This window comes from Balaenoptera ricei, chromosome 1, assembly GCF_028023285.1.
Source record: "Balaenoptera ricei isolate mBalRic1 chromosome 1, mBalRic1.hap2, whole genome shotgun sequence".
In the NCBI taxonomy this organism is placed as follows: domain Eukaryota; kingdom Metazoa; phylum Chordata; class Mammalia; order Artiodactyla; family Balaenopteridae; genus Balaenoptera; species Balaenoptera ricei.
In genome coordinates this window covers 161440552-161501499 of record NC_082639.1, presented here as the reverse complement: position 1 = coordinate 161501499, position 60948 = coordinate 161440552, and the positions used below count along the sequence as shown (strand labels likewise).

Genomic DNA, 60948 nt, shown 5'->3' with positions numbered 1-60948 from the left:
GCTAGAAAGCAACAAAACAGGCTTTTCATGCTCGATACCCCGTCTCACATCCTGCAGCTGTAAAGATGGAGGATTCCCAAGGAACAGAGTCTCCCAAGGTCAAGGAGAATCAAGTGGTGCCAACCAGGAAAGCCAAAAGGAAAGGAAAGCAAGGGATCTGTGGGAGTCACGTGCCACTGGCCAGCCGCCATGCCCATGGGAGAGTGTCCCTTTAAGAGCCCAGGTGTGGGTCAAGCACCACACACAGTTTCAGTTTTGGCAGCAGTATCCAGTGTCCTGCCGGAGGCTTCTAGAAAGGCAAGGGTTGCGGACTGGTCAGCAGGCTGTGCCCAAGAAGCTGACAGGATAGAAGGAAGTGGCTAAAAGTAAGTGTGGCTGCTCTGGGATCCCCAAAGGGATGCCATCTGGGAAGGGCCCGGGATGGTGACTCAGGCAGTGCCCTCTGCGTGCGTGACTCCCAGCTTACAGACAGCGGGATGAGGAGAACGTGGTCGCGGCCTGTGTGCCCGAGCATGCTGTGGGAGAGTAGACAGGCACAGCCCGGAGAGCTGAGTAAGGACGCATGGGTGAAAGCTCAGCAGGTGGGAAGAAGGGATGTCTTGGGTCAACACATGCAGCTCTGCTCTAAGTTTGGTCTCTGAATTCCCTACTAACTCCTTTATAACTTAACTGTGACCTTAGGCAAGTCACCTAATCGCTCTCTCAGTCTCGGTTTCCTAATGTGTAAAATGGGGATACAAATAAGGCATTGGCCTCACTTAGGGTGGATGTGAGATTCAAATGAGAAAACGTGTGGAATTGCTTTGAAAACTCTAGAGTGAAATAACAGTTGTTCGGTGTTTTTCAGTTCGGTTCAGTTATTCCAGGACTATTGAGCACCAGAAAGGCCTGGATAGAATAAGGCATGTGCAGTGCCTGGCGTGAGGCAGGTACTCTTCTAGTCCTTGAAGCTTTCCACCTCCAGCTTTCTGGTGAGGGCACAGGCAGCCCCTTTTTCCCGGCTTCGAAGAGGCTCTGAGATCCTTTCCAATTTCAACCCAGCTTTGCTCTCGCAGATTCCTGCCACTTCGAGGTATAGTGTGTATCACTGTATCATCCTGCACCTGCTAAAGTGGGAAAAATGAGGTCCTTCCTGGGAAAGTGAGTAAGGCAGGCAGAGCCCCCTCCCAGGCATAGGCAGCATTCCCCAGTCCTGATGTTCCTCCTGGCTCTGCAGCCCGGAGGCCTCAGACATAGGCTTTCCCCTGGCCCATCCCGACCGCATCCCCAGGCCAGCCAGGGGACCCTCCGGCACAAGCTCAGCTGCTGTGCAAGCTCCGTCTCTCACCACCCCCACTTCCCTTTTTGCAACTGCCCCGGGCCACCTAAGCTGCTGGCGCTGTTTTGCACCACAGCCTTCGCCATCACTCTCCCCCTTCACTAGGGGAATTACAGGTCCCTGAACACCTGGAGATGAGATATGCCAATTCATGGGTTAGGGTAGAAGGCAACTCTCTGGTCTGCCCAGAGCCAGCTCTGAAACTCTCCATCCATCTCTCTCCCTGGCCTTGGGTGTGGTGATGTAGCAGAAAAAGCAATGAACCAGGAGCCAGGAGAGCAGCTAGCTGTCTCTTAGCCTGTCTCTTAGCACCTCTAGATGCTGGGGCTTTATTTTACAAATAGTGTGATAGCAGCAGCTTCCAAGTAGTAAACACACTTACCCTTGGCTTTCACAGCTTCATTCCCTTCCCACCTGAAACAAACCTGGGAGGTAGGCAGGGTAGGTATCACAATCCCATTTTACAGTTGAGGAAACTAAGACTGTGAGTTAATGTGAGTGGTGTAAGTTCACCCAGCAAGTACAAATGACAACATTTTGGGGCAGTCATTTTGATATGGTCATGGGGACATTCTGACATCACCTAAAAAACACAATACCCAACTTTAAAAACAATAACATTATTCATGCATGTGCTCAGCAGAGATCCCCTCATCTCTGTCTTGCCCCCTCTTTGGGTGGGCTGAAGCTGGGAGCCCAAAGTCCCTGGCGTTGACACAGTGTGATGAAGTAGAAAGAAGCTTTGAAGGCAATGTGTCTGGTTATAGGAAACGAATGTAGCATGCCGTACACATGGTAAGTGCTAAATAAATAGCAGCCAGTATTATTTTTCAGGAAGAAATTTCTCTGTTGGCACCTACCGCTGGCTTCAAATAGAGTCTCTTCACAGGAACTACCTTTCCTGTGAAAAGCAGAGAGGCGAGAACTGGACTAACTTCTCCTCTAAGATTGGATTTCCTGCTCCCTCCCCTCCTGACTGCTTCCTCTCAACTCTAAGACCCTCTGCAGTACAGCATAGTGACTAAAATCTTGTACTCTTGACCAGAATGCCTGTATTTGAATCCCAGCCCAGCCACTTACCTACTGTGTAACTTTGGACAAATGTCTTACTTCTCTGGGCCTCAACCGTCTCATCTGTGAAATGGGTTTGCCCATTTTATCTTCCCTTCTAGGGTGGTTGTGAAGATTAAATGAGTTAACACATGTATAGCACTTGAAAATGTCTCAGTACGTGCTAGCTATAATTATGATCCCTTACTTCTAACCTAGTCCTCTTTCAGGCCATGCTGGTCTAATCTGAGCAGCTCTCCCAAGTCTTCAAAGGCCGCTCAGCAAACAGACTTCTGTTCTCTCACTCTAAGACAGGAAAAAGAGAAGATTGTGTTGATTTTAGAGAGGATATGGGCAAGGAACTTTTTTTTTTTTAAGCCCAGCACCCTGCTTAGGACTTTACATATGTTGCTTCATTTAATCCTTACAGCGACTCACTATACTAGGTACAATTATCTCCAGTTTACAGATGAGAACTTGGGGCTCAATGAGTTTAAATAGCCTGCCCCAAATCACACAACCCCCAAGTAAGAGAGACGATAGCCAAGCTGAGGAGTCCGTGCTCTGTGCTACTCTCCAAGTGCACAGCAACCGTAAAAGTTAAGTGCACAAACCCTCACCCTCCTGTGCTAACGAGTAATTGCAACCTCTTAGAGTGGAAGAGCACTTTACACTATTCAGAGTGCGTCCATATATATTAACCTGTTATTCCACTACATAGTCCCCCACCCCACAGTAGCCCTTCAACTAGAAGAGTCAGGGACCATGATGTCCATTTTACAGATGGGAAAGTTGAGCCAGCACATTTTGCCCAAGTGGTAGAGCTCTTCTGGTAGCCTGTGACAGAGCAGGACTCTGGACCTCTGGGTTCTCTTCCATCCTCCATGCTCCTCTTCACGCTACTTTCCCTTGAGTGCCCAGAACCAGGAAGCTATTGGGCAAAGTGAGAAAAATCAGCCCTAACTTTGCCCTTCTCAGAGAGGGAATGAGGATGTAACCATTCCCAATCCAATCAGTCTTTGCTGAGCAGCTGGTCTTTGCCAGGCACTCTCTGGAGAGCAAGGCCTTCTGGAGATGGGGATATTGATCTCAGTTGACTCTAACTTCCAGGAGCTTGCCATCTGGTAGAGTGGGTGAGGTAAACACTTACACGTCAGGGTAGAATGGGATGGAGTCAATAACAGGGGTTCTCAGTCTTTGTCGAAAGGCCATCTGAAAATCCACAAGTCTTATTCCCAGAGCTTCATGAAGCTTGTAACCCAAATGCTTAATTTCTGCTGAAGTCTTGCATTCCGACTTTTGACAGGAATGGAACCAGAAAGTCTTGGGTCTTTCTAGCTCATATATCCTTTGGACCCTGTGGTTGCTCTCTCTCCATCTCCCTGCCCTCTGGAGTTCCGATTTCTTTTCTCCAACACTGCCTTTACTTGGAGATTCTCCCACAATCCAGGGCTTCCATAAACTTCATAACCTCTCCTATGCTCCTGCCTGTCACTACAAGTCTGAGGCCCTTCCAGACTACACAGACTGCCCTCCCTCCCCTCGCGATGCTGTGGTTTCCAGGCTCACTCTAGTCTGTGCTCGGCCTCTGCACCCCTGGAAGAGGAGAGTGATAGTCCCACATGGACCCAGGCAGCGCCTCTCCTGGCCATGCAGTCCAGGCCAAGGAAAGCTCCTTCCCCGGCCAGACCAGCCACTCCCTGCTCCTCTGAGCCCCAAGCTTCCTGTTCCCCCAAGTTCACACTCACAGGCAAACAGGTGAAGGACCCAGAGATGCTGAGGGCCTGTGCTCACCAGCAGCCAAGCCAGGACCTGGTCCAGGAGAGCCTTCTCCCTCTGAAAAAGGAGAAAAACCTAAGATTAGATGGACAGAGATTTGACTCCAAGCCATGAGAGCTGAAGACCAACCACTCTAACTTCAGGGGAGCTAGCAAGGTTAATTCTATGAGGAGATAGACTCTGCTATTCAGCAGGGCCTACACCCTGCCCCAACCCACAATTGTGTAGACATACATTATGAATATTTCAGGGTCAGTAACTTGGTAAAATGAGAATGATTTAGAATATCCCAGCCTGACTAGTGAAAATACGGCTCCTTTTTTAAGAGCCAGAAAATGTGCCTTCCTGCATGATATACTAGCCCATGTAGATCCCAAAAGAACAGGTCCCTCTGAGCGTCCAAGTAGTGATAATAGGGTAGCGATTCGATCCCACTCTGCTGTGGAGTCTTGGGGCCAAGAATCTCTCTAACCCTTAGATTTCCCATCTGCACGTGAAGATATTATTTATCCCTTGGGTGGCTGAGATGATGGATGAAGTCATATAAGACGAGAAGGTAGCAAAGCATCTGGTGCCTACTAGGTGCCCGATAAATATTATGCTCTTCTTTCCTTCCTAAAGCAAATCCTTTGACTCCAGCCCCAGCTACCAAGGAACTGGGGCCTCCCTGAGACCTGAATCTCCCAGGTTTGGGAGAAAGTCTGGTTTTGAGAGGAAGGGATTTCTAATGATTCACAAAGCCCAGGGTCCTTTCAGCTGTGAACAGAGAAATTGTGTTTCAAGTTTAGCTTTGAGCAGAGATTTCCTGCTCTTGAGAGCATGGGGGCACGGGAGGAGTTCAATATCCCTGGGGACTGGACTGTGTGTTTCCTCACCAAGGTCAACTTCTACCAGATTTGCCCTCCCCCTGCGCATGCCTGGTGATGGCATCCCTGGTGTGAGGTTATGCAAAGGGTAATGGGTACGTGTGCACATCCTCCCCGGACGTGGACCTTCACAGCCACCCAAGCATGTCACAGATGAGAGAAGCCTGGGCTGGCAGTCGGGACCCCCGCTTTGGAAAATCTGGCATCTGACTCTATGTAACCCAAGGCAAATTGCTTTTACCAGTCCAGAGGAGGGGCTGCATCCCCCAGCTCAGCCTATGGGAAGACCGACTCCAGTCTCACAGAAATATTAGGAAGCTTGTTGATCTCAGGTGAGAACAGCGACCAGAACCAGAGAGCTGCTGTTGGCTTGGGCTGCTCAAAGCACGTGGCATTGTGTCCTCCCACTCGCCACTGCAACCAAGGCCAGCACAAATGGCAGGTGGTAGAGTCCTTGGGACTCTGCAGCGAGCCCGTCCCAAGTGTTCCAGAGGAGAGAGACTTCCCAGCCCTCTGACCCCTGCTCCCACCTGGGAGTCAATCCCATGGCCACCACGGTGCCCACTCAGGTGGTCCTGCAGCCAGCGTTGCCTGAGCACATCCAGGCTGGGGCGGACTCTGGCATTTGGCTAAGGCCCCACTCCAGAAGTTAATCATTGGCCTGGTGTGAAAAGTCCAGGGCAGTTAACTAGAATCAAGAGAGCCTCGAGCTGCCACCCGACACCCATATCTGTCCCCACCTCCCCTAACCCGCTCCTCTTACTTTTCTGAAGAACTGGAGAAACAGAATACCTTTATCTCCACAAGGAAATAAAAAGGTGCCCTGCTGGGAAATTCCCTCACGGAAAAGAAAGAACCAAGATAAACAGCTCTATTTCCTTTGGCTCAAGCTAGCGGAGGGCGTCTCTGGGAGCAGGAACAGGGCCAAGGCAGTAAGGGAGCCTGGGAGATGCCTCTCCACGCTCCCTGCTGCTTAGAGCGTCCTTATCTCTATGGGTGCTGGTTACTGCCCAGCACCTGTTAACACAGTTTTCTCCTTTCACACTCTCATCGTCAATCCATTCCAAAGTTGAAAGCCTGTCACAGTCCGTGGGAAAGTGAGGACTCCCCTCTTCACCTCTCTCCTCCTTTAGGCTGCAGTCTGGGTCCAGAGGACAGCTGTGGTCAGGCTGGGCGCTGGGGCCCTCAACACTCCCCAGTCCTGGGCTATGTCCACAGATGTTACAAGGTCCACACGTGCTGCACCCTCCGAGTGGCCTTACCTTGGATTCTCCATCTTCGTCTGACCGACCTCAGCAACCAGGATAACAGAGGCCATCACACCTACATTTTTAACCCCAACCCTATAACTGAGTCTCTGGGAAATCGTGGGCAGATCACTCAGCATCTCAAGACCTTGATTTTCTTATCTATGAAATGGTTGTAATTACAACTGTTCTGTTTTATTTAAAGGGAACTTATAGAGCTCCAGTGAAATAGTGTAAATGACAATGCTTTGATAAGCAAAGGGGGCTCTACAAATAACAGGAATAAGCGTGAGGGATAAGCATCCCACTCTATTTGAGGTGCAGTACAGTGCAGTAAGAGAGGCTCAGAGCTTAGACCCTGGGGGTCAGACAAAGCAGGATTCAGGTCTTGCCCACCTTCTCCACTCCCACCCTACCTATCCCCACACTTAATCCTTGTGTGAACACGAGGAAAGCACTTAACATTAAAGCTTTCATTTCCTCCTACGTAAAATGTGGATAAGAATGCCCATCTCCTCAGCGGCAACAACAACAACAACAACAAAAATAGAATACCCACCTCCTAGGGGTGATATCAAGTTTAAATGAGATAATACAGGTACATTATTTAACACAGTGCCTGGAACATGGTACAAGGACCATTCATGGTGGTTATGACCATCATCATAGCTTTAATCCTTGCTAGGCTGCCTCTATGCATCTCTATTTATTCATATGACACGCCATAAAATATGCCAGCCCCCCTCCACCTCCCAGAGATGTAGGGAGGGCAGCTGGAACAGAGAGATGGAGCCACTTTTTGGTAGTAACCAATTATCCAGTGAGCTGTTCCTGAGCTGTAATGGATCTTGCCCAGGACCATGACCCCCGGATAGGGATACAGAGGAAATGACACATGTGCGTGTCCCTACCCTAAAGGAACTTGCAGCTTAGTTGAGAAGATGAAAATCTACTTATACCTATTAAGGAACAAAAAAGCATTGTGGATGATGGGACTTTGAACTGTAATAGGAAAGGCGGAGCCATTCATTCTTCCACAGGTTTTATGTCGGTTACTGGAGATACAAAATCAAACAGGTGTTGCAGGAACTCGGTCAACTAGTCTTGGAAGACAAAGGCACTTCATCACCTCGTGCTATTGTCTTTCAGCAACCACGCAGGAAGGCGGTCTGGGTGGCACAGCCCCACGGGAGCCACCAGCGATGTCGCTCCTCTTCTTCACCTGCCTGCTGGCTGTCTTCCCAGGTGCGTCGGCCAGGTCCCAGCCCACCCCTATCCCAGACCCAGTTCCCTGGGGGCCCTGAAATCAGGCCAGTCCCCAAGGATGTCCCTTGCAAAGCTTGCTTACTCCTTGAGGAGCAACCACACAGACAATGCAGAGAGGCCACAGCTGAAAATGGATTGGTGAGCCAGCACTGGGGATGGGGAACAGAAATGGCACTTCCTCATTTGAAGGGCAGGGGTCTGGTGAAGGGTCTTCACTGGGAATAAAGAAAACAAGACCTTGACCTTGAACGAAGCATCACTATGAGTTGCTTTGGGGTTTTGGGGAAATGACTTATCCTTGTGGCTCTTAATATTTTTATCTGGAAAAAAAAACAAAGTAATCTGAAAAGCTTTTTCAGAAATATAAGGAAATAACAGATAACAAATGAAATAATGTAGTACCCCACGAGGGTCGTTTAAAAAAAAAAAAAATATATATATATATATATACACACACAAGGGATATCACTAAATAAGTTTGCCATTCCGTTTTCCTTAAAATGGTTATCATTAATGAATTACGATTAAAATTTAAGAATTGTTTAATAGTTTTGCAATTTAGCAATTGCCTAGCTTGTAGCACATGGTAATTAATCCACAGAAGGCACATGTCTTGGGAGGAAACGTTCATGTCCTCGGCGTGGGCTGTCTGGAGCCTCTTGGCAGGCTGTACCCTCCTGCAGCCTCAGAAAGCCTCTGTCTCTGTCCCCACAGTGGTCTCCATGAAGAGTCCCATATTCGGTCCCCAGGAGGTGAGCAGCGTGGAAGGCAGCTCCGTGTCCATCAAGTGCTACTACCCGGCCACCTCCGTCAACCGGCATACCCGGAAGTACTGGTGCCGGCAGGGAGCCAGGGGCCGCTGCACTACCCTCATCTCCTCAGAGGGCTACGTCTCCAAGGACTATGAGGGCAGGGCCAACCTCACCAACTTCCCAGAGAGCGGCACATTTGTGACGAACATCAGCCATCTCACTCGGAATGACTCGGGGCTCTACAAGTGTGGTCTGGGCATTAGCAGCCGAGGCCTGTCCTTTGATGTGAGCCTGGAAGTCAGTCAAGGTAAGGATCCAGGTGCCTTAGACTTCTGGGGAAAAGTGAGAGGGAATCATCCCAGGAGCAACAGGAAGGCCTGAGGAAGGCTCTCCTGAGAGGGCATGGGGAAGGCTAGGGGTCCATCTGGAGGAAAGGACTTTGCATAATAGAACATGGAAACGAGACAGATGGGACCTACTTGGTGGTGGGGTGCGGGGGCACTTTTCTAGGTCTTCAGGGCCTGAAACATTTCAGGTTTTACTGAGGCTCTAGCTTAGAAGAGCATGAGGGGGATGGCTTCTCTCATTATATTTGTTGCAGGAGGGACAAGAGGCCCATGAGCAGGGAGAGATTCATAGGGATCCTTAAATTCCTGCTATTAGAGCACCCTTCAGATCAAGACCTTGGGTCACCAGAAGGCTTCTTTTAAAATATATTTTCTAACCTGAGATCCATTAGTCCATCAAAACTCTCAGCGTAAAGTAAATGATCAGTTCTTGCCCAAAGTCCACAAGATTGGATGTAGTAAGTGATACAGGTGTAAGTATCAAGACAGAATAAAGGAGGGAGAGATTATTGCCAGCTTGGGAAGCCTTCATAGAGGAGGCAGCAGTAAAGTTGGGCCTTGGTAGACATTCTGACAGTGTTCCTCTGGAAAAGAGGGCACTCCAGGTGACAGGCACACCCAGCCCTCAAGGGGAACATTGAGTAGTCCTATGTTGCAAGAAAGCAAAATCACAACTTGCCCCCCGCCCCTCATCCTGCAGTTCCCGGGCAGATAAATGGCGGCCACGTCTACACAGCAGACCTGGGCAGAACAGTGACCATCAACTGCCCTTTCAAGGCTGTGAATTCTGAGAAGAGGAAATCTTTGTGCAAGAAGACAGGCCAGGACTGCATGCTAGTCATCGACTCCACTGGGTATGTGAGCCCCAGCTACAGCAACAGAGTACGTCTCTCTATTGAGGGTACCAGCCAATTAGTGTTTAGCGTTGTCATCAACCGAATCCAGCTCAGCGATGCTGGGATGTATGTCTGCCAGGCTGGGGACGATGCCAGCGCCGATAAGAGCAATGCTGACCTCCAAGTGCTGAAGCCCGAGACTGAGCTGATTTATGGAGACCTGAGGGGCTCGGTGACCTTTGACTGTGCCCTGGGCCCAGAGATGGCAAAAGAGGCCAAATTTCTGTGCCGGCTAAAAAATGGGGAAGCTTGCAATGTGATCATCAACACGCTGGGGAAGAAGGCTCAGGACTTTGAGGGCAGGATCCTGTTGACTGGCAAGGATAATGGTTTCTTCAGTGTGCACGTCACCAGCCTGAGGAAAGAGGATGCGGGGCTCTACCTGTGTGGAGCCAACTCTGTTGGTGAGCCTCAGGAAGGCTGGCCCACCCAGGCTTGGCAACTCTTCGTCAATGAAGGTGAGACCTGAGAGGGGGAGAGGGAAGAGATGGGCAGTCTGGCAGGGGAGAGCCTCACTGGCTCCCTGTGAATCTATTTAATCTCCATCAGTCAGCTGACAATATCTGCTCACTGACGAGCCCTGGATCAGATGTTCTGTGGGCAGCTGTACAAGAGAGCTGTAAGACATAGCCTCTGCCTTGTGTGATCTCCTAACTCTTCTTCTCTGTTATCAAAGGGCTTTGATGGCCGTCCCTGATCAATAGGAATGAGGGGAGTGAAGCTCCTGATTGAGACCAGACCTGTAGATTGTCTGGGTTTCAGAGAGCCATGGTGAGGACATAACATGGAGTCTCCCTGACCCTCGAGCAGCATGGCACCTCATCCTTCACACTCAGATGGAAGAAGTCTTGACTTATGTTGGTCGCAAAGCTTTCCCAGGAAGGCAATGCCCCACCTTCTAAAATCTCCCCTCCAACATCTCTTAGGGTTATTTGTTATTCAGCAGGTTAAACCCCTGCTCCTTCTCACCCTGGAGCACTCCACACAGAGTTACCCTCATGAGAAACAGTGAACTAGTACTTGAAGTTCATGGTCACTGCCCTTGTGACTTTCCTGTAAGGGGCTCACATTCCCTGTACATCATTTCTCCATCTAGCTTGGTCCTCACCACATCCCTCAGCATCTTCAGTCGTCCAGAGTTCTCACGGAACCTCAACTTTAGCTTCTTGGAGAGAGGCCATGCTTCTCTTGGACATGGCCCTCAGTCGGGGTGCTCAACAATTAAACTTATCTGTGCTACATAGTGTATATTTTAAATCATACTGTTCTAATACATTTTCTTAATTTGGAGAAAAAACATCTGGCCATTTTGTGGGACAAGCTAATAAACAGACAAAAACTTACCTAGGCAGAGATTTTTTAAGAAGCCCAAGGAGAAAGGCCAATAGTCTCTCTTTAAACTCCTTCCATTCTCTGCTCAGAATAAGGTGGGGAAGGGATCAAGGTCGCCAGACCAGTGGGGAAGTCTCCTGGAGGTTGGGTGAAGGCTCCAGTGCTGGGCTCCGTGACATTAGGAAAATCTTCTTCACCTTCTCAGGCGGGTGAGGTGATTGGTCTAAACCTCACTCTCCACCCTGGCTGAGCCCACGGGGAAGAGGCTGCCCAGACCACACTGCGTTCTCCCTTCCCATCCCTGTCTGTGCTTCTAGAGACCGCGATTCCCCCAAGTCAGTCTGTGGTGAAAGGAGTGGTGGGAAGCTCCGTGACCGTGTCCTGCGCCTACAACCCGAAGGAAACAGACAGCCTGAAGTACTGGTGTCGCTGGAACGAGACTCAAAATGGCCACTGCCCGCAGCTGGTGCAGAGCGAGGGGCTGGTCAAGGAGCAGTACGAGGGCAGGCTCGCACTGTACGAGGAGCCAGGCAATGGCACCTACACCGTCATCCTCAACCAGCTCACCCCCCAGGACGCCGGCTTCTACTGGTGTTTGACCAACGGCGATACTCACTGGAGGTCCATGGTGGAGCTCAAGATTGTAGAAGGTAATTGCTGAACTGGGGCAAGAGGGAAGGCAGGCAGCCCCAGGACCCCTCCAGTCAGCAGCAACATCACCCCCCAACCACTCTGCCTCCCACCTTCCCCCACCTCCATGCTGATGGAGAGAGCCCACCTGCTCATACCTGTATCAAGCACCCACCCCCCACCTGTTCACACCTGTAACAAACCCTTTCCTGCCCCACACTCTTCAAACTACCACACATAGCACCTCCTGTGATCATGAGCATCTGCTTCTTTTACAGTATATACGGCATCAGCTGAGTAGAGTATGGCTGTCTTGAGTCTAGGAGAGCAGATAACAACAAGGAAAGCAAACTGAAGTCATTAGCAAGGTCTATGGTCTGTGATAGAGTGACTCACGGTGGTCACCAATAATCTATTACATAGGCACATAATTACAAGTGCTTTTGTGTTCAGTATAGTGTGTTTATTTACCATGCTGTCCAAAGAGGAAATAGGCTGTGGACAAAGCACCCCCCTAGTCCCCCAGTCACTTTTCTGCGGCATCACCAGCGCTGACTTCTGTGCCTATTTCTCCCTCCCTGCTCCAGGAGAACCAAGCCTCAAGGTACCCAAGAGTGTCAAGGCTTGGCTGGGAGAGACCCTCAAGGTCTCCTGCCACTTCCCCTGCAAATACTACTCCTACGAGAAGTACTGGTGTAAGTGGAGCAACAGAGGCTGCAGGGCCCTGCCCAGCCAGGACGAAGGCCCCAGCCAGGCCTTTGTGAACTGCGACCAGAAGAGCCAGATCGTCTCCCTGAACCTGAACTCCGTCACCAGCGAGGACGAAGGCTGGTACTGGTGCGGAGTGAAGGAGGGCCACCAATACGGAGAGACCGTGGCTGTCTATGTGGCGGTAGAGAAGAGGGTGAAGGGTGAGTCTCCCAGGGCCATGCCCACGTACCCTGGGACCCCACAGAAAGCTGCCTAAGAACATCTCCATCAGGGGTGGCCCCTAGGTTTGGCTAGAAGAGGTGGGGGTGGGGGGTGGGGTAGATTATGCCCCCACCTGGTCTAACTTAGCCTTCCAGAAAGGGCATCCCAATAAATATACAAACTAATTAAAAATAGTGGATTTGCCATTTAACCTCAGTTTCAAGACAAGTCCCATAGTTGCTCCTTCAGGCCACTTTGAAGCCCTTTCTATACAGAGAGATCTTCTTCTATATGTAGAAATGTCAAAGTCACTCTTATATGCATCATACTCTGCCAAAGTCTGCTCAAAAGAGGGCCAGATAACCTTCATGTACAAGGTCTGATAAAGAAAATCGGGGCAATATCTTCTAATAAGTTTGCATTTCAAGCTTCTTTTTAAAATATCACATGAAATGTTTTATCCCTAATGAAGGTATTTTTAGTCCCTCCAGAAATCCGATTATTCAGCATGTAGTTGGTCAGGCTCACTGAGGGAACCCTAACCAAGCTATCACCAGGGGGCAGCATTATGGCGCCCAGCCCTGTAGTCAAGAGGCCCTGGGCAGGGTTTCAAAGCTGTGAAAAATCTCCCTGTCCACAAATGATGGGTCAGCCCTTATGCATAGCTGGATCTAATGACATGGAACCTTGTAGATGGAAGTGAATTTGGTATGAATGGGACAGAGATCATCTGTGACAAGCTAGAGAAGACCATCACTCCTGTTTCTAGTGTCCTTCGAGACCCTATCCTAACAGTCTTGAAATCTCACCCTGACCCTGGGATTCCTAATGAAGTCCCACTCCCCAGACTCCCTAAACTCAAGGACAGGAAGAACCATAATCCAGCCCCCTCCCCCTCTGCTCTCTCCAGGATCCCAAGATGCCAGTGGAGTGAATGCTGCTCCTGGTGAGGAGGCGATAGAGCCGAGGGCCAGGGAGACTGAGAACAAAGTCCTTCTGGGTCCCAGCCTTCTCGCAGAGGAAAGAGCAGGGAAGGATACTGAAGATCGAGCTGGTGGGAGCGGAGCATCCGCAGATCCCGGCAGGTGAGGAGGGATTTGGGACTCCCCACCTGGAGAACATTCTGGAGACCAAGGACCTGAGGTTGGGCTACCAGGCCCAAGGAGGAGAGCCTGTCCGCTTCTTGACAGTGGAGGCAGCCCTCACTGCCTCGGTTTGTGCTCTCTGCCCTTCTCCCGCGACCAGTGCGGTGTTCACCATTCAGTTCAATTTCCCAGTCCGGGTGTGCAGGCAAGGCCCAGTCCTCAGCTTTGTCCTGTCTAGGAGGGCTTCTTAGAAAAACAGAGATCGGGCGGCTGTATCAGGAGGACGCAGTGGATTAACCAGGAAGGAAGAACTGGCTGTAGCCAACGAGCCAGCACCTCCTGGGATCCCCAGTGTCCCTTGCAGGGACTAACTCAATTAATGCTTCCTCCAGCTCTGCAGGACAAGGTGGGGGCTCCAAAGCGCTGGTCTCCACCCTGGTGCCCCTGGCCCTGGTGCTGGCTGCAGGGGCCGTGGCGATTGGGGTGGTCAGAGCCCGACACAGGAAGAATGTCGGTGAGTCCCGGGGTGCTCCCTGCCCCCCACCTCCAACCCTGAGCCTCAGTCCTGGCTCAGCGGCCCTGAGGGGAATTGCCATGATCTGTTCTCTTTTATCAGCTCAAAGGAAGGGTCCAGGAAAGTGAGGTGGGGAATGATAAACCCACACATGCTCAAAGCTTACATTAAGTGCTGTGGTCCAAATGCCGTCATCTCTGCTGGAAGTCCATCTTCAATTGCTGGGGGTCTAAGTTCAGAGGCGTAGCCACTGGGAAGAGGAGGGCAGGGTGCCGGGAAACCTGGGCTTCCAGCCTGGTGTGAGGACCAGTCAGCGGTGTGACTCGGGGTGTCCCAGTTTCATACCTCTGGTTTCCTCACGGCTCAAGACAGGGATAAGAATAACCATCTCTGAGGACAAAACAAGGTCCTGCGCATTGCGAGTTTGCAGAGTGATGAAGAAAGGTCAGCGACTGTTGAGTCTAGATTGTCTGTGAAAAGGGACTGGGGAGGAGACTCGGGTCATTTCCATTCTGCCTTGGGTCCTAGTCAGAGACGAGCAGCAGAGAACTTGCCCCCCTTCAGCTCTCCTGTGGGGTTCCCTCGGGGACGCCCCGGCCTCCATCTCTACACCAACTCCTCTTTCCCCCCCTGACAGACCGGATTTCAATCAGAAGCTACAGGACAGACATTAGCATGTCAGACTTCGAGAACTCCAGGGATTTTGGAGCCCATGACAACATGGGAGCCTCTCCAGACACTCAGGAGACAACTCTCGAAGGAAAAGATGGTACATCTCTCACTCAAGGGAATGCCCAGTCCCTGGGGAACAAGAATTAGCCCTGACTCTGCATCTGGGACGGGAATAGGAGGCCAGGGAGGGCTGATCCACCCTCCCCTGCTCTACACACAGAGTTCGCCACCACTACCGAGGATGCCATGGAGAAGGAAGAACCCAAGAAGGCGAAAAGGGTGAGGGCAAGGAGGGAGGAGGAGGCCTCACGCGGGTGACGAGGAAATGCAGCATGAGGGACTGCAGTTAGACATCAGGAGAAACCACCTCAGAGTGGGGCTGGTGCCAGAGTAGGGAAGGGGGTGTAAACAGTATTTGGAAAGTGCATCTTTCTGGTTGTGGTGTTGATGTGGCTGAGGCCCAGGCAGGAGGTAAGCTGCGTTTATAGGCTGTAAACTGGCAGGAGGGAGGGAGAAGGCAGTGGGGGGGAGCAGGGGGAGTGGTTGGCAGGGGATGAGGAAGGCAAATGCATTAAAGATTCTGCCACAGGGTGGGCAGGTCAAATGTCAAACGCTGGCAATTAGGCGGGTGCTCTTCCCAGGCCATGGGACCCATAGACTCAGGTCACCACCCTCGCTTGAGGTTTTGTGGGGACCAGCATTTTCCCTGGGGCTGGAAGACATTTGCTCATGGGAGGCACTGATAGTCACTAGAGGCCCCTTCCCACCCCAACCAAGTGCCACGTTACTTGAAATCCTGCCTGCCTTTGGGTCACATGTTACCCTCTCCTCGTACTTCCCTGATCCCAAGGCACTAACGCTTGTTATCATATCTACTCTCCCTGGCGGCAGCAGAGATCCCAGCACTGGGAACAATTAGGGGAATGAGTCAGTCCTGGAGACAGCCTTCCCCTCCAGCCTGGTGTTGTGTCTCTGAACTGGTAGAGAAAGAAAAATGTAAACCTTGTAGCTGACGCCAGCCTAGGCCACCTTGGCCGTGACCGGGGGCAGGGCTTCCGGGGACGGGCCCAGGCAACAGAGATGGTTCCACTCCATGTGTTGGAAGGAGGTAGTGAGACAGAGGGAGATATTTTTAGAAGCTGCAACTTTCCGTTTCTCAAAATTAGTCCCTCTTGGTGAGCACGGTGGCTGGAATGAGAACAGTGGGTCAACACAGTCTTGGGTTGTTTAGGCCAAGATTATGAATTTAGGATACTTAGTGCATCCCCTCCCTCCGACCCCCATTACCTGAGCCAATGCCCCAAACACTGACCCCTCTCCTGTTGCCCCCTAGTCATCCAAGGAGGAAGCCGACATGGCCTACACCGCCTTCCTGCTCCAGACCAACAACATGGCCGCTGCCACCCAGGACGGCCCCGGAGAAGCCTAGACAGAGCCCTGGCTGCACCCATCCCTCCGCACGTGGCAATCACGTTCCGAATCACGTTGATCCTCAGGGCCCTCAGCTCCAGGGCTCCACTCCCTGCACTCACACCCCACCTAGGCTTTTCCTACCTGTCCTCAGAGGGTATGTTGGTCCCTTCTCGGTGGCATCCAAGCCTGGCTTACTTGTTCCTGTTGGGGGTGAGGTGACGTGAGGCATTCCCACCTACAGCTTATTCCTAATGAAAGAACTAAGGTGTGGGAGGAGAATTAAGATCTAAGGGGACCGCTCAGAAAGAAAAGGGACCACAGTGGGTGGGGAGACAATTTCAGAAAGCCATTCAGGGCTTCTCTGCACCCTTGTTTGGGGATGTCAGTGGGATTCTCCCTTCCACTCCATCCCTGAATCTCCCAATCCCCCACTCCCTTCCATCTTCTCTTCTTCTTTCCCTCATTAAAAATACGCATTTGGATACTCACTAGATTCCAGGCGCTCTGCTAGACACCGGGGCAGATAGGCCACAAACCCGGCTAGCAACCTTTCTAAAAACATCACTGAATCCCTGGAAGCCACAGCACTCTGTGTATTTACACTCACTAAAATCCTCATGAGGTATTCTCACCTCTGCCTATACTGGGAGAAATCATAAGATGTCTGGAGTCCTGAGGCCTTAGGGATTGCGTAACGCGGGCATACATACAAGGAATCAAAAACACATTCTTACCATTTTACAGGTGAGAAAATTGAGGTCCTAAGAGGTGAAGAAGTTTGTCCAAGGGCAGCAAATGAGATACACTAGTGTCAAAGCTAGATTTCGCATCTCCTGTCTCCATATAAGAGCCTCCGCTCTCCTGATGGAGACAGAATTCTACAGTAAGGAGAAGGAGGGGGAGGAGAAAAATGTAAATAGAGACTGGTCTTTCACAAGCCCCACCTCAGGGAAGACACCCCTTTCCCTTTCTGTCACTCATAGAGACCTAATAGGGTAAGAGAACGGTCAAACACTCATAACCCCTGTATTTGAAGAGTTCTGAGTGAAAGGGGAGAAAAGAGGGGGTTTGATGGTGCCAAGGAGGGGCTGATCTCCGAAGAGCTAAGGTTTTAAGGTCTTTTTCCCTCTAAGCTCTGTACTTCAACTAGCACCTACGAGCTGGCACTTGCTAACAAATCAAAAATGTGAATTAATTAATAATTAAAGACAGTGATTGCCACCAAGGAGGCTCAGACTGCATTTGTCCCCCATACCATTTGCTTCCCGGGCAACCCTTTCAGAGCAGTTTTGCTGTGGTCCCACTTTTAGACACCCCAGAACATGTATCTAAACCAGAGTTCCCCCCACCTCCAATGCTGGGCTGAGGGAGGCTAGGGGACAGCTTGCAAGTGGGACCAAGATTCTCTTCAATAAAAGAACACTTGGGGGTCTACACCAGTGGTCAAGATGCCAAAGCTCTGTAAGGAAAGACTGTCGGTCAGAAAGGAGAAATAGAGTGTAGATGGGCAAAAGAAACAGAGGGAGAAGAGAGTGAGGCTGGCTAACTTTTCCCACTTGGCAATTTAGCCAGGGGTCAGCCTTCCCCTGGGGCCACACCCCCAAGAGCCGGGGGCAACATCTGAAGGTAGAGACTAGACAGCCCAGGTCTGCGAGCTTCAGTCCCTCAGACTCCATTCACTTCCTCCCTGGCCATCCCCAGATCCCTAATATTCGCTCTTAGGACCCCAACGTGATGTTGTTAAGGGTTTTATTTGGGCCACACATGATGTGAAAATCTCTCCTACACGCTCTTATCCCACACATCCCTGCCCCACCCGGCAGACCCAGCCACAGCCCAGCCGACCCCTCGTCTTCATAGACACATTCACACACACAGCACGTTCACACTCACAGCCACACAGCCACACACTCGCAACCACATGCCACACACTCACAAGCACACATACGTTCACACATGACACACACACATTACTCCACACATCACACGCTCACACACTAACATCACACATATCACACTCCCACACCGCTCCTCCCACTGTCACACACTCACACATTCCAGTCACATACCACTCACGCTCACACATCACACACCTCACACCGTCACGCCCACAGTCACACACACACACACACACACACACACACACACACACACACACACATTTCATTCATTCATTTATTCTGTCTCCCTCCAAGGCATCCCAGGCCTTGGGCCGGCAATGCCAGAGCCCAGCTGTGCACCAGCTGCAGGGCTGGGAAGAGGCCTCAGTATAGGGAAGGGTGGAGGCTGACGGAAGACCCCCTAGAGTCACTCGCTTGAACCAGAGCCCGGAGGCTGCTCTCGACACCTCGGCGTTGGGGGGAGAAATATCAGCCGCAGCTGCCCTGGGCTGGTGGGGACCCAGCGCCCCGCCACCCACACTTCCTCTGCACCTGCTCCGAGCCTCACGCTCCACTTCCACTGCGGATGTTGTCTTTTGTGTTTTGGAGAGCATGTGACAGACCTGTGTTGTGGGGCCCGGTGGGGGGCTGGAGGGGCCTCCTGGAAAGATATGGGGACAGCCAGAGTCCCCTGCGGGCACAGGAGGCTGCAGCGCCTGGAGGTGGGGGCCCTGGGAACCACCCTGTGGACAGCAGCCAGGGATGGAGGCTGAACCCTCGATCAGTAGCATCCTCCACGCCTCCGCATGAGGGGCTCTAGAGACACCTGCATGACCACGGCTTCTGCGGGGCCTCAGGCACACTGCGGGAGGGAGGCAGGGCAGGCACCATCCCATTTTATCCGTGGGAGAACTGAGGCCCACGCTAGAAAGTGCCAAGCCAGGAAGAGAATCCAGGGTTCTGACTGGAGCCCAAAGCTCCTTCCATGATGACTCTCAGCTGATTGCCTCAGTGTCCCGGCCACTGGCCCTCGCCCTCGACCGTCAGGGTCCTGAAGGGTGGCTCTGCCAGGCTGCTGTGACTCTAGACAGAGTTGCTGTGTGACCTGTCACACCCTCTCCGGGCATTGCCCTTGTGGTCACTGGACTGTGCCTGGGCCGCTGTGAGAGGGCAGCACCTTAGGCAGATAGTCGGGGAAGATGAGGGGTGGCTGATCTGAGGGGGGGATGAGCTGCAGTTAAGACCCCAGAAATGATGTTCTGTGGGAGAGAATGCCAGTGATCATCTTGTCCCACCTTCATTTCCTAGATAGAGAAATGGAGGCTCAGAGAAAGGTAGTGAATTGCTCAAAATCCACAGTTAGTATTTCCACATAGTAAGTTCCCCAAAGCATTTGTCCAATGAGTTCAAGGGCTACGACCAGCACCTTCTGACTTCAAGCCCAAGCTTCTGTCCATATAGCTGTCCTCAGATGCAGAAAATTGGTAAGGAGGCTCTTTTATCCTGAAGACAGGCATAAGGGGAATGACTCTGGCTCACATAAAGCACATAAAGCATGAGAGGACCCTCCAAGGCAAAGAAATAGCAGAACTGGTAGTTTCTAATAGTCTTTAGAAGCTGCCTGGAGGCACTTTGAACCCTGGTGACCCATTCTCACTCAACACAACATGTTTTCTCAGTTCCTGACTTCCTCTTTGGTTTGCTGGTACTTTCTTTTTCATCTAAAACTAGTAAGCAAATAAGATAGGTTGTCATTTCCTCATTTTCAAGCCGTACTCCTTGTGGGGGCCAGAAATCTCTTTCAAGCATCAAACAGTGAAGGGTTCCTGGGTGAGCAGTGGGTCTCTGTCCCCCTCTCCAGGGGCTCTTGGATGGGACCTTGCTCTGGAAGGAGCCATGGACCTCTGGCTTTGGTCACTTTACTTCTTGCCAGGTAAGTGCTGTGGGGAAACACCCTGGACGTTGTATGAGGGCTGAATTGGCCACAGGTAGGGGAGTTGCTGTGCATCTCCAGCTCTGAAGTTTCTGGATGGATTTAGTTGTAAACCGGTACCTAGGGCAGGACGTGGATGGAGGCCCTCCCCACTCCCAGTTAGTGCGCCTCCCTCTACTCCAGACACACCTCCTGCTCGCTCAGGAGTTGACTTGTAAGGGCTGAAGGTGCCACCTCTCCCAGACATATCAGCCTGTTAATATGGAATCTCAAAGCAAGTGCCTCCAAAGTTCTTTCTTCTTACTTCTACATTCTCTTTCTTTGGATCTCTTTAACTCCTGAATTTTCAAAGTTCCAATCTAAATGAAGTCTCCCTAACCCATTTGGTAGCCCTAATCCATTTCCTGAGCTCCATATCTCAATTTACAACTGTCTCCTGGGCACTCCCACTTCCATATCTCATCGAGATCAGAAATGCAACAGGCCTAACACCTAACCTCAAATTCCTCACTGGTCACCACCAAAATCAGCTACTCTCTCTGTCTTAACTATCTCTGATATCAGCTGTAAAATGCCAAAATAGCTTTTTACCACCTCTTCCCATTTATCCCCAACCAGACTTTGACCTAATCAATGGCCAATTCATGTAGTTTCTAGATTCACATTTACCAGGATGAGAAGCCATGGCAGCCCCTACTAGAGACATAACAGAGGGAATGGAAAGGAAAAACACTGGATCACCTCTTAACTGTCTCTCCCACTTCCTCCAACCTGACCAGCCTGTAGCTCCAGATCAACCTTCCTTCATCTTGACTGTGATCATAGGATCATCCTCTCCAACAACCTTCCATGGCTCCCACTGCCTACTGAATCGAACTCCTTAAATACAAACTCCTCCCTTGGCCTCCCCTTTTATACTCTAAGCTTATCATACTCCCCTGTGTTTTCCTAACCTCCAGCCAATGGGACGCCTCTTTGAACATGTGCTAGACTTTCCTGCCACCATGCCCTTGCTCATGCCATTCCTTCTGCCGGGAATAGCCTTCCACTCACCTCCACCATTTATGGGTCCTTCAAATCCCATCTCAACCTCCACCTTCTCATACATGTTCCAGAGGTCCCTCTTCTGAACCCCAATAGCTGACCCCGTTCTACCTTGTATTGTAGCTTAAGGTGTGTCCACCTTATTTTATTGATTCCATGGTAAGCTTCTTGGGGGTCAAAGTTGTTTTTTATTCATACTTGCTTTCTTTGTAATGGCTGGAGTTTGGAAGAAAGTCAAATCTTTGAATCAAATACTGGAAATCCCTAAAAACCCAAGGGAATGAAGGTTTAATGAAATAGACTCTGTGAGAGGTAGTAGGACATAGGTGATCACAGTGGATGGTTAACTAAACTTCGGCCTGAGAGGGAAGAGGGATTGGGTAGACGTGGAAAATGTCTAGGAGTGAAGGGTACCTAAATTGTACCCCTGCAGTCTGTCCTGAGCAATATGACCCTTCTGGCCAGAGGGGTCCTTGCTCTGGGCCTGGTCCTTCTTCACTTGTGCCCATCTCCACAGGGTGAGGAGTTCAAGGCACAAAGGGATGTGCCTATTCCAAGCCCACACCCACACCCCCTCTTCTAGACCTCAAATTCCCTGTCCAAATTTCTCTGGAACCACCTTCAATGACTGTGTGAGATTCTATCCTGGGTCTTCTATCCTAGGGTGAACGCTTGGCCTATAAAAGGGTGGCTACAGGTGGCTGTTTGGGAAGGAGATGGATGGAGCTTGTACACGCAAGCTGGGTCATCCCCCATGTATATACCAGGACCATTGTGGAGTGGGCAGGAGCCAGGGATGAGAACAGAAAGGAGAGAGGCCAGAGGCTAGAGGCAGGAAACTTGGAGCCATTTTTCCCTGCATAGCCATGTATTAGAGTGGACATCCAAGGAGTGTGTAAATTTGTCAAGATAGGAGGATACTTTATTCAACAGATTTTAGCCTGCTAATTAACTTTAAAATATTTAGACGTATGATATTTGGGTCTTATTTGTATTCCTGCCCCAGGTCCTGCAAATGTGGGGGTGGTCCTGGTCCCAGAGCCCAGTGCGTGAGGCACAGACTATAGGCTACATCGCCTGGGGCCCTAAGTGGAGTTCCGTAATAAACCAAGGCAGTAGCATAGGGTATACACTTTCAAACTTTTTTTACCTTGACCCATAATAATAATACATACATACACTTGATGCTGTGACCCAGTACACATACGCATACCTAAAATTTATTCCTGATTCTTTAATATGGGGATGACTTTGGGGCTTCAGCACTTGGACGGATGTTGGTGCTATTTTTGGAGATGGGAAGAGCTTGTGAAGGAACAGGCTTTGGAAGAGAAATCAAGAGGGTTTTGTTTGTTTGTTTGTTTGTTTTTGCCATTGTAAGTCTGGAAAATATCTTATATGTTTGAGTAAAGTACAAGAGCAGGTGTCAAAAAGGCAAGTCTGGAGCCCAGAGGTAAAGACAAGACTGGAGATCCCTATTTTGATGAGACCTATATAGAGTTGGTATTAAAAGCCATGGAAGTAAATGAGCTAGTGTGAGGGGAAGCAAGGAGGACAGAGAAGAGAACAGGCCCAGCGTCAGGCCCAATGCTGATAGAGAAGGGGAAGTAAGGAAGGAAGGAGGAGGAGAACTAAGTGAACAGATAAGGAGAGGTAAGTCAGGAGATTGCCAAGGAACAGCCATTGAGAGTGTAGTGTTGGGGAAGCCAGGAGAGGAAAGCATTTCAAGGCAGGAAGCCTCAGTTCCACCAAATGCTGCCAGGAGAACAAGAAAAAAAAAGATAAAGAAGTGACCATCCAACATGGCAACAAGGAAAGTTTTGGTGACCTTGACCGGAGCAGTTTCAGTGGAATACTGGAGCCATAATTCTGACAGATGGAGGTGGAAGAGGAATCGGGAGATGGAGGAGTGGATTCAGTGATTTTGAGAAAGTGAACAGAAGAGGGGTGGCAGCTGAAGGGGAGGGGAGAAGTCGACCAAAGGTTTTTCCAATATGGGCCATATCAGGGCGTGTGTGTAAGCCATGGCAATGCTGGAGGAGAAGAACCAGTGAGACAGACAGAGAAAGGGGGTGATCGCAGAAGACATGCTCTAAAGAAGGTGATGGGATGGATTCAGGACAAAGGTGAAAGGACTGGCTTTTGAGAGGAGGGGGACACTCCATCCACAGCAACAGGGTCGAGGGCAGACGGCGGGCCCAGACACACACAGGTTAGTGTGGGCAGAAGTGGGAAGGAGCATAGGATGCTTCCCATCCTTTTAAAAAAATCCACGCTCCATTGGATAAACATAAAACTCTCAGGTCAGCTCCCTTCTTCCAGAGATTCTGCTGTGACTTGAGTTGACAGGGTCCTCATCGCTTTTCCCACCTAGAAAATCACTGCTACACGGAATCCAAAGTCTATTCCCAGAGCACTGCCACCAGCCAAGGCCTTGGGGGCCTTTACCTTATTTTGCATTATGAAAACAAGATATTTTCCATGTTCCAAATTGGATATTTATATCCAATTATATGTTGAGAGTGACTTTTTAAGCTACATATATCCGTTTCCCCTACCATCACCACTGAAAATCAAATCACCAGCTTAGAGATTAATGACACTGAGTTAGCAGCCTCTCTAAAACATCAATATTAAACAGCTTGGTTCCTTTAGATACCTTCTACCACCCCTTTCTTTTTTCCCCTGAATCATTTGGAAATGTAGTTAAAGGGTCCAGAATTGCAAAAATTCAAGGGCACCTGGGATGCTTATCTAAGAATGCAGATTCATAGGCCCCATCCTAAGCAGATATAATCACATTGCTTAAGGGCAGGACCAGGTTATCTGTATCCTAGCAAGTTCCCCCACAGGAGTCTTACGCACACTGTGCCTAAGTTCTAAACCTGGAGGTTATATCTACCTTTTTTTCTATTTGGGAAATCTGCTTTTGGTTGGAAGCTACTATGAACTCCAAGGAGAGTGGGATCTGGTCATTTTTATCTCACCCATTAGTGCTTCCTTGGGACCAGAGTTCAGTGTACCCAGAAGCTTTCCTTGTGCTTCATCCATCCAAAGTTTGCACAATAAGGATAGTCTTAGTCAGCTCCAGCTGCTGTAACAAAATACCATAGACTGCGTAGCTTAAATAACAGACATTTATTTCTCACGGTTCAGGAAACTAGAAGTCCTAGATCAAGGTGCTGGCAGGTATGATTCTCCGTGAGGGCCCTCATCCTGGTTTGCAGCCATCTCCCTGTGTGCTCACATGGTCTCTTCTTGTGTACATGGAGAGAATAAGGACACTAATCCCATTATGAGGGCTGCACCCTCATGACCTCATCTAACCCTACTTACCTTCCAAAGGCCCCACCTCGTAATACCATCACTTTGGGGGTTGGAATTTCAACACATGAATTTTGGGGAGATACAAACATACAGTCCATAACAGAGGGTCATGGGCAAGCCAGGGGGTTACCAGCAGCTCATTGCTGAGTGGAGAGAGGCCACTGGAGGCATCTGCACAGGTGATGACCCCTCTCTGCTCTGTCTTGCGCCTGCCTATTTTACAGCATCTCACCCTTGAGAAAGCAGCAGGCATGCCCTTTTCTGGCTGGGTTGGTCCAAAAATGTTTGTATGCTCATTCTCAGGTGCTGGGCTTTACACACAGGTATGGTCCTTCTGGACATACAGGGGATTCGCCTATCCCCTTGGTTGGGTGTTTGTCCTTTGATGGGTCACCCTTCCACTGGCACATTCCAGTCACAGGGCTACCTCACACGTCTGTTTCCAGGGGATTTAAAGCAGTGTTGGGTTATTCATGAAGGGTTTCCATGTCAGATCATACATGTCTGGTGGGCCCCTCTTCTCCCCACCACACTGACCAGCTACACTTTCAGATCTTAACATACTCCTGTAAATGTCCCCAGCTAGCCCCTCTCTAGCCTCCTCTACCCCCATCTCATGTTCCCATGGTTGTTTCTGTTGTCCACTTTCTTCCCTCTCCCCAGAACATCCTCCTCGACTCTCTCTGCTCATCTAGGAGGCTCCAGCCCCACTTCTTTCCTTGACTCCTTGGAGCTATTCTTTTTGTTGTTGTTGTTTTAAAGAGAGAATTTTTTTTTTTTTAATTTACTTTTGGCTGTGTTGGGTCTTCGTTGCTGTGCGTGAGCTTTCTCTAGTTGAGGTGAGTTGGGAGTTACTCTTTGTTGCAGTGCACGGGCTTCTCACTGTGGTGGCTTCTTTTGTTGCAGAGCATGCGTTCTAGGTGCACGGGCTTCAGTAGTTGTGGCACACGGGCTTCAGTAGTTGTGGCACACAGGCTCAGTAGTTGTGGTGCACGGGCTTAGTTGCTTGCAGCACGTGGGATCCTCCCTGATCAGGGCTCGAACCGGTGTCCCCTGTATTGGCAGGCGGATTCTTAACCACTGTGCCACCAGGGAAGTCCTAGAGCTATTCTTAATGTTTGCGCTATGGATGAATTTCAGGAAGTTTGTGAACATCCCTCCCCGCCTCATGAACATGCCATGTCCTCTCTCCTGTCCCAGCCTTTTTGGGGGTGGTTCTCACTGTCTAGAAGGGTCTCTCCTCCACCCTAGTCCACAGCCCCCTCCCCACACACACACTTTATCCTCCGAATTGTCTTCCCAGAAATATACAGACACTTATTGGGACCCACTTAGCTGACAATTAATCATACTTGGACTTACTTTCTTCCCCAGCTTAGACCTGCCTTCTCTCAGCCAAAGCATAAGCTTTTTGATGTCAGGGACTCAGAAACCACACCTTTTATTCCACCCTGCTCCACACCACCCCCAATGCACATACAATGTGCACACACACTCAAATATACCCTTGTTTCCTTCTGTGTTCCCTTCCTCAGTGAAGACAACCATCATTCTCTGAGTTGCCCTCCACACCCAGTCCTTCAGGTCACAACTTACACCTCATGTCTTCCAGAAAGCCTTCCTCAAATTAAATCATCCTCTGCAGCAGCCTGGATCAGGCGCTCCTGCTTGCTGCTTCCAAGGAGCCCTGTGTATCTACGCCATGGGATTTATTATACTCTGCTGTCACATAGTGCCCGTCCATTTGTATCATTCAATAAATGATTCGTTGTGTGAGGGAGGGATGCCAGCTACCTTATCACATGAAAGGCATTCAACAGATACTTGTTGAATTATTGAATAAAAAAACTGGAGGTGAATGGTTGTTTTGGTTGGTTGGATGGATCTGAGCAAAACAAAACTAGACAGAAAACCTGTTGGAGCAAATTGCACCATGCCTCCCGACACCACCCTGAAGTCACTCAGGGATATGTGCTGGTTGGGGGGATCACTGTGGCACATTCTCTCCCTCTGGAGTGGGGTAGTGGCTTTGACTGTATTTTCAGGGGTTTGATGTCTGGGTCCATATGGGTTCAGGTTTGGTAACGAGGCTGAGGATTACATTAAGGCTTGGGCTGGGGAGAGACTCAGCCTTGGGCATAGGGCTAGGGTTGGACATAGAGCTGGACCAAGGATATAAATAGGGTTGGGGATGGGAAGAGGCTGAGGATGCAGCCAGGGCTAGAGATCATGAGGGGGCTGAGGCTCAGGGCTGGCTGAGGCTTGGGCTGCTAATGGGGATGGAGTTGGAAGTAGGGATGAGTGTGAGGCTGGGCTGGGGCCTGGGTTGGAAACAGGGCTGGAGTTGGGGATGTGGCTGGGGATGGGGCTTCCTCTACATTAACTCCCTCTCCCTGAAGTAGCTGGAGCCCTGAAGGTCCTTCCAGAAGTAAAGGTGGAGGGAATGCTGGGAGGATCCGTTGTCATCGAGTGCCCGCTTCCTGAAATGCATGTGAGGATATATCTGTGCCGGACAATTGTTGCGTCTGGAGGATGCGCCACCGTGGTGTCCAACAGGAACTTCGTCAAGAAGGAATTCCAGCATCGAGTCACCCTGGCGCTGTTTCCAGAGAGGAATCTGTTCCTGGTGGAGATGACAGAGCTGGTCGAGAGTGACAGCGGGGTCTATGCCTGTGGGGCGGGCATGGACACAGACCGGGGCAAGACCCAGCAGGTCACCCTGTCTGTTCACAGTGGTAGGTGCCCCACCCGATGGAGGCTTTGGCCACCCAGAAAACGTTTCCACTCAGGAAGGCTGGGACAACAATGGGACTGCAGTCCCCACACTCTTACACTATTGCCATATTAGCAAGTCCAGTAGGAATTGGGATCTGTAGAGTTGAAACCTCATAGAGTCAATGAACTTCATGGTCCACCAAATTTTCTAGCCAAACTGTATGAAAGAGACAGGATAGGTGCTCTCTTTGTGTGGTATTTTACTCATCCTACCCAGGGCACGAGGCGAGTGTGGGGTGAGACTGAGGAGGGGCTCTGAGACTGAAGGAAATTGGAAGCAAAAGGACATAATTATTACCATAATTGTCCCATGAAAATATCAGGGATAAATATAAAGGAAAGACAATCATTTTTCACAGTTGATGGCCAAATTTGTTACTTTATGATCTGATCCTTTCTTTATTTCTCCCAAATCCTTCCTTTTTTCTTTTCTCCACTGACTTCCTCAGACATACACAGCACTAATTCAACAACCTAGATTCCCAATGGTCTCCGATGGTTTTGCAGGGAATGCCGACGGGGTTAGGGTGAAAGAGGATTTCTGTCAGGGAAGCCCCCAGCCTGGTTATTTTTCTGCTCCCTGCCCTCATCCCCTCACTGCCATCTGCCCTAGCTGAGTCAGCCTCAGCTCATACCAGCAGTCCCTTCCCCAGGCTTCAGTCTCGTCCTAGAGACCACCAATGGACTCCTCTTGCCTCCGGTAGATTACGGGCCTTTCTGGGAAGAAGAGCCAGTGCCTGAGCCTCCAGCATGGTTTAATAGATTTCTCCAAATGCATATGCCTCCTTGGTTCCAGATGCCTGAACATGCCCGTTCTTTGGAATTCATATCCAAAGGTCAGTTCCCCAAAGGTAGGGTAGGGGAGGTGGGGGAGATTCTATGGCATTGTGAAAATGGAGGAGGGGGTATATGTTCAGCTCATAGGATGGTTGGCAGAGCAGAGCTGCGTCTCAGATGTGTATTTCCCTGCCTTAGGAGGGGGTACCTCCCTGAGATCTGCGTTCCAAGTCTTTCAAGCCCATCCTTCAGCCTGTACACTTGGCACTAGTTGCAGAAATTACCCATCACCACCAGGTGGCACCACATGTAATGAAGTTTGTGCTCCATTCACAAAATCTAGCTCTTTTATGAATGACTGCGGGAAACCAAGACTGGGCAGACGTTTCCCAGCCAGAGGTCCTCCTGCTTCCTGCTCCCCATAGGGCTGTCTTCCATTTGCTGGCATACTGATTTAACAGCTCTATTTTACCATAAAAAGACTAATCATGATTATACTAATGGTACTTTTACATTTCTATACCATTTTCCTGTCTTAAATGCATTTTGACATGCAATAGTTCCATCACATCCTCACATCTGCCCTGTGAGGTAGATACATTAATTGAATATTGTTACACTAAAAGACTGCTGGCCATTGAGAGAGGGATCGTGTAACTGAGCTCATTGTAGACTCAAGGTTGTGACTGACAGGTGTGGGATGGGGGAGAACAGACAAGCACATAGATACAACACAAGGCAGAGTGGGCACTGAACTACAAACAAGGTTTTGTCCATGCTTAGAGGAGGGCAAGCTCTTCTGCCTGGGAAGTCAGGGAAGACTTCCTGTAGGAAATGGAGTTTGAAGCAAATATAGATAGGACATACTAGATGCAGATGGCATGCTCAGGAGGCATTTCAGGTGATGAAGACTGTGAGAACAAAGGTAGTCTAGGTAAAAGGGAAGCATGTGTTCCGGAAAGAAATGGTTGGCCCAAGGCTGCTGGAGACTAGAGTGTGTGTGTGTGGAAGGTCACTTCTTCCTGCTGTCTTCTGTAGTAACCACACCAGCTCAAAGGACCGAGGCCCCTCCAGCACACCATGCCTCCCCCACCACCTCAATCACCCACCGCCCTCGAGTTTACAGGGCATCTTCAGTAGCAACCGCCCAGCCCACCACCCTCCTGCCACCCGCCAGAGCCTCAAAAACCTCAGCACGGGAGGAACTGCTCAGGCTCCAGACGGCCAGCTACAACCACCAAAGCAGGCTTCACAGGCAGAGGTAAGAGGCCTGCACCATTCAGGGCGAGAATTCTGTTAACAAAGGGACAAACTTGTGAGCTACCTCCAAAAAAGTTGACCACCTGCGTGCTTGCCTTAACCCCCTCCCTTCCTGACCTCTCCCTTCTCTCTCCCCCTCCTTCCCTCCTCAGAGCACTCAACCACGGCCCAGGCCCGGTGTCTGGGATGGAAGATCAAGGCTTCTACATCCTGACCCCCACCATCCTGGGTCTCATCCTGCTGGCACTTCTGGGGCTGGTGGCCAAGAGGGTCATTCAAAGGAGGAAAGGTGAGGGGGTCGGGCTCCTTTTCGGAGAGCCGAGCTTCCCAAAGATCCCAGCGCATTCAGATCCCTCTGATCTCCCGGGGACACTCAGGAGCTTTGGATGAGCAGCCTGGGGTATGGGGAACGTGGCACGGGGCTCAATGGTCTGGAAATGGGGACGGGGAGGAGCGCGGCCTGGGCCCTTTGGTCTTCAGTAAACACCCACATGTCAGACATTGCCAAACACCAGGGAAACAGACAGCCTTTAGTTTTCTAAGACTGGGAGGGGGTGGCCATGGGCCTCTGACGCCCTCTTCCTCTCTCCTTCCCTGTGGCTTTACCGAGAAGCTCTCTCCAGACGGGTCCGCCGACTGGCCGTGAGGATGCGCGCCCTGGAGGCCTCACAGCGGCCCCTGTCACAGCGGCCACGCGTGTCGCAGCGGCCACGCACCCAGAACAACGTCTACAGCGCCTGCCCTCGGCGCCCTCGGGAGGTGGACGCTGCTGGTGAGCAGGCGGGCAGGTGGGGGAGAGCGGGACAGGTCGGGGGGAGAGGGAGGCGGGTTGGGGGAAGCGGGGCAGGTTGGGGGAGAGCGGGGCGGCCCGAGCGTGCATGCAGGACCAGCAGAAACTGCGCGGCGCGGAGGGTGAGCCAGAACAACCCCGCCTCCAGAACAGCCGCGTGCCGCGCGGCCGGCTCCCCCTCCCCAGGGTTTCCGGCGGAGCTGTGGGTGGGGCTGAGCCCTCGGCCCCGCCCTCATGTCGGCCCTCCCGGTTCCCATTAGGTGAAGGGGCGGCACCTCTCCCAGGCCCCGGAGCATCGGCGCCCCCAGCCCCGCCGCAGGTAAGCTCCGCCCCGCCCCTGATTGGCAGCTGCGGCCCTAATGGGCGGCCCCAGACCTGGGCCTGGACCCGAGCGTAGTCGGTGGAGCTTCGGCTTAGCTGGAGGGCGCGGGCTTTCGCAGTGGCTCCCCGGGCCCTGAGTCTGGGAACTAGTATCAGTTTCCTTCTTGGATGGTGTCAGTAGACGATTACGCAACAATTGTGGTAGACTTAGTTACACGGCTTTTAGCCAAGCATTTCTCATGGGATAAATGGGAGCTTAGTAGAGGATGATAGATGGTACCTCTACAAATACGTGAAGGGCTTTCGTGTGGAAAAGATTCGATTTCTAGGAGATCTTAAGGGGGTGGAAGTTGTCCAGTTTCACCTTAATATGAGGAAGTACTTTCTAGTAAGCCCTCGAAGATGACAGGAGGTTGTTTACCCATCCCTGAAGGCAGTTAAGCCTGGCCTAGAGGCGTAGATAAGATTCAACACTTCGGATGAAGAAGATTCCTCTTGAAATCTAGGTTTGGACATAGGGAACTCATCTTTCTAATTTTTTATTTTTTTCTTCTGATCTTTCTATCGATGGCCATTTGGCAGATGTGTGAAAAACCTTTAAACTATTCGTTCGTGTTTGTTTTCCCAAATTTCCCATTTTATTCTCTAAAGCAGCCTACCATAGCGGAAACATTATTACTTCAGGAACCAGTAAAAACTAAGTGTGGCAAGTGTCCCTGATTTAATTAGGGGGTGTAGGCTAAGCTAATGCAGCAAACCCTAAACCACGGCCCACAACATGGAAGCCTATTTTCCTCTCAAGCAAAGGCAGGGAGCCAGGAGGAGGTGGCCTGAGCCATGGGGTCCTCCAGGGACTCAGATGCCTTCTGCCTGTTGCTGCACCATCCCCTGGAGTCTTGCCGCGTCCATCCGTCCGTGGTCAATGCTCAATCCCCAGCACCATGTCTGCATCCCAGCGCATGGGAGGGAGAAAGAGAAAGTTGCTTTTTTAAGACCATGACCCTGAAATTTCACACATCACTTCTACCTGCATCCCACTGGGCACAGTTTAGTCACGTGGTCACACCTGCCTTAAAGGGAGGCTGAATAATGTATCCCTGGCTCAGTAACCGTGCCTTGCTAAAAAGGGGAGAGTGATGCCTGGCAACAAGCAACAGCTCTGCCCCCATCATGCCCAGCTTCTTGAGCTTGCCCTTACTCAGCCCTGCTGGAGAAGGTTCACAGTAGCTTAGGTAGGTCCAGCAGTGCCCATCTACTCTACACTTGCCTCAGCCCTTTTCTCTGGAACTGCTCTGTGACCACACATGCCCTCACCTGGGCCAGTACCTTGCTCAAATTTTACCCTTCCTCCCTGCTTGAAACTCACATTCCCACTATCAGGGATAAAAATCTTGATGGAGCAAGTTCACAACAAGGTGCCTATGATTAATGACTGAGTATTTTAAGCCTTCACAGGGAGTGACTTTTTAAAATTTTTTAAGCCAAATAAATCTCAAATGATGCACTGTATCAGGCAGTGGGAGATGTATTTTTGAAGCAAGCTGCTGCTCATTCCCTCTCTGGTAAAGTACAGAAAGTAACAGCTCCTTTCAGTGAGCACTCACTCAGTGCCTACTATGTTCAGGGGGCTGAACTTCTGGTTCTCAGCGCTCGTGTTAAAAATGTGTGACTCTCCCTACTGCAGCCTTCCTGGGTGGATATTACAATAGTTGTGCCGTGTTAGAGTCAGGGCATAGCCCTGTCCTCCGAGAACTGATCCATCCTGAAGGCAGATGATCCTGAACTTTCTTTCTGGGGAAGTGGAGTTCCACATGGCCTGCCACCTTCCTCTGCTTCACCAGCCGGCTCCTTCCTGGAATGCACTGTCATGTCACGTCACAAGCTCTCCATGGAATAAAAGCCCTGTGGAGGTGCAGAGGATGACTCATCCTACTTCTGATAACTCCCTGAGAAGATGCGTATTCATTCCACAAGTCACATCATCTAATCCCGGAGGGGAAACTCCTCCGGCAGCTGGTTCTCCTTCAGACCCGTGCTTAGTCACATGATTTTAGTCCGAGCCCCGTTTAAGGCATTTCCTGTCACGTTAGATCTAAGTGTTTTCCAGTTATTTGGGGTTGAGACGCCACCCTGAAAATCCCCAGGACTGAGCCACCTGATGGAGCTCAACCACCGCTGTATTTTGCCTTCTAGAAGACAGCAACCACATGCATGCTTCCCCCCCACCCCGCCCCATTGCCTGCTGTCGATGCTACAATCACCCTACCCAGATCCAGTGATGCTTCCCTGGTTGTTCCCAGGTGTCGGAAACTCCCTGGCTCCACGCCCCATCTGTGAACATCAGCTGTGAATATGTGAGCTTCTACCACCAGCCTGCTGCCAAGATGGAGGACACGGATTCCGATGACTACGTCAATATTCCCTGCCTGACTCAGCTCTCCAGCTGTCCCTCTGCGCCCAGACCTTGGTGCCAATGAGTCTTGTCTGTCTGCTGGTTTCCAACACCCGCTCCATCCGTTTTCAGAACCCTCATTACTCCCACGTCCCACCTCGAGTCTCATCCCTGTCTGTTTGCCCTGAGCACTGCTCAGTCCCCCCTCCCCCAGCTCTTCCTGGACACTTTTGCAGCCCCCTGTGGTTTTCAGGTGGGCTCTGGGAATGCAGAGCATTTGTCCTGATGCCACTTGCTTCCTTTCCAAGCCATGCAACAGGCTATGGGATTTGCAGAGTGTCTTTGATCACACGGTCTTTGCTGCCCTGGCTCTAGACCACATGGCCTTGGACTGGAGCCTAGGCATAGCTGTTGCTTTGAAAGCCCTTCTCGGTCTTGGGTTTCCCACCAATAGAAGGTGCCTGAACTTCTTTGTGAGGACATGCTTCAGCCCTGACCTAGGAAGGGACCTTGTTATGAAACACCCCTTACAACCTCTTTGCCCTGATCTTAGGGCTGGCATTTACTAGTGATCTTCTATTTGTCTGGAGTCCTATGGTGAGGGCAATTTATTTTGATGTGATGAAGGGTTGTAAATTTTCAGAACCATGCTTGTTAGTGCTAGTGATATATGTGGATACCCTCTTTACTCTAAGTCTTCCTCCCTTGATGCACTAAGTACCCTGACTCCAGCATTCCCCCTCTTTCAGAAATAGAATAGTTTTTGTCATCTATTTATCCTTCTTCCATGCACTGAAATGTGTGCATTTATCTTAGCCTTGGTCTATTTGAGCTATCCAAAGCCATTACATCTCTCTGCTTTCAGAAACGCACCTCCTCTCTTTGCCAGTCCAGGTGGCTTATAGCCAGGTGGGGAAGAACAAGGATATGGGATTCTTGGAAGGCCAGTTGTTCTGCAAGAGCACTCACGTCATGGAAGAAGAGACATCCCACCTCCTACATATATTCATCCTCTTGAGTGTTCTGAACAAGGGCAGAGTTAGGCAGACATTATATCTTTGGATTGCAATCAACTACAAAGTTCAGTCAGAGCTTGAGACTAGAGAATGTCCAGTCTTGCTTTTAGGAAGAAGGCCTTTCCCAGACACACAACTCAGCTTCTCTGGGCACTGGTCCAGTGACAGAAAGGAAAGGTTCCCGAGGTGCCTGCTTTTCATGAGCAGGGAATGTCATCACAGATGGGATAACACATAACCCTAACCCTAACCTAACCCTAAATTATATTCACACCACCATCATACCTGTCATCCAGGTATGATGACACCATCCACGAGGGCAGCTTGACACTGGCACCCTCCCAAATGGCAGATAAGGGAAGAGTGAGTAGGATAAGAAAGAGAGCACTCAAGGGGCAGGGATGGTGGGAGTGAGGTGGGGAGTGTGGGCAAGAAATGCAGTGTTTAGGGAGAGTCTGCTTTGTTCTGGGCACACCCCTGCATTATATCTTTTATCATTTATATTTCAAACCAGTGCCCTCACTCTCACCCCAGTGCTCTGCAGATGACCCCTGCAGGTGTCATGACAATGTGATTTCCATGCCCTAAAGTTCAACTTCACATCCCAACATCCCTCATTGTTCCTCAACAATTCAAAGACAGGTTTAAAAAAATCCGATTTATTAAGCATTTACTGAGCACCCATCCTCTACCCCACGTGGTGGCAAGGATTGTGGAGGATCAGAGAGAAGCATGGGGCACTGTCGTTGCTGCCTTCACAGAACTTTCATTCTGACAAATAAATATGGCATCGGTTAAAACACTGATAGGAATTAAATAGCGTTATAATAAATATAAGAATCTGCTTTGTAGATTATTCGCAGCACCCAAGGGAACCTTCCACGACTGTTGTTGGGGTCACTTAAAGAATGAAGTCTTTGAGGATAAGCCTGGGCCAAGGCTGGGGCCCATGGTCAAGGTGTGAAGCACCCAGAGAACATCATGGGGAGGGACGCTTGTTTGAAATGACACAGAGAACGAGGAGGGTATCCTGGCCTAGGCCTTCAGAGCTGGTAGAAGTTCTCCATCCAGGTCAAGAGAATGTCCACTTCTCCAAAGGCTTTGGTCACAGCTGCTTCTCTGTCCAACTAAAAGGAAAGGAGAGTTGAAGATCTGTCATGTTAGCCACAAGAATAGGTTTCCTTCCAACACCTGAACCCGGTCTGACTCCAAATCATGGGCTGAGTCCCCTTTGGGATGGCCTCTGACAAAGTCACCTGCCCATCAATTATTCCCCATCTATGAGTGTTGTCTGCTTCGGAGGTGAGGACAGATGGGTTGGTGAGTGGCAGCGGATAAGGAGCAAGGGAAAAGCATCTGGAGTCCGTGACACTAAGAATCAGAATCCCAGGGCTGGGTGGATTCCGTCCATCCCCTGAGACCACTGTGCAGATGAGGAAACTGAGGCCCGGGTGGCCCCTTTCCCTTGTATATTATTGCTCTTCACCACTTATTTATAAACTGGGGTATCTGTTCCTCAAAAAATGATCAAAATTGTATTTGCTTTGGGGGGGAGCTGGGTATGAAATTGGGATTTTCTTTGTTGTCTTAATTTAGGAAAAGGCAACATACTTCCCGTAATTCTTTTTCACAGACTAGACCCTTTGAACATCATGGAAAACAAGCAATGTGTGTTGTGCTTGGGGGTTCTCCCTTCCTTCCCCCTCACTTCTGACTCCAATCACCCACCTCAAGTACCCATAAAACTCTCACTTGGGAATGTCCTTGGTAGTGAAATCGTCTTGTAGAGAAATACAATAGCACTTTAACTTGAAAACTAGCAGAAAAATAGGCTGCCATTTGTGGTATTTATGCAGAGTATATAGCAATTGACGCAGCTACAGCTGTTCTAAGTAAGGTGGCTTTGGGGCCAGCCAGGTGGAGTCAGCTGCACTGGATTCTGCACTCGGTCCCCGAGGAACAGTCGTGTGACGCTTCAGGCTAGTCTACTTCCAGCTGGGCAGTTCCTGGCTTTGATTACCTGTTTAAATGCTCGCTGGAACAGCAGAAACCGCCTGCGTGCACTCTCACTGATGGAAAACATCTCCTTCTCCTGCTGGATAACAGAAAAAAAAGTGTGCCAAGTGTCGGGTAGGAGCAGAGGCAAGCCCCCTCCCACTCCTTCCTAAGGACGCCGAAGGGGTGCCCCAGGCCTAAGAGGACAGCTCCGAATCCCATGTCCCCAAGGTGGCCAATGCTGAACTCCCACCATGCAGCAGGGACTGCGTCCTTTAATTCTCACTGTAGTCTTGCCACGTAGGGGTGATTATCAGCATTTTATAGATAAGAAAACCAAAGCTCAGAGAGGTTGACCACCTTGCAAATGGACACCCAGTTGGTTAGAAGCAGACCTTGATTTGAGCCCAGAACTGCTGGTGTCCAGAGCCTGTGCTCTTTTCCATGACACCTGCAGCTCCCTGTCGTGGCATAAAAGCCAGGGCCAAATAAGGGAAGACGAGTCTTCTGAAAACATAGCATCTCCTGTGGGCCTCAGTCCCAGCTTTGTTCTACTCACACTGGCTTGCAGTTTGGACACGATGACAATAAAGTTGTTGGCCAGAGTAGAGAATGACTTCAGGATCCTGAATTCAACTGCCTTATCGCGGTAGTTTTTGAAGACAGTGTTCAAGTAGAACTTCAGCAGGGCATGGATGAGGTGGCAGCTTTCAGCCTCCTGGGGAGGGGCAGGGTCACTGCGGAGCCAAGGCCTCTGCCCGCCCCAGCCCTGGATGAACCACTCACGTGCCACGCAAGGCAAGATAAGCACAGTAGAGGCAGCGATCCTCTAGGAGATGCTGATAAATGTTAGATCTTAAGGAGCCTTCAGGCCCCTTTGTTTGACAGGAGGAACCGCAGACCCAGAAAGTGAGGGACTCACCCAGGGTCCCACGGCCGGTCAGTGGCAGACACAGCCTAGCCCCCAGGACTCCTGACTCCCATCTGGTTAGTATTCTTTCTTCTATACCACATGGCCCCTCTAATAGCTCTGGGCGGTGAGGGACCTTGAAAAGCACCAGATCTTGATTGGTTGAGAGTCGGCAGGGAAAAGGCTTGGAAGGAGAAGAAATGAGGAGAAAAGAAAACTAGTATCCCTGAGCACAGGGATTGCACACTGGCCCTCTGAAGTGCCACAGAGGGAAGCTCAGCATCTCTCAGGGATCAGGGCTCAGTCGTTTGTGCTCACTGCCTAGATGGGTGATGAGTAACAGGTGAGAAAAAAGTAGGGGCATGGAAGTGGCCTAAGCACATGCTCACTGGGCCAACAAAAGCGAAAGAGAAATCTAGATTGATGGCAACTCTGGCTAAATGGAGACAGAGGTTTACAAGCCTCAATCCCCGCCCCTCTCCTCATGCCATATGTTCATATACCCCAGATACTGAGGTGACAACCCCAGATATTACTTCTCTGGCTCACTACCAAGCCCTGTCCTGTGCAGGCTCAGCCCAGGGCAGAAGTGAAGTCTTCTGTCAGCCTCCCCTAGACAACCCCTCAGCGTCACCCATAGAAGACCAGCCACCCAGAGGAGGCACCATCCTTCCCCAGCATCTGATTACCGAGACATTCTGCAGAACCTCCTTCCGCAGCAGCTGGACACTCGTGATATTATCCTGAGCTTGCTTTGGGAACAGAAAGAACAGATGTCTCCAGGTTGGGGGTCAGCATAGAAACCAACTTTGCAAATACACGCTGCTTCCCCAGACCCTTAAATCTATCCAGTCTGTGAGATCTCAGAGGCCAGAGGGAGGACTCAGGAAAGGCCATGCTGAGCTGGCCCCTGGGGTAGGGGTTCAAGGTTCCCAGCCCAGAAAATCACCAATCTTGGCCCCCAGGGGCAGATGAAATCCCAAGAGCTCTTAGAGCTTTGATGAAGGACGTGTTTGATTCCTTTGGTCACTTGAGGCAGGAAGAAGTAAGCCCATGTGGTTCAAGAGACACTAGGAGCGGGATGTTACCTCCATATTCTGGGGCGGGTCGGGGGGCTGCCCCTTGGAGCTTCCCCTGCAACCCACCACTCATCCCAGTTCTTGAATTTTGAGCCAAAGAATGCTTGAGAGGAAGGAGTTTTAGAGCTCCTTTGTCCCACCTCCTCATTGTGCAAATAAGGAAACTGATGGGGGCGAAGGTAGGGGTTGCTGTACGGGTTGGTTTCAAGGTGAAGATCATACATAGGTGCCCTGTCTCCAATGCAGCACCCTCCCCTCTTCCCTAGCTGCCTCATCAAGCTCCTTCATTCTACCTTGCATCTGGATTGTCCTTTAAGGAGTACATGTCACAAGCTCTATTAACCATTCTTTCCCAACTCAGCATTAAACATTCTTCGACCTTTACTCAAGGCCTAAGCAGGTGGGAACGGACTAGTAGGAGCTGGCAAAGCAGTAGGTGAAAACTCTAGTGGGTCTCAAAGGATTTCCCATGACTTCCCATTGGTGGAATCTCATGTAACCCTGGGACATAGATGAAGCTCAAATGAATCGGGCTCCCTTCTTTATTCCTCGTGGGCTGTTTCTTTTCCTACAGACTGGCCACATCTTTCTGAGCCTCAGTTTCCCCAAGGGCAAGAGGAAATGTAGACTTGTGATACCTCTGACTTCACTAAGCTCCTGGATAGGAAAATGACGATCAAGCTGCAAAAGGCTCCGTAATCATAAAATATTATCCTCTACCCAGAATCACCCCCATGGCTGGCTTCAGAACAATGCTTCACTCACCACAATGTCCTTCACGGCCTGGAAGGCCTCCCACAGTTCCTGAAGAACTACCCCTTCTACTTGGCAGGGCCCAAATTGGAATTCTTGGCCCTGGACCCCTGGCCCCTGGCTCCAGAAAAGCAGGATCAGACTCAGGCAGGGAAGGGCAGCCATGTGCACAGGAGAGCCCATCTGCAGCAGGGGAAGGACCAGGAGGATCCTGCTGGAAGAAAGGGGGGCATCGCTCTGAGGCAGGCCCTCTGCCCAAGCAGGGGTACACCCCAGAGTAATGCTCCTTGGCTCTGCCTCGGCCAGCCTCGGGGACACACAGATGGGAAACCTGAAACTAGAGTGGGTTCCCGGTGTTAGAATAATTCAAACATGTGGCCTTGCTGAGGTGCCCTGGGGTGGGGCAAGGTTCTTTCTGCCCTGCAGTCTCATACCCGTTGATCTGGCTTTCCCGCTATCTGCCCCCCACCCCCCATCCATGTCACACACACACACCCTGCACCTCCTTCCTTGCTCTGTTACAGTCAACTCTAGCCAACAACCTGCTAGTCAGAATTTGACCAAAAAGAGTGAAGAAATGAGGAGTGCCATTTCTTCACTCTTTTATAATGTGCCAAAGAACTCATATAGGGGGCCCAAACTCAGCAGGATAGAGAGCTTAACTAGGCATTTGCCTGTCTGAGTTCTGCCCTTAAGTCACCGGGCACACGTGGACAGGTCTTTCTCCCATCCCCCAGGAGAAGGCCACCTCTGACTCATGAGGGGCCGTGGGTTTAATCCTGACCTACAGGGAGGGGCTAGCTGATTGATAGGTTACGGTCACATATTCACTATGCCACCTCAACTGACCGACTGGCTCTTGACTCTAAGAATTAAATTTTCAGGTAGCTGAACAAGAGGAAGAATCAGATTTCCAGATGAATCACCTTTAAAACCTTCCACTGAAAGACTCTGTGAAGAGCCCCAAGCTAGAGGAAGGGAACTCCATTGTCTGTCTATCATAATTGTATGCAGAGATTTCTTCTCCCTGACTTCTTTGTCCTTTGCTTTTCTTCTTTCCTTCTTTCCTCAGAGCTCAGTCCCTCCCTCCCTTTCTTACTCCTGGCCCTGGTCTCACACCTGAGGACGCTCAGTCTTCCACCCCTAGACGGTGCAGGAAGCCGGGAGAAGGCCTGTCTCTGGAGTGCCTGCCGACACATGGGCCAGAGAAGCGGGCCCAGGGCCAGCACCCATTGTCCTGTCATGCAGCTCTGTGCTTCAGCCTCTCACTCAGAGTCTTTCCATTCCCTTCTTTCAAACTCCACAGGATCTGCAGCCTGTCTTGCAAATTCATCTCTAGGCCTCATAATCCTCCTGGCCTTCCTCTCCTCCAGCCGAAATTCTTCTTGGTGTTAAACCTGAGAAAGTAGCTCAGCTTCATGGTATATCTCACCCTCACATAAACACTGGAAAAGTTGACTTCTGCCATCCCCCAGCCCCCATTCCCAGTAGAGCAGCGGTCAGTGTAAGGCTTCAAAGCCAAGTACTCAAGACTCTCCCATCACTCACCTCAGGTCCTAGAGGTGATGCTTGAGGGTTTGCTGTTTAGAGGTGGCTGGCTCCTGTTGTAGAGGAAGAGGGTTGGGCAGGCACCCCGACCATTCACCGATCAGGGTGTAACTGTGAATGGAAGGCTCCTGTTCCAGCTATGGAAGCTGCTTCAAAAGTAAAGGTGCGCAGGCAAGCCAGGCTTTGTGGAGCTTCCTATATACGGGGGCTGCGGGGGAGGGGCGGAGGAAGAAGAGGGAGGTGGAGAAAGGGAAATTGGTCATGCTTTCTTAGAAAATTGCTTCACTGCCTAGTCACCCTTCACTCTGAGACAATGGGGCAATGGAGAAAGCAGCCTCTGAGGTGAGGTGAGACCTGGGTCTGAGTTCTAGCTCTGCCACTGTCAGTGTGCCAGGGGCAGGTTGTCTAGCTACCTCAAGCCTCAGTTTCTACATCCATAAAATTAAAACAAGCAAACAAACAAAAATCCATCCCGCCACCCTCAGAGGGCAGGTGTAAGGAGCAAATGCGAAAGTGACACAGAGGTGCTTTGTAACCCCTATACACAGGTAAACCAATTATTACTGTACAGAGTACACTAGTCTCCTTACTGCTAAAATCACTCAATAATTAAGCCCTATTTAATGATGCAACAGTAACCCAGAGGCCAAGGATGGCCAAGGTATGCTTCTCCTTTAATCGGTCAGGGACAAGAATTTTAGGAGTGTTTCCTGACATGCAGCCACCCAGGTGTATAATCACTCAACCAAAATGTGCCCCTTCTCAGGTTCGAGTAGAATAAGGAAGCTGCTGTGCGTGGCCAGGTCTGGAAGGCTGGGGGCCCTGGTGTGCTAGTGGTCTAGCCTCGGCGGTGCTGCTCTGCCTGGGGTCACCCAGGGGATGCGGCAGTGCAGCATCAGGAGCAAGAGACCTGGCCACGTGTCCAGCTAGCAAGGCACTCAGCCTTCAGTTCTCTGGGTGTAGAATGAGGGGCAGACTGGAACAGTGTTCCCAAAGCATGTTCCACAGAGTCTAGTCCTGAAGGATGCTTGTCTGCAAGACTCTCCATGCAACTAGGGATTTCACTGTCAGTAAATTAGAGAAGCCTGGCACGTGCTAGCCCCTCTTGGAAACCTATAGTACCCTGTAGAGGCAGGGGGCCAGGCGTGGGTTTAACTTTCTTTAACCCAGCCTGACCCTGGGAAACACAGTTTGAGAAACATTGGACTCTGAATGAGGAATTGGCAAACTACCGGCCAAGAATAAGCTAAGAATGGCTTAGCCCGGTGACAGAAGGATAGTTTTTATATTTTTTAATGATTGAAAACAAATCAAAAGAAGAACATGTGTTTTGTGACACATAAAAGTGTGTGAATTAAAATTTCAGCGTCCATAAATAAATTTTTATTGGGACACAGCCATGCCCATTTGTTTACATATGGTCTAGGGTTGCTTTTGTGCTACAGTGACGAGAATGAGTAGCTTTGAGGCCATATGGCCCACAAAGTTGAAAATATTTACTATCTGGCCCTTTGCAGAGAGAGGTTGCCGAGCCCTGCTCTGAATTACCTTCTTTCACAAACATTCTAAGAGTTTCCTTAAACCTGGGTCCAGGCAAAGCCATGGAAGTAGAAATGTGATGTGAGGGGCAGGATAACTTTCTCCGGCTCCGTGGAGAAGGAAGAACAGGGGACCCTGGGAGGAACAGCTTTTCCAACCTCTCCAGGTGGCCGACCCTTAATCTCTCTGGCACCAGCACCCCTTCCCTCCATCACACTCACAGTGTTGTCTGTTTTCTTTAGTAAATCAAATACATGATGCAATGCCCAGCCAGCAGGCTGGCCAGCTGCCCCTGCTGCTACAGGGACCACGCTTGAGTCCTTTGCTCCTGGAAGACCTGAGTCTTGTCCTCTAGTCCTAGGCAGGGGCCCACATCACCCACCCTTTTCCCCTTCAGGGTCTAGGTCATTACTAAAAATCCCTAAGTATGATGGGAAGAAGATGCCAAGAGGCATTTATGAGACAGAGAAGAACACAAAGTAAGAGTATTGGGGTAATAGATGACAGGGAGGCAGGAGAGGGCTGGAGAGACTAGACAGGTGAGCTGAGAGGAAAAGTGAGCCCCTAGGGCAGCTGCAATCCTAGACAACTGTCTACCGATCGGCAGGAGGGTGGGAGGGATGAGCTATTAGCAGAGCAGGCTAGGACAGAGGCATGAGGTCATGGAGACAGCTCAGCAGGCTCCAGAATATCCACCTGGGGTCATGAACTGCTCATTCTGTCTAAGGAAGGAGTAATATAATATGGACATTCCAGGCAAACACATGTCTGCATCTCAGGCTTGGCTGAGCTTATCGTAGCAAGATTCCCCAGGGAAGGGAGAACATGGAGAGAACTCAAAGACCTTGGTCCCACGACAACTGAGATCACTGGTTATGAATTCGCGTTTTGCATGCAGGCAGACCTGGGCCCAAAACATGATGAGCCCCTAGGAGCTCTCTGAGTCTTCTCTTCCTCATCTGTAAAACCGAGTCCTCATAGGGCCACAAGGACACAATGACATAGAGCTTTGCTACTCAAAGTGTAGTCTGTGCTCCAGCAAAACAGCAAAATCTGCAAGCTCATTAGAAATGCAAAATCTCAGACCCTTCCCCCAAAACTACGGAACCAGAAGGTGCACTTTAAAAACTCTCGAGATGATTCTTATGTATATTAAAATTTGAGAAGCATTTACATAAAACACATGAAGGACCATCCGGTATCTTCCACCTGGTAAATGCTTAACAAACGGGGGCTTCAAGTGAAGGAGAAGGAACTAGAGCAGTGATTCTCAGTGGGGCAATTTTGCCCCCAGGGGACATTTGACAGTGCACAGGACAGTGCACAGGACAGCCCTCACCACAGAGAATCGTGTGATTCCCAAAGCCAACAGAGCTGAGGCTAAAAAATCCTGGACTAGAGGAGAGTAGTGGCTGTGGGGAAAGAGCTGACGTAGGCGTAGAGAAGGATTAGAAGGGTACCCTTCTTGGGGGACAGGGGGAAGCAGTGCACTGATGAAATGATCAGGAGAGGGGACAAAACAAGATGGCAACACGGAAGGCAGTGCCCAAAGGCTCCTGGGTGGGAGCAGATGGGCGAGACCTGGCTCACTGGCTCACCACCATTCCCCCCACCCCCCCGCCCCTGGAGAAGCTCGATGTCTCAGACTTTGAGAGACTAGAGAAAGGGGGGCTGATCCCTTCGTCCAGATCCAGGTTTTTTCATCCAAACTCCATCCTGGACCAGACTAAGACCAGGGGCTCTTCTAATCTGTCTGGAAACTTGGAGAATTTTCTTCACAATAATATTGGACAGGAGAAAAGGTCCTCTGAGGATAAACTCTGATTTACAAGGCCACTTCTTTCCCTAAATACACTTTATTAGATTGAGGAGGTTTATTCTGCTATTCTCAAGCCACCTCTGTCACATATGTATGTGTATATGTATGTATGTATTTCACGTATGTCATATCATGTCTGCAGTCTGAATTTTACATATGAGAAGTAACTCTACTCCCACCCCACATCCTCTACAAATTCTCCTATAGAGAGAGAAAAGGACTGAACCAGGACGGAGAAGGTTTCCTTCTCCACTCCTGGGTGAGGCAGTAAAGAGCTCACTCCTAAACCTGAATACCCGCTCCTTCTCTGATTGATGGAAATGCCCTGCGGGAGAGAAGTGATGAGAATGTGAATCAGGATTTCCTGAACGCCAAGAGATAAAAGAAAGTTACATCACCATTTTTCTTCCCGTGAACTGATTTAATCTTCACTCTAAAATGGATTGTTATCTCCTTATTTGGCTGGGAAACTAATGCACTGATAGATGTGGGATTTCTGGGCTTTTGTTAGTCCTTTTCCCTGTTTCAGCTGCCGTCGTTCCAGGAGCAGAGATGAGGGGTTGGTGTCCACTGGTTGGCCCCCTTAGACTGGCACTCTGCCATTCCACTTTATCCTCTGTCACTAGTGTAATAAATGATTTATTATTACAGGCATTTCAAAGGATGAGAGTGAAAACAAACATAGATCATTCTTACATCTGTACAGCATGCTCAGATGTACAAAGTACCCCCAAGTGAACTTTCTCATTTGATATTCATTGTCACAAGTACGTTATGAGAAAGAGGATAGATATTATTAACTGTCCTTTGCAGATTAGAAAGCTAAGCATCAGAAAAGTAAAATAATCTTCCCTAGGTCACATAAATAAATGTCAGAATCAGAACTAGAGTGCAGGTCTTCTGGCTCTCAGTCCAGTATTCTTTCCTCTGTTCCACCCTTCATCAACTTCTCAATCTTGCATGTATTCACACATTTAATGAACAAACATTTCCTAAGCACCTAGTGTCAGAGTCTTTTCTGAGTGTCAGAAAAGTCTATACAAAAAATGAATGACTATGATAACAATTTATAAAATGTCCAGAAAAGACACAGCTATAGAGACAGAAAATATAATACTGGCTGCCTAGGGCTTGGAGTTGGGGACTGGGTGGAGAGAAGGAGTTGGGGGTGACTGCTAATGAGTACAAGGTTTCTTTGGGGGGTAAGGAAAAATGTTCTAAAACTAGATTATAGTGATGCACTCTGTGAATATGCTAAAGCCCACTGAATTGTACACTTTAAACAGTGAACTCTATGGTATGCAAATTATATCTCAATAAAGCTGTTTAAAAGAAGAATTAAGACACAGTATTTGTGCTCTAATGAGTCAGTAGAGTGGATACACTGCAAACATATCAATTGCAACACGAGTCATGGGAATGTGTTAACACCACTAACAGAAGGATGGAGCCAATGGAAAAATAAATGTGAGGCAGAATCTCGGTGCGGTGTGTCTTGGATGGTGCTGGAAGGGGTTGAGAAGCTTTCTAGTGGCGGTGACATTTGACCTAAGGCTTGAAGCCTGAGTAGGAGTTTGCCAGCAAAAATAAAGGGAGGGCACCTGCTGGAGACCACTGTGACCTCCACTAATTCTATGGCCACACAGCTGCTGTAGGGGACCAAGGAGAAGAAGGTTCTGGAAGTTGCTGGAAGAAGGAGGATAACTGTTCTTTTGCTTGAAAGTTAATGGAAATCAATGGACAACAGCAATTTAAATACAGCTGCAGGGCATGTAAGGTAACCTAGTGTTACTGAGCCCTGGGAGCTACAGACAGGAATGGAGAAGTGGGGTGAAGGGCTTGGGTCTCGGCTTTCCAAGCAAAGACTTTGGCCAATCACAAGAAAGAGAAGCACAAGAGACATGCAGTTCTGAAAACTGCAACTGCCTCCCAGAAGTCAGGCTCTTGTACCCTCCCACAGCATGCAGAGCATCAACTTTGAGTCCCAAGGGCAAGAGTATTTTAAATAAATACACAGCAGTGTACAGGGTTGGGAAAAATGATAGTTACAGAGTCTCCTGAGTAGATCCAGGTGATGAATTATGGTCCATGTCCCCTGTGCCAATCTGTGTCTCACATATACAAGGTTGCTTTTTTTTTTTTTAAGGTTGCTTTTTCTAACAGATTTTTTTTTGAAAGGAAAGGAAGAAAGGAAAGAAAGAAAAGAAAGAAAAGAAAGAAAGAAAGAAAGAAAGAAAGAAGAAAGAAAGAAAGAGAAAGAAAAAGAAAGAAAGAAAGAAAAAAATAAAGAGAAAGAAAGAAAGAAAGAAAGAAGAAAGAAAGAAAGAGAAAGAAAAAGAAAGAAAGAAAAAAATAAAGAGAAAGAAAGAAAGAAAGAAAGAAAAGAAAGAAAGAAGGGAAAAGAAAGAAAGAAAGGAGAGAGAGAGAAAGAAAGAAAGAGAAAGAGAGTGAGAGAGGGAGGGAGGGAGGAAGAAAGGGAGGAAGAGAGGGAAAAGGCTTCAGTGGGAATGCGATGTATCCCATCCCAAGTCATTCATCAGCGTCAATGCTCCCGAAATAGCGCCTCCGCCTACCTCCTATCCAAATTCATTCTCTAGACCTACAAGGAAATTTTTAGAGTCCTAGACAGCAGCAGTCACTCCACTCCTGTGCTCTTTTCTGATGGCACCATTGTCATCACTCCCTGTGCCCTGGTTGTCTTATCCACCAGGCCATGAACTCCCTAGGCACCAGCTCTGAGTTATCTCCATCTCACAGAGGCCCTCAGAACCTGGCACATGGCAGGTGCTCAGTGAGCATTTGTTAAATAAGTGCATTTCATATGACTGATCCCCAAATCTAATTATGTACAGGCCCCGGTAACCTCCCGGGCTGTTTATAAATAGGTCTTTGCCAAGTGTTGGCCAGTTTTCTCAGGCAACAACCATTGGGTTGGGAGACACGGCCTTGCATCCCATGGCCTTATTAAACACCTGGACCAGCTTTGCGTTGCCTGTAGTATGAGAGTAAAAACTCATGAAATTATACTATAACCACCCATCTGATTGTAGAATTCCAGGGAAACAGAGTCTGTGGTTAGGTCAGCACAAGAGAGAGTCCTGGGTCGGTGCCTAAGAAAGTCTTAGTCCCATCCTAGAGCTTCCATACTGCTGCCTTCATGCTTTCTCTGTGCCACCCACACCATTCTGCCAAAGGGAGAAAGGTCCCTATTTCATCTGTCTTATAGACTCTCTCCCAGTCTCATCCCTCTTTACAACAGAATGCACACTACTCCAGAAGATGCTTCTAAATGCACAACTCTGATCATACTACTCCTCAACCCCTAAAATTATCTTTGGTTTCAGGTAAGGAAAGCTCCCCCCAGCACATTGCTCTTTTTTCCATTTCTGTATCCATCAGTGCCTAGCACAGAGGCTTCAACATTTTAGCTTGTTTTTTAATCAATTCTTAATTTCAAAACCAGGTAAATGGAATGCATTTAAGGGAGAGGATAAATTAAATTTATTTTTACTTTTATGTGATCTTTAACTGGTTATTTCTATGGGTAAGAGTCCATGTAATAGGAAGCTATTCAACCACTAAATATAATTTGTCTTTAAATTCTTCAAAAAAACCTTTTATAACATTTTAGGCTTAAAAACCAGGTTACAGAATGACATATGCGGTACGGTCCCGTTTTTGTAAACAGTACAATGAGTATATGTACATGTTGAAAATGATCTAGAAATATAAATACCAAGATGTTAACAGGATTATCTTTGAGTGGTGAGATAATGGGTGTTTTCCTTTTCTAGAGCTTATCTGTATTTTCCAAGTTTATACAAATTTAATACAAGGGTAAGGTTTTTAAAAATTACTTAAAATTTAAATAAATCATTAGTTTCACCATTGCCCACAGAAAATTATTGAAATTCCTGTTGTGGAAGTGCACATTCTCTGAGACCCGGCCTACTCACCTTTCCAGCTTTATCTCTCCCCACACCTCTCCTCATCATGCTCCCAGCCAAACTGGGCTGCTCACCTCCAACTCCTGCCTCTGCTCTGCTGCTCACAGAATCTGGGACGTCCTTACCACGTGCCAAACACTAACCACCATCTGTTGCCTCGACGTAGAAAGATGAAGTGATATGTTGTTGACTGTCAAAAATAGATTGCATGTATATGTATGTATGTGTTCACATACATGCATATACACACATGTATAATATGTGTGTGTATATAAACACACACATATATCCTGCTAATGATACTTATTTTGAAGGAGTAAGATTACAGGCTGGATAGATTTTATTTTCATCTTCAGACTATTTTGTATAACTGGTGTAAAAAGAATGCAACAAACACCATTTGAGAGTGAAAGAGACATTTGCATTAAAATTTTACCTGTTTTTAAAGGTTTCTTCCTTGAAGCTATTGTAAAAGCTTCAAGTAATTTTTATCACCCTTGAACACCACAGGGATTTGAATTTCTTTTGTGGCCCTGAATCTCATCTTTCCCCTTCCCTTGTCCCTCTCCCTCCCCACCCTTCCTCTCCCTCTCTGCCTCTGTCTCCCCCTCCCCCCCTTCCCCTGGTCTAGGACCTTGGGAGGGCAAAGGAACAGATATGATCTTCTCTTTTCCTCACATTGCTCAGCACAGCAGAATAGGTTATTAAGGAAATAAACAAATAGTAAGATACTCGATATGAAAAGTATTCAGAATGATTCAGAGTCTGCATTTTGGTGGGTCATCTCATCACATGAATAAAGAAGTGGAAATCTCTGGAAGTATTCTAGGTGGGATATTCACTGAGAAGTATGGTAGACGTTGCAGTTGCTCCTCACATTTACAGTTTCCTTCTTCTTAGGAGACAGGAAAATTGCACTTGCCTGCCCCATGGAAGCTCAGCATGGCCACGTGACTATTTTGACCAGTGAAATATAAGTGGAAGAATCAGGTGTCCTTTCAGGTGGAAGCATTTAAAACCCAGTGCACAGTTCTCCGTGCTCTCTCCTATCCTGCCTGTGTTGGGATGGCAGCATTAAGGGATGGAAGTGTCTCCTTCGCCTGTGTCCCTGAGTAGCGTGATGAGCAGATTGCCCACGCTAACACATATCAGACATGTAATATAAGTGAGAAATAATTTTTGTCGTAATAAGCCACTGAGAAAGGTTAAGGTATTGTCTGCTACTGCAGTATAACATAGCCTAACCTAATACAGAAGGAATGTTAGAGGAGAGAGGGATTTAAACACTTTTAAAGTCCCTTTCAACCCTCAGAAAATGAATGTAGACTCTGCTGTAGGCAAAACTGTTATTCAACATGCTATTTAGACAACTCATTATAAGTCACAGAGAGTCTCAAAATTCTTCTTTGATGCAAAGTACTGCTTTCTCCTTGAATACAATGAAAACTATGCATTCGGCAGGATGAGGTCAGGTTATGGCATGATGCTGACCACTTTGGGATCCAGGAATTGGCTGCTCAGTCACTCAGGAGTCACAGAAAGGGGAAAGAGCTCTGGAACGGAGCGTGGATGGAAGTCTGAAATCCTTGTCTGCAAGAGAGAGCCCTGTGCTCTTGGCGGGAGTGATGGAGAGGACCCTTCTACTCACAGGTGCCAGTAAAAAGTTTTGGACAAGCCAACAGACACACACACACACTCACACACACCACACACACACTCACTTACTACATGGATTTTAAAACTTTCAAAGCAAGGCAGGCTAAGGCCCAGCAGGTCTGAACATGTCCCAGAATGTGAGAAAGTAGAGATTGTGTCCCTGAAAACGCTCACATATGGTACTGGAAATGAGAAACGATTTGGGTTCTTAACCCAAAATAGATTTTTTTGGCTCCTTATCTTCAGCCCTAGCCCACAGGTAAATGATCAAATCCAGGGAATTATCAAAAGTCAAAGGGGGCTTCCCTGGTGGCACAGTGGTTGAGAATCTGCCTGCCAGTGCAGGGGACACAGGTTCGAGCCCTGGTCTGGGAAGATCCCACATGCCGCGGAGCAACTAGGCCCGTGAGCCACAATTACTGAGCCTGCGCGTCTGGAGCCTGTGCTCCGCAACAAGAGAGGCCGCGATAGTGAGAGGCCCGCGCACCGCGATGAAGAGTGGCCCCCGCTTGCCACAACTAGAGAAAGCCCTCGCACAGAAACGAAGACCCAACACAGCCATCAATAAATAAATAAATAACAAAAGTGATTGTTTAAAAAAAAAAAAAAAATGTCAAAGGACTGGTGAAGAGTAGAAGCTGCTTCCAGCAATAGTGAGTGGGGCTCTCTCCACTCAGACTCTGACTTTAACTTCCAAAAAATATCCTCTTGGAAAATGTTATTACTCATGAAAATGAAGAAAGGTGTTTCCCTCTGTGGACTAGTTCCTGCCTTGAAGTCACCACCTCTCTTCCCAGGCCAGAGACATGGCCCCACCAGAAAGCTGACCTAATGGATCTAATTGCTTGACCCTGGTTGAGTGAATTCTGCTTTCCCACAATAAAATAAGAATAAAAATAACCTGGAATAACAGAATCTGAAAGTCCACATTTCATTAACCTGGGATGAAAAGTTAGAAATTAAAAATCTCTAAGTGCTGTGGTCCCCAGTGCTGATATAAAGCTAGCAGGCTCTTGCAGGGCTCCACTCTCTAGAGTGTTTTGAGAATTCCCAGAGGGGTGTTTCTCATAGCTTTGTCCATGAACCATCCATACCATCAGAGCTGGCTGAGCCAACGATGGCAAGCTCCAAGGGCTGCTCCAGGGACAGTGAGAATGGGACTCTCCTCACCAGGTTCTCAGCGCCAATTTGCGCCAGCCAAAAAATGTTGCAAGGTCATATTCACCCCTAATAAGATGTTTGGGCCCAAAGTATTACAGAGTTCAGTGAAGCAACTTTTCCAGTTTACACTCAGAGACTTTCTTGGTCCCAGGATGCCCACATACCTCCAGAGTGATGGGTTTGGGCAGCTTCTGGTAGCATGGGACTGGAATTCATCATTTCTTAGCGGTGTGTGGGGGAATGGTCAGGGGTAGGTCTCGGCACTAGTCCAGTAAGCAAGCCAGCCTGTTGTGTAGTACGTTACTAAATACTTCCACAATTTGATATTCACAAAAACCCTGTGAAACAGAGCATACATCATTATCTCCATTTTAACAATGAGGAAGCCAAGGCAAAGAGGAAAACTTCACTAAACAGTGATTTGCCTAAGCTCGTAGAGCTAGAAAATGGGACTACCTAGACTTGACCCCAGGTCTCTGACTCCAAGCCTGGGTGTAAGGGAGGCAGTACAGGGCACCGGAAAGCATGCAGCCGTGGAGCCACACTTTGTGTGTGGACCCCTGGCTCTGAGACTTAGAGCTGTGTGACCATGGGTAAGTCACTTGATTCCTCTATGCTTCAGTTTCCTCATTTGTAAAGTGAGAATAACACCACCCACCTCATAGGTATTTGTGAGGATTAAATGAGAAAATACATGCAAGGTACGTAGAAGACAGCCTGACACATTAGGAAGCATGAAAAAGAGTTAGCTATTCTTAAAATATTATTAATAGTATTTTTATATATTACCATGACACATTTAATGCCTTTTATTAATGAAAAGAGCTTGATACAGCTACAAAAAAAAACATTTAACCTCTAACTATATGACCTTCTATTTAGGAAAAAATTTTAAAGTACTCATGATAGTATTCCATATGGAAACAGTAGAATATGCCAGAATATACTATGGCCCATCCCAGTTTTTATCAATCTGTTTAGAGAACTTGTGAAGTTGCTTTGAAATGATAAATAGAAGGATGGGAGAAATAGATGAAGGGGATTATGAGGTACAAAGTTCCAGTTATAAAATAAGTAAGTCATGGGGATGTAATGTACAGAATAGGGAATATAATCAACAATATTGTAATAATATTGTATGGTGACAGAAGGTAACTAGGCTTATTGTAGGGATCATTTCAAGATATATATAAATATTGAATCACTGAGTTGTACACCTAAATTTAATATAATAGTGTATGTCAATTATACCTCAATAAAAAAGGAAAAAAAATTAGAAAACTTAACAAAAATAATAGTCCAGCCCCAAGAGAAGTCACATGAGAATATATGAAAACGTCAAGACCAGAATTCATTGAGTGGGCTCTTTTTTGATTAACAATTGTAGTGAAAGTAAATGAGAACTAAATCGTTTCCTAAGAAGCCAAATCATTTTGTCCTAAAATCATTATACCTTAACTATTTCTACTTTACTCTAAAGTTTGTTGATCTGAAATGTTTTTATTTCATCATTTTTATTTTTTATAAATTTATTTATTTATTTTATTTATTTTGTTTTTGGCTGCGTTGGGTCTTCATTGCTGCGTGCAGGCTTTCTCTAGTTGCGGCGAGAGGGGGCTATACTCTTCGTTGCAGCGCACGGGCTTCTCATCGCAGTGTCTTCTCTTGTTGCGGAGCATGGGCTCTAGGCGCACGGGCTTCAGTAGTTGCGGCACACAGGCTCAGTAGTTGTGGTGCACGGGCTTAGTTGCTCTGCGACATGTGGGATCTTCCCGGACCAGGACTTGAACCCGTGTCCCCTGCATTGGCAGGAGGATTCTTAACCACTGCGCCACCAGGGAAGCCCTTCATTTTTAAAATAATAGCTTTATTGAAATATAATTCACCCTTTTAAAGTGTACAATTCAGTGGGTTTTGGTATATTCACAGAATTGTGCAATCAGCACCATTATCTAATTTCAGAACATTTTCATTACCCCAAAAAGAAACCTCATACCCATTAGGATCACACCACACTCCTCTCTCCCCTTAGTCCCTGGAAAAAGCTGGTTTTCTTTCTGTCCCTGTGGTTTTGCCTATTCTAAACGTTCCCTGACATTGTATTTGAAAAGTTATAAAGATAATTTCAAGTTTAGGATATTATCGTCCTCTGAGGTGCATTTATATTTGCTTCTGGAAGGAGGGTAGGGGATTGGTAATTCCACATTAGTTTAATCCAATCACAGGATGAGATAATTCGAAGCTGATTTTCTGTCCCTGTTAGGGGATTACCATGTGTTACCATGACACCTAGGGGGTAGCACTTTGGGATCTCAACGGGAAGCTTTGCAGGGAGGTTACTAGGACCCCTCATCAGCAGGCTCAAGCACCTATTGCTACTTCCCCGATCCTGTAAATTTGTGGCAAATTGGGCACATCTTCTCTTTTCCGACCTTTCATCAACTTTTCTGAATTTGGATGACCCTCCTCAGGGAAAAGCAGTCCCCAGTGCTGGGCTCACTTCTCTGGATTTCCCTCTCCCAAATCTTGGCCCTGGAATTATGCCTGTCTTGTTATCTCTTCAAAACCTTCAAACAGCTTTTTTTTTTTTATATTTCCTGATTTTTCCAACTTTTCTTGAATCCTTTTCAGTGAGAAGACTCATCTAAAAGCCAGCGGCTGTTTCCTCCTTCAGGCAAAACAGACAAAAAGGAAGATTCTTCCACATATTCCCCAGCTCCCCAACAGCTCAGAAAAACCAATGTCTTCTGCCACCGACAGGAAAGACACACCTGCTGGGCACATCTGTGAGGATGGAATGAGATAATGCAAAGTGCTTAGTGAGTTTTGTAATAACCATGTTTCCTCCTTTGTTCCAGCCTCGATAAATCTCAGAGCCAAATCTTGATCCTTCTAGCAAGTTATGATTCAGAACCTTATGACATGTCCTTTGTGGAACAATCTTAGCTCAACTTCATTGTATTATCTGTGTTCCAAGTGTTTCATCTATTTTCCTTAAATCCTGCAGTATTGCATGTATCCTTATAAGCCACTCTCGATCACTTTGATAGGAGGTGGGACATAAATAAATAAGTTAAATAAAGGTATTTTGAACTGCCATATGCTATACGTGTGAGAATATTGACATTAGCAAAGGACAGAACCACTTCCCTGGGGTGGCAGGACTTCAGGTCCTTTGTCTTTTTATGCCACTGGCTAACATCCTTGCTCATCCTCATGGTTTAATTCAAGGATCCCTCCTTCAGAAAGCCTTCCCTCATCTCCCCACATAGAGGTCTTTCCTTAATTACATTGAGTCTTATATTGCTGGCAGTGACTTGTCCTACCAACCTCACTCTCTTTATATGCCTCTAACTTCCACAAAGTCTAGAAAAAGAAATTACCTCAAATTGAATTTTTTTTAAATTAATTAATTAATTAATTAATTTTTGGCTGCGCTGGGTCCTTGTTTCTGTGCGAGGGCTCTCTCTAGTTGCGGCAAGCGGGGGCCACTCTTCATCGCGGTGCGCGGGCCTCTCACTTTCGCGGCCTCTCTTGTTGCGGAGCACAGGCTCCAGACGCGCAGGCTCAGTAGTTGTGGCTCACGGGCCCAGTTGCTCGGCGGCATGTGGGATCTTCCCAGACCAGGGCTCGAACCCGTGTCCCCTGCATTGGCAGGTGGATTCTCAACCACTGCGCCACGAGGGAAGCCCAAATTGAATTATTTTTAAAGAACTTTACTGATATACAATTGTCATGCAATAAACTGCACGTTTAAAATGTACAATTTGACAAGTTTTGGCATATGTGTACGACTGGAAACCATCACCATCATCAAGATAATGAACATATTCATCACAGTTTAGCCATTCATTTGTTGGTAGACATTTAGATTGTTTCAAATTTGGGGCTATTAAAAATAAACCTTCCGGGCTTCCCTGGTGGTGCAGTGGTTGAGAATCTGCCTGCCAATGCAGGGGACATGGGTTCAAGCCCTGGTCTGGGAAGATCCCACATGCCGCGGAGCAACTGGGCCCGTGAGCCACAATTACTGAGCCTGCGCGTCTGGAGCCTGTGCTCCGCAACAAGAGAGGCCGCGACAGTGAGAGGCCCGCGCACTGCGATGAAGAGTGGCCCCCGCTTGCCACAGCTAGAGAAAGCCCTCGCACAGAAACGAAGACCCAACACAGCCATAAATAAATAAATAAATAAATAAAAATTAAAAAAAAAAAATAAAAAAAAAAATAAACCTTCCATGAACATTTATGTACAAGTCTTTTCATGAACATATGCTTTCTTTTCTCTTGGATAAATACCTAGGAATGGAATGACTGGGTCATATGGCAGCTGTTTCTTCAACTTTTTCAGAAACTGCCAAACTATTTTCAAAGTGGTTGTATCATTGCATATTCCCAACAGCCCATATGAGTTTCATTTCCTCCACACCTTCCCCTAGCATATGATATGGTCAGTCTTTTTAATTTTAGCCATTCTTACCAGGTATAATGTGGTATCTCACTGTGGGTTTTTTTGCTTGTTTGTTTGTTTTGAATTTTTGAATTTTATTTTATTTATTTTTTTATACAGCACGTTCTTATGAGTTATCCATTTTATACATATTAGTGTATATATGTCAATCCCAATCTCCCAAATCATCACACCACCACCCCTCCACCCCGCCGCTTTCCCCCATTGGTGTCCATATGTTTGTTCTCTACATCTGTGTCTCAATTTCTACCCTGCAAACCAGTTCATCTGTACCATTTTTCTAGGTTCCACATATATGCGTTAATATGTGATATTTGTTTTTCTCACTTACTTCACTCTGTATGACAGTCTGTAGATCCATCCATATCTCTATATATAACCCAATTTTGTTCCTTTTTATGGCTAATACTCCGTTGTATATATATACCACATCTCCTTTATCCATTCATCTGTCAATGGGCAATGAGGTTGATTCCATGACCTGGCAATTGTAAATAGTGCTGCAATGAATATTGGGGTGCATGTGTCTTTTTGAATTATGGTTTTCTCTGGGTATATGCCCAGTACTGGGATTGCTGGGTCATATGGTAATTCTATTTTTAGTTTTTCAAGGAACCTCCATACTGTTCTCCATAGTGGCTGTATCAGTTTACATTCCCACCAACAGTGCAAGAGGGTTCCCTTTTCTCCACACCCTCTCCAGCATTTGTTGTTTGTAGATTTTCTGATGATGCCCATTCTAACTGGTGTGAGGTGATACCTCATTGTAGTTTTGATTTGCATTTCTCTAATAATTAGTGATGTTGAGCAACTTTTCATGTGCCTCTTGGCCATCTATATGTCTTCTTTGGAGAAATGTCTATTTAGGTCTTCCGCCCATTTTTGGATTGAGTTGTTTGTTTTTTAATATTGAGCTGCATGAGCTGTTTATATACTTTGGAAATTAATCCTTTGCCCGTTGATTCGTTTGCAAATATTTTCTCCCATTCTGAGGGTTGTCTTTTCGTCTTGCTTGTAGTTTCCTTTGCTTTGCAAAAGCTTTTAAGTTTCATTAGGTCCCATTTGTTTATTTTTGTTTTTATTTCCATTACTCTAGGAGGTGGATCAAAAAAGATCTTGCTGTGATTTGTGTCAAAGCGTGTTCTTCCTATGTTTTCCCCTAAGAGTTTTATAGTGTCTGCTCTTACATTTAGGTCTCTAATTCATTTTGAGTTTATTTTTGTGTATGGTGTTAGGGAGTGTTCTAATTTCATTCTTTTTCATGTAGCTGTCCAGTTTTCCCAGCACCACTTATTGAAGAGGCTGTCTTTTCTCCATTGTATATCCTTGCCTCCTTTGTCATAGATTAGTTGACCATGGGTGCATGGGTTTACCTCTGAGCTTTCTGTCCTGTTCCATTGATCTATATTTCTGTTTTTGTACCAGTAACATTTTGTCTTGATTACTGTAGCTTTGTAGTACAGTCTGAAGTCAGGGAGTCTGATTCCTCCAGCTCCATATTTTTCCCTCAAGACTGGTTTGGCTATTCGGGGTCTTTTGTGTCTCCATACAAATTTTAAGATTTTTTGTTCTAGGTCCGTAAAAAATGCCATTGATAGGGATTGCATTGAATCTGTAGATTGCTTTGGGTAGTACAGTCATTTTCACAGTATTGATTCTTCCAATCTGAGAACATGGTATATCTCTCCATCTGTTGGTATCATCTTTAATTTCTTTCATCAGTGTCTTATAGTTTTCTGCATACAGGTCTTTTGTCTCTCTAGGTAGTTTTATTCCTAGGTATTTTATTCTTTTTGTTGCAATGGTAAATGGGAGCGTTTCCTTAATTTCTCTTTCAGAATTTTCATCATTAGTGTATAGGAATGCAAGAGATTTCTGTACATTAATTTTGTATCCTGCAGCTTTACCAAATTCATTGTTTAGCTCTAGTAGTTTTCTGGTGGCATCTTTAGGATTCTCTATGTATAGTATCATGTCATCTGCAAACAGTGACAGTTTTACTTCTTCTTTTCCAATTTGCATTCCTTTTATTTCTTTTTCTTCTGTGATTGCCGTGGCTAGGACTTCCAAAACTATGTTGAATAATAGTGGTGGGAGTGGACATCTTTTTCTTATTCCTGATCTTAGAGGAAATGATTTCAGTTTTTCACCATTGAGAATGATGTTTTCTGTGGGTTTGTCATATATGGCCTTTATTATGTTGAGGTTGGTTCCCTCTATGCCCACTTTCTGGAGAGTTTTTGTCATAAATGGGTGTTGAATTTTGTCAAAAGCTTTTTCTGCATCTATTGCAATGATCATATGGTTTTTCTTCTTCAATTTGTTAATATGGTGTATCCCATTGATTGATTTGCGTATATTGAAGAATCCTTGCATCCCTGGGATAAATCCCACTCGATCATGCTGTATGATCCTTTTAATGTGTTGTTGGATTCTGTTTGCTAGTATTTTGTTGAGGAATTTTGCATCTATGTTCATCAGTGATATTGGTCTGTAATTTTCTTTTTTTGTAGTATCTTTGTCTGGTTTTGGTATCAGGGTGATGGTGGCCTCATAGAATGAGTTTGGGAGTGTTCATTCCTCTGCAATGTTTTGGAAGAGTTTGAGAAGAATGGGTGTTAGCTCTTCTCTAAATGTTTGATAGAATTCACCTGTGAAGCCGTTTGGTCCTGGACTTTTGTTTGTTGGAAGATTTTTAATCACAGTTTCAATTTCATTCCTTGTGATTGGTCTGTTCATATTTTCTGTTTCTTCCTGGTTCAGTCTTGGAAGGTTATACCTTTCTAAGAATTTATCCATTTCTTCCAGGTTGTCCATTTTATTGGCCTAGAGTTGCTTCTAGTATTCTCTTAGGATGCTTTGTATTTCTGTGGTGTCTGTTGTAACTTCTCCTTTTTCATTTCTAATTTTATTGATTTGAGTCCTTTCCCTCTTTTTCTTGATGAGTCTGGCTAATGGTTTATTAATTTTGTTTATCTTCTCAAAGAACCAGCTTTTAGTTTTATTGATCTTTGCTATTGTTTTCTTTGTTTCTATTTCATTTATTTCTGCTCTGATCTTGACGATTTCTTTCCTTCTGCTAACTTTGGGTTTTGTTTTTTCTTCTTTCTCTAGTTCCTTTAGGTGTAAGGTTAGATTGTTTATTTGAGATTTTTCTTGTTTCTTGAAGTAGGCTTGTGTAGCTATAAACTTCCCTCTTAGAACTGCTTCTGCTGCATCCCATAGGTTTTGGATCATCGTGTTTTCATTGTCATTTGTCTCTAGGTACTTTTTGATTTCCTCTTTGATTTCTTCAGTGATCTCTTGGTTATTTGTAACATATTGTTTAGCCTCCATGTGTTTGCGTTTTTTACATTTTCTTCCCTGTAATTCATTTCTAATCTCATAGCGTTTTGGTCAGAAAACATGCTTGATATGATTTCAATTGTCTTAAATTTACTGAGGCTTGATTTGTGACCCAATATGTGATCTATCCTGGAGAATGTTCTGTGCGCACTTGAGAAGAAAGTGTAATCTGCTGTTTTTGGATGGAGTGTCCTAATAAATATCAATTAAATCTATCTGTTCTATTGTGTCATTTAAAGCTTCTGTTTCCTTAATTTTTTTCATTTTGGATGATCTGTCCATTGGTGTAAGTGAGGTGTTAAAATCCCCCACTATTATTGTGTTACTGTCGATTTCCTCTTTTATCGCTGTTAGCAGTTGCCTTATGTATTGAGGTGCTCCTATGTTGTTTGCATACATATTTATAATTGTTCTACCTTCTTCTTGGATTGATCCCTTGATCATTATGTTGTGTCCTTCCTTGTCTCTTGTAACATTCTTTGTTTTAAAGTCTATTTTATCTGATATGAGTATTGCTACTCCAGCTTACTTTTGCTTTCCATTTGCATGGAATATCTTTTTCCATCCCCTCACTTTCAGTCTGTATGTGTCCCTAGGTCTGAAGTGGGTCTCTTGTAGACAGCATATAGATAGGTCTTGTTTTTGTATCCCTTCAGCGAGCTTGTGTCTTTTGGTTGGAGCATTTAATCCATTCACGTTTAAGGTAATTATCAATATATATGTTCCTATTACCATTTTCTTAATTGTTTTGGGTTTGTTTCTGTAGGTCCTTTTCTTTTCTTGTGTTTCCCACGTACAGAAGTTCCTTTAGCATTTGTTGTAGAGCTGGTTTGGTGGTGCTGAATTCTCTTAGCTTTTGCTTGTCTGTAAAGCTTTTGATTTCTCCATTGAATCTGAATGCAATCCTTGCTGGGGAGAGTAATCTTGTTTGTAGGTTCTTCCCTTTCATCACTTTAAATATGTCATGCCACTCCCTTCTGGCTTGGAGAGTTTCTGCGGAGAAATCAGCTGTTAACCTTATGGGAGTTCCCTTGTATGTTATTTGTCATTTTGCCCTTGCTGCTTTCAATAATTTTTCTTTGTCTTTAATTTTTGCAAATTTGATTACTAGGTGTCTCAGAATGTTTCTCCTTGGGTTTATCCTGTATGGGACTCTCTGCACTTCCTGGACTTGGGTGATTATTTCCTTTCCCATGTTAGGGAAGTTTTTGACTATAATTTCTTCAAATATTTTCTCAGGTCCTTCCTCTCTCTCTTCTCCTTCCGGGTCCCCTATAATGCGAATGTTGTTGTGTTTAATGTTGTCCCAGAGGTCACTTAGGTTGTCTTCATTTCTTTTCATTCTTTTTTCTTTATTCTGTTCCACAGCAGTGAATTCCACCGTTCTGTCTTCCAGGTCACTTATCCATTCTTCTGCCTCAGTTATTCTGCTATTGATTCCTTCTAGTGTAGTTTTCATTTCAGTTATTGCATTGTTCATCTCTGTTTGTTTGTTCTTTACTTCTTCTGGGTCTTTGTTAAACATTTCTTGCATCTTGTCGATCTTTGCCTCCATTGTTTTTCCGAGGTCCTGGATCATCTTCACTATCATTATTCTGAATTCTTTTTCTGGAAGATTGCCTATCTCCACTTCATTTAGCAGTTTTTCTGGGTTTTTATCTTGTTTCTTCATCTGGTACATAGCCCTCTGCCTTTTCATCTTGTCTTTCTTTCTGTGAATGTGGTTTTTGTTTCACAGGCTGCAGGATTGTAGTTCTTCTTGCTTCTGCTGTCTGCCCTCTGGTGACTGAGGCTATCTAAGAGGCTTGTGCAAGCTTCCTGATGGGAGGGACTGGTGGTGGCTAGAGCTGGCTGTTGCTCTGGTGGGCAGAACTCAGTAAAACTTTATTCCACTTGTCTGTTATTGGTTGGGGCTGGGTTCCCTCCCTGTTGGTTGTTTGGTCTGAGGCGACCCAACACTGGATCCTCCAAGGTCTCTTTGGTGAGGCTAATGGAGACTCTGGGAGGGCTCAAGCCAAGGAGTACTTCCCAGAACTTCTGCTGCCAGTGTCCTTGTCCTCACCGTGAGACACAGCTACCCCCTGCCTCTGCAGGAGACCCTCCAACACTAGCAGGTAGGTCTGGTTCAGTCTCCCCTTGGGTCACTGCTCCTTCCCTTAGGTCCTGATGCACACACTACTTTGTGTGTGCCCTCCAAGAGTGCAGTCTCTGTTTCCCCAAGTCCTGTCAAAGTCCTGCAATCAAATCCCGCTAGCCTTCAAAGTCTGATTCTCTAGGAATTCCTCCTCCTGTTGCCAGACTCCCAGGTTGGGAAGCCTGACGTGGGGCTCAGAACCTCCACTCCAGTGGGTGGACTTCTGTGGTGTAAGTGTTCTCCAGTTTGTGAGTCATCCACCCAGCAGTTATGGGATTTGATTTTATTGTGATGGCGCCCCTCCTACCATCTCATTGCAGCTTCTCCTTTGTCTTTGGATGTGGAGTATCTTTTTTGGTGAGTTCCAGTGTCTTCCTGTCGATGATTGTTCAGCAGTTAGTTGTGATTCAGGTGCTCTTGCAAGACGGAGTGAGAGCACATCCTTCCACTCTGCCATCTTGAACTCACTCTCGCTGTGGTTTTAATTTGCATATACTTAATGACAAACAATATTGGGCATCTTTTCATGTGCTTCTCTTGTTTTTGCATATATTTATCTTCTTTGGTGTCTGTTCAAATCTCTTGCCCAATTTTTAATTGGGTTGTTTTCTTATATTTGAGTTTTGAGTATTCTTTATATTTTCTGGACCCACATCCCTTATCATATATAGGGATTTGCAAATATTTACTCCCAGACTATGGGTTGTCTTTTCATTTTCTTAGGTGTCTTTTAAAGAACAGAAGTGTTTAACTTTAGTGAAGTCCAATTTATCAATTTGGTTTATTATGGATTCTGCTTTTGGTGTTGTATCTAAGAAATCTTTGGCTAACTCAAGGTCAGAAAGATTTTTTCCTCAGATTTTCTTTGAGAAGATTTATAGTTGTAGATTTTACATTTAGATTGATGGTCCATTTTGAGTTAACATGTATATATGAAGTAAAGTATGGATCCAAGTTTATTTTTTTCTATACAATATCCAATTATTTTAGCACTATTTCTT

At 47.5% G+C, this 60948-nt stretch overlaps 3 protein-coding genes across 10 annotated transcripts; 2 read left to right on the top strand and 1 right to left on the bottom strand.

The window, feature by feature from the left end:
• Positions 1–223: 223 nt before the first annotated feature.
• PIGR (polymeric immunoglobulin receptor) lies at positions 224–17304 on the top strand. Its single transcript, XM_059940644.1, has 11 exons — positions 224–365; positions 7410–7505; positions 8241–8585; positions 9326–9979; positions 11171–11503; positions 12071–12394; positions 13306–13480; positions 13873–13994; positions 14632–14763; positions 14887–14945; positions 16000–17304. The coding sequence occupies exons 2-11, from the start codon at positions 7463–7465 to the stop codon at positions 16093–16095; spliced, it is 2283 nt and encodes a 760-aa protein (XP_059796627.1). The 5' UTR covers positions 224–365; positions 7410–7462; the 3' UTR covers positions 16096–17304.
• A 2551-nt stretch (positions 17305–19855) lies between these two features.
• FCMR (Fc mu receptor) lies at positions 19856–32978 on the top strand. 8 transcript variants are annotated; one of them, XM_059904944.1, is made up of 8 exons: positions 19856–19892; positions 26663–26998; positions 27743–27874; positions 28854–29076; positions 29228–29364; positions 29689–29847; positions 30126–30184; positions 32487–32978. In XM_059904944.1, exons 1-8 carry the CDS (start codon positions 19856–19858, stop codon positions 32661–32663), a joined length of 1260 nt encoding a protein of 419 aa, XP_059760927.1. In that variant the 3' UTR covers positions 32664–32978. The 8 variants fall into 8 exon arrangements, with proteins under 8 accessions (XP_059760927.1, XP_059760936.1, XP_059760959.1 ...); XM_059904953.1 differs by having other exon boundaries at positions 29689–29859; XM_059904976.1 differs by lacking the exon at positions 26663–26998.
• Positions 32979–34637: 1659 nt separating this feature from the next.
• IL24 (interleukin 24) lies at positions 34638–38514 on the bottom strand. The gene is made up of 5 exons (XM_059904933.1): positions 38344–38514; positions 37189–37251; positions 36149–36307; positions 35615–35689; positions 34638–34721 (listed from the first exon to the last, which is right to left on the bottom strand). The coding sequence occupies exons 1-5, from the start codon at positions 38512–38514 to the stop codon at positions 34638–34640; spliced, it is 552 nt and encodes a 183-aa protein (XP_059760916.1).
• Positions 38515–60948: the final 22434 nt, after the last annotated feature.

What these genes read in the sequence shown, in the direction of transcription:
- PIGR (XM_059940644.1), top strand. Translation starts at nt 7,463, where the DNA reads ATGTCGCTCCTCTTCTTCACCTGCCTGCTGGCTGTCTTCCCAG. An exon ending in GCAACTCTTCGTCAATGAAG is followed by an intron (nt 9,980 to 11,170) that starts GTGAGACCTGAG and finishes CTGTGCTTCTAG; the next exon opens with AGACCGCGATTCCCCCAAGT. An exon ending in AACTCTCGAAGGAAAAGATG is followed by an intron (nt 14,764 to 14,886) that starts GTACATCTCTCA and finishes CTCTACACACAG; the next exon opens with AGTTCGCCACCACTACCGAG.
- IL24 (XM_059904933.1), bottom strand. Translation starts at nt 38,514, where the DNA reads ATGGGCTCTCCTGTGCACATGGCTGCCCTTCCCTGCCTGAGTCTGATC. An exon ending in AGGTTCTGCAGAATGTCTCG is followed by an intron (nt 36,308 to 37,188) that starts GTAATCAGATGC and finishes GCCCCTCCCCAG; the next exon opens with GAGGCTGAAAGCTGCCACCT. An exon ending in TCCAGCGAGCATTTAAACAG is followed by an intron (nt 34,722 to 35,614) that starts GTAATCAAAGCC and finishes CTTTCCTTTTAG; the next exon opens with TTGGACAGAGAAGCAGCTGT.
- FCMR (XM_059904953.1), top strand. Translation starts at nt 19,856, where the DNA reads ATGGACCTCTGGCTTTGGTCACTTTACTTCTTGCCAG. An exon ending in TTTGGAATTCATATCCAAAG is followed by an intron (nt 27,875 to 28,853) that starts GTCAGTTCCCCA and finishes TGTCTTCTGTAG; the next exon opens with TAACCACACCAGCTCAAAGG. An exon ending in CGCTGCTGGTGAGCAGGCGG is followed by an intron (nt 29,860 to 30,125) that starts GCAGGTGGGGGA and finishes GGTTCCCATTAG; the next exon opens with GTGAAGGGGCGGCACCTCTC.